At 39.2% G+C, this 72089-nt stretch overlaps 2 pseudogenes; both read left to right on the forward strand.

The window, feature by feature from the left end:
* Positions 1-5740: 5740 nt before the first annotated feature.
* Positions 5741-6495, forward strand: LOC149256225 (ferritin-2, chloroplastic pseudogene; annotated as a pseudogene).
* Positions 6496-6671: 176 nt separating this feature from the next.
* LOC149256226 (uncharacterized) lies at positions 6672-42681 on the forward strand (annotated as a pseudogene).
* The last annotated feature ends 29408 nt before the right edge of the window (positions 42682-72089 follow it).

Genomic DNA, 72089 nt, shown 5'->3' on the forward strand with positions numbered 1-72089 from the left:
CTTAGATCACCCAACACTATGATATTACACCAAGAAACCAACAACACTTCCTTACAAGATACAAAATTCCAGCCTTTGGATCTCTGGGATGAGGGATCCATATATAGATGTCTGCAAGGGAGGTGAGTTAGCTTTTGAGATTTGATTAGTGTCTTCTGTCTGATAGTTCTTGATTCCACTTGGAGATTGATGATCTCTTACTCATCCCTAGTCAAATGCAGAGAGGCAAGTGTCACAGGAGAAGTTTCTGGAAGATTCCATGCTCCTCCACCTTGCGGATTGACCCTGCCATTTGTCCATTCTCGCCCATCGCACCCCATAGAAGGGTTTTTTGACATGCATTGCACCTACTGTGTGTATTCAGGTGGGATGCAACGCACTTTGCCTATGGAGCAGGTGAAATGGTCTAGTTTTGACCAGTTCTGAGTAGTTGTTCATGGAGAACTTCTGGGAGATGCTGTAATCAAGTGACCTTGTTCTTTTAGGGGTTGGAACAACACCTTTAGGGAATTAGGAGCCCTTGGTTTATGGACATTTATTCTTGGGGTTGCAGTGCCCAAAAATGTCTATAACACCAGCAATGATAAAGAAATCTGCCACACGCACCACTAATTCCTTCTTTTGCTGGAGAGTTTACCCTACCGGTGCAATACCTGTCATTAGGAAGTGTATGATATCCTCAAAATTACCATCCACGACACACATTGCAAATAGCTGTGTGTCCGACAATCCTTCTTCCAAATTAGTAGGTTCCTCCCCTGTTTCGCTGGACGACAGATGGTTTGGTCCCGCGTTGAGTTGTCTAGGATTCACAACAGCTTCAAAATCATACTTCTGGAACAGTAAGAGCCACCTGCATATTCTCCCCCCCAACACAAGATTATTGAACAAGTACTTCAACGCAGAGTGATCCATATACATCTTAAAGGGACCTCCCAGCAAGTAGTGCCCATACTTCTCGAGAGCATACACCATAGCTAGCCCCTCGCGCTTATTTATGGAATTATTCTTCTCCGCTTTGGGTAATCTTAGGCTTGCGAACGTGATAGGATGGTCCAAGCCTTCTCCACCAGCCTGTGTTAGTACTTCTCCCAGCGCTATACATGACACATCGACATGCACATGAAACTCTTTCTTCTAGTTCAGGAAGACTAGAATCGGCGTGATGACCATATTTTCTTTCAATATATCCAAACTCTTCTTCCAATCATTGTTCCGACAGAATGTGACATCCTTCTTCAACAATTTCTCCATAGGCACGGTGATCTGGGCATAGCCTTTGATAAACTTCCTATAGTATCTCATATGTCCTAGGGTAGCGTGCAACTAATTCACACTCCTCGGTGCTTCCAAGTTCAATATCTCTACTACCTTCGCAAGATCTACCATCAGTCCTTGTCTACAAACCACATTCCCCAAAAGGTTCCCAAAAGGAACACAAAACAAACACTTCTTGAGATTGAACATGATCTAGTATCTTTAGCAGGTATCCAGCATCAGGCGCAAGCTCGCTACATGGCATTTAACCAGCCCAAATACAGTCTAGTCATCAAAATATACCTCCAGGAACTTATGAATAAATTCCTTGAATGCAAGAACAAATATGCGTGAGAAGATAGCAGGTGCATTCTTTAATTCACACGGCATGGTAGTGTACTAAAAAGAACCCCACTCAGTCGTAAAGGTTGTCTTGCTCCTATCCTCTGGTGTGATTTTGATATGGTGGTACCTAGAGAACCCATTAGTGAAGGAATATGCTTCATGGCCACCTACAGTGTCCAACACTTCATCAGCGAATGGAGTTAGAAAAGGATCATGCACACAATTGTCATTCAACTTTCTGAGATCCACACATATCCTTATTTCATCCTCCTACTTCTTCTCTTGCACCACCATTGGGCTTACCTAGTCAGATTCTTCCACAGGCTCAATGATACTGGTTGCAAGCATCTTATCTAGCTCTAAGCAGACCTTTTCCTTATATTTTGGATTGAGATGGCAAGGTCTTTGCTTAACCGTCTTCGCATCGGGTTTCAACGTAATCTTCATTATTCCTAGGTCCTCGATTATCCCTTTCAGATCCGTAAACTTGGTAAGGAATAAGTCTTGGTATTCGCAGAGAAATTCAACAACGTTATCCACCGTCGCATCATCATAGTAGTCTCCAATCTTCGTGAATTTGGGTTCTGCCTCCATACCAATGTTCACTTGTTTTGTTTTCAACGGCGCGGTTATATCAGGGTTCTCAATCTGTGGTCCTTTAACCTCGCGGTGACCTTCTGTTTCCGGAATGTTAATTTTTTGCGGATCCTCATCTTCTTCTTCAGCAATCACGCTATAGTATTCCAGCACACGACTTAGCTGAGTAGCCCACTCAGGTTGAACCAGTTCCAAAGGATCCTGTGGTATCCGAAAGATAGCTGCTTTCACTTCTTGTAGCGCCTCATCAATACAGTCAAACCCATCTTCAAAACTAAATGTCATCACAAAACCCTTGTGCAGAACATCCCGCTCACATATACCATGGTAGAGCTCTATTTCTACGTACTAATTCATTGGGACAACATCTAGGGTATGACAGAACAAGTGCACCCACTCTGGTTGAGGCTTTCCCCATAAGCCTGGGTCCATTTGGCCAAATGCACATGTGGATCATCCTGCCCATCATACCTGTCTGTCATTCGCATAATAGGCTTCCCAAATTGTGTTCTCATCATCCTCCTACATTCATGCCAATCATCAAAGCTTCCTTTATGCATAACCCACCATCTTGCGGGAGTAGCGTGCAATGCCCAATCCAATGCCTGGATGCTTTGCTTTTCTGGTACCTTCCTTTCAAATGCATCCAAAAATATATCTACCTCATTCAGGCCATCATAAGTAGGTAGGTTTCTTACCTCTGAGGACACACAACGTAGTGATCTGGTCATCATGTTGCAATTCAGCGTAGTTACTACATGTAGCCGATTCTGCCAAAGTTATGTCTCTTCATCGGAGTCCGAAGAACAAGAACTCTCAATCCCATGTAATCCGTCCATCTGCAGTGGGATTCATCCAATCTTGGTCTCTCGTTGTTATCTTATAGATACAGTCTAGATCGTCATCACTCTCATAATCATAGACTGGTTCAGTATAGTGTGATCCTTTAGCCGGATCTAGAGGTATTATTACATGCAGCAATTTCCTCTCAAAGATCATCTTCCGCTTCTTTAGATTACCCCATTCATATTGGTAGCCAAGTCAATTACCAGGAGCGCAGGATAGGGATTTGTTAAACACACATGGATAGCAAGACAATAGGAAAGATAAAACAGTGAATTCATTTTTTTTATTAACATAAGATACACATTTATAGTACAATAGGTGACTCTTGGGATTCAGATCCCAAGGTCTCTTGGACTGCTTTTGTCCATTCGAATTCCACACTAACCCTTTAGGATTAGGTGTCCAACATTCCCCCCTTAATCCGAAGGGTTATGTATGAGTCCAAGAAAAGAGCTGTAATACAAAATGTGCAAAAGATGCATGGCAGCACTAGGCTGAATGTCCTCTATGAAATGTTGGTAAAAAAAGGGCGGTGGTTTAAGGATGACCACTAACACTGGAACGCTTAGTGCAGTTCCTGGAACTCTTCCAAAACTGGCAAGAAACTATAGTTTTCTGCTAGAGGAAGTGTTCTCAATCTGTGATGGTTTAAGGATGACCAACAACTCTGGAATGCTTAATGCAATTCCTGGAACTCTTCCAAAACTGGCAAGAAGCTGGAGTCTTCTGCTAGAGGAAGTGTTCTCAATCTGTTCACGGGCATCTTTGTCTCTGGCTACAACTCTGAAACTGGTGTGGCAGGTTGTGGCTCAGGCTCGCTTGATGTGACTTTGAAGCTTGTAGATGACCATCATTTCCCCCCTGTCAGATACAAGGTGAGAAGATGGAGAAAACTCAACTGCAAGACTGTTTAATATTCTGGAACAAGTTCTGACATGTGTTTGGAATATCTTCTTGGCTATTGATGCCCATTGCCAAGAAGCGATCCATCCAAGATGAATCTTTGTTCTTGCAGGACGTTTGTTTCTGAAGCATCTGTGTGAAGAATGACTGGTTTTATGACAGTGCTTACATGGATGAAGATCAAAACAGTGATCTTTCAAATGGCCAACTCGATCACAGTGTTGGCATTTCTCAATTTGTTGTTGTTGTTGTTGCTGTGGAAGAGGGGCAGAATCTGGAACAGCTGAAGCTGAACTGTCATGAGGAGCAGGTGAACTATCATAAATGAATCCAGCACTCTGAAACTGAATGGGCTTGGCATAGTCTGGAATATGAAAGGACAAGTCCTTGTCATATCCAAGACCAGTTTTGTGCTTGTTGTGGACAAGCTGTTCCCAAGGTCTGATGATGGGCTTGGGAAGTGCAGACTGAATTTTTACATCTGCATGCAACTCTGTTGTTGTATTAGGCAATGAATTTGCAACATTAATGTTTTGCTGTTTATGGGAGTCTGTTTCAATCTTCTGAACAGAAACAGGTTCAGAATGATGACTCCACTGTTGTAATTCTTCCTGCTGTAGCTTTGTCTCAAGCTGCAAAAACTCAATATCTTCTTGTACATTATGCAAACAGGTTCTAATGTCAACAAGAGAAGCTTTGCTTATTCTTACTGTATCATGATCTGAGGAATGTATGAGAGTTTTTAAGAACTCTAATATTTCAGTAATTTGAGTCATTTCTTGATATCTTTACTAAACAGAAAAAATATATCTGGATGCAAAAGTTCAGCAAATCTCTCTCTGAAAATTAGCCCAAGCAGAACAAAAGCTTCTTCCTTCCCTTCAAATTTACAAAATCAATAGGTTTTCTTTGTCAACAGCAAAACTCTTCGTATGGCAGCCAAAGTTTAACCCAGACCACTCTACCGAACAATACACGAATGGGTCACTAGAGATAAAGATAAGATCGCGCAGCAATGAGTGGAGTGGAAATAGAGATGGATTTGAAAAGAAAATAATACAACAGCAGGATTGAAGTTTTAAAAGTGTGGGAATTCATTCACTCAAACTGTTCTGAATCTCTATCTCAATTCGTTCACCATGCTTTCTATATCAAACATTTCATTTTATGTTCTGCCAAACAACGTGAATGAGCTTACCGCGCATATCAGTTGCCTTCTTAAAAGAATCCCAAACTCATCCCACACATTCAATGCCAATTGCAGTGCAGAGAAACGCATTAAAAAATTGTGTAACACCAACAGGCTTCGAGAGGCAGCGGAAACCTTCAACAATATGCCTCTGAAAATTGCACAGCCATTAAAATAAAATAGTACGAGATCTCTTAAAACTGGTTTATCACGCAAAGACACCAGCTTCCAGTTTCACGTGATGTACATTGAACCAAAGTTATCGGTGACTGTTGGCAAGAATGACTTTCTAGCACATTTCCACTGTTTGTATCAAAGATCTTTAATTCTCCCGCATGACTTCCAGTAGCAATACGTGTATAAATGTGGATGCAACAAAGATAATGGAGGAAGAGTGGTAATAGGAGCAGTACCCAGATTTAATAGGGTCTCAAACAGCTCGTCGGTCAAATGCTACTTCTGGTGCCACGCTTCTCCACATGCTGATCAATCTGAACCGTCCACTTGCTGCTCTGTGGTGTAAGGGATGGTCGCCCACGGCTCTTTCCACCAGAATATTTTTCCCCAAGTAGAATGATTCCAACCCTAATTCCGGAATAGTTGATGCCACTGGTACACGGGGGAACAAGAGGCGGCCACTATATAGCAGGCGGAAGCAACTTCAATTTGACATGCTGCATTCTCATATTTGCATCAGTTGTTTACGCGTGTTTCTCACAATTTGGTTAGTGCCCGCACCTTCTGAAAGTGCCCCAAGGATTAAAGTGTTTTTTGGGCATTCCTGTGATTGGGCGGATTCGGGTTTCAATCGATTGATTCAATCTGCAACCATGCTTCTCAGAGCTCCTGCCGTTGTTTCTCCTACTACTGATGTCTCGTCTCCATGGAAGCAACAGCAACACAACTGTTTCAAGAAAGGTATTTCAGCAGACAAATGCGGCGTCGGTCTGACTGCAACCTATATGAAGTCTAAGAGTGGGGCCAAGCATTCTGTTCATACCATTCGAGCTGTAGGCGGTGAAGGGAGGACGACAAGTGCTCTGACTGGAGTTGTATTTGAGCCTTTTGCTGAAGTCCAGACTGAGCTTGTGCAAGTTTCTCAATCATTCTCTCAGTCTTTGGCCAGGCAGAAGTTCTCAGATGGTTGTGAAGGCGCATTGAATGAACAAATCAACATGGAGTACAACGTTTCATATGTCTATCATGCTCTCTTTGCATACTTTGATAGGGACAACGTGGCTCTGCCAGGCTTTGCTAAGTACTTTAAGGATGCCAGTGACGAAGAGCGGGGTCATGCAGAAAAGCTCATGAAATATCAGAACAGGCTCGGATTTGGGACAGAGAACGGTGTTTACTAAACCTCAAACCTGTGAGGATTGGCATAACGAACTTCAGAGCCATAAACAAGGTAGCGCAAGGGCCATCAAACTTTTCCGGGCGTTGCAGAAAAGCCGACGCTTGAACCGAATGATTCTGGTATGCCCTCAAAAAAACGCTTCTATGCATTCAATGGCAGGTATCCCTTGCTGGCGGTATGTCAGAGGGGCAGCGATACATTCAAAGGTTCATGCTCAGAGGGACAGTATCAGGTATTCCGAAAAGCACATTCAGATTTCCAAAACGCATATTCAGATTTCCAAAACGCACATTCAACAGGGCAGAGGGCGTAGATGACAGAGGCGTTATAAGGCAGCGGCAGCATGTCAGTAACGCTGGAAAAGAATATGGCAGAGGGCCAGGACTGACATGCACATAACAGGCCACAGAAAAACAAGTGGCTCTGATACCATGTTAAACACACATGGATAGCAAGACAATAGGAAAGATAAAACAGTGAATTCATTTTTTTTATTAACATAAGATACACATTTATAGTACAATAGGTGACTCTTGGGATTCACGCCCATTGTGTTTTGGGAAGTTTTAGTGTCTACGGATAAACGCTTAAACCCCTAGGCTAGTAGCTAAGTCTAGAACAACAGTGCAAAGGATTCTCTACTTTTTCTATGACCAATAGATTAAATAAGAGGTAAAGAAGCCTACCTGAAGCTTTCGCTTACTCCTTATCTCCCTTGACCAATTTTGTCACTCCTTTTCGTACTTAATCTACTTGAAGAGTACCTGCACATAGACAGAAGACAAAAATCGATCAAAGCATATGATAATGATCTATTGATTAAACAAAGCATGGAATCAAGTACATGATACACATATGAAAGCATCAATGAACAATACAGGCATATGGAAAAAGCTTTGAACACTTTATCAGTAAAAGAAAGAGTTACAACCCAATTTGCTTGATTCAACATCACTCCTCCAGTTCAATCCCATCCTCTCCTCATAACAAGCAAGACATCTTGACATCATTACAATACTTGAAATCAACTCAAGTATCATACTAATAGCATATCCCTATAATTCAATGATTTCCAGCCCTTGATCACATAGATGAGTGATATTTTTATAGGTGAATGAAGGAAGTTATGCCATAAATGGTGATAATGAATGCCCTCCCAAACTTAGAATTTAGTTCCATGGAGGAAGGGATAAAGGGATTGATGTTCCTTAACTCCCTACCTCATCCAAATTCAAGCTCAAAGGAGTAGATAAACTTGGGAAACTTCTAGATGCATCCAATGGATAAGAATATTCCCAAACCCTAATGCAATTTCACTCAAATTCGCCCAACGTAGGCCAAAGAGGGCTCAAGTGCGCTACATAGCACCCTAGCAGTGTACTGGATTGCACTGCAGTGCACCCTAATGAAGGCCTGCCTGCGCTGATCTTCTTAGAGGCAGTTTTTGGATGATTTCAGTCATGGAACTTCTTGGGAAGCTAGGCATTCTGATGGTTGACTTCTTTAGGGCATGTAACAACTGAATTAGGGTTTGATGTGCCCTAACAGTATTGATCTGTAGGTTGAGGTTGATGTGCCCAAATGGATCTGTAACAATTGCCCCCTAAAGCATGAAGTCGTAAATATGTATGTTGAGTGAAATGCTTTATCATGTGGAGAGGAGGTTTCGAAGCGGAAGGTGACCTGCATCGATTACAATACATATATCCTGATAATTTGATTTTTCTCATGAACTCGCTAAGGGAAGGCATACCCATGCTCAGCGTATAAACTTTCATTACATGTACAAATATAGTCGCCTACAGATATAGACCCATGACTGGATGAACATGAATGTAAGGCCAGTGTACATTCGCAGCCCGGATGGATGAAAATAGATCCGGGGTCTTCAATCTCGTTCAATATTTCTCTCAAGTACAATTCTAACCATGTGAATAGATGATCTAAAGTCGAACATGGGAAGACATCATTTGATTACCAGCCGATGATGTAAGCCGTTAACAGACGCGAGAGGAATCACTGATAATGATAATGACCCTCAAGGTACTACAATAAATTTCTCATGGTGTGAATCAATGATTTGATGTCAAACACCTTACAAAGTCTCTCGGTCGAAGGACAATGATGTCAACCTATCGTCGGAAGCAAGAAACTTGTCGTTGATGTATGCAAGCCTCAAGGTACTGAAGGGGTGTTTCTAAGTCAACTTCTTGGATGATGTGATGATGTCGACAAGAAGAAACTCATCACAGGAGGGCCTTGATGTATCCAACATCAACAACATGAAACGAGGTAAATGATTTTGGAGATGAAAAATCAACTAACGACAAAAGGCTCAGGAATGGAGGTCATGAAAATGAAGGTTTACAGTATTGCAAAGGATGAAGTTTGAACTGAATGGCTTCTCTTGAACCTGTCAACGACACTAAGATGAATTGGTAGCATTTACCCAAAACAAAGTAATGGATGGTATGATAGACCAACAGTGTGATAACCATCAAGCTGAAGGACCCAACCCACATAGTCACGGTGATGAGGTGAAAGTTTCATGTTCAAGAGCGACTTGCTACCATAAAGTGCTTTCCCCTTTTTCCAATTTTCCCCAGTCATTGTTGACCAGTACCTCTTTATTTTTATCAATATTGAGGAGGATAAAATATTCTTGTTGTATAATTTCACCCTTTGGGTAAATCCATCACTATTTGATGCTTTAACGAGTCTAGCAAAGGTGAAACTCAGTCTTGTCTAGATGGACAAGTTTGTCACTATTTGATGTTTTTAATGAGTTTAATGACAAAGATAACTCAGCCCTTTTCATGTTTAGATAGTTTGAAAAGGGACGAAAAGAAAAATCCACAAGTTCTTTTTCGTAAATTAATCGCTCAAGTCCAAAAAAAGCGTAAAATCATACAAGAGAGATATCGTTTCCAATCCTTTAACGAGCTGGAAAGGACAAGCACTCGACAATCTTTTCATGTTTAGAGAGTCTGAAAAGAGCTTAAAGAGGACTCCATTTTGAGGAACAAGCGGTGTCTAGGGTAGCAACTGGTTCTGGTGATGTTGGGACTTCTCAAAACATGTTGATTTATGTGAAGAGGCTGGCTAATAAGACCACTCATTGCAAATGTTCCTTAAAAAGGGTAAAACAACCAAGTGAAAGCGTATGATCGGCCAAAGGGATGGTGACGATGGGATGAAAACAACCAAGGCTCATATGACGGAAGAGGTTGATAGAATGGCAATCACGAGGGTTAAAAATGGAAATGGGTTCATTTTTACACAACCTTGAACCATAGGGAACTATGCTTGGGTTCAGTTTCATGTTTACACAAGCTTGAAACAAAAACTATGCTTGGATTCAATTTCATTTTTACGCAAGCTTAAAACGAAAAACTATGCTTCAGATTGGTTTACATGCACCTAGCATGATGAAAGGGAGAGTCTCCTATAACTAGATGGAAGTCGATGCGGTGAAGCAAGACGATTATCCAACAATTTTTTGGCTTTGTCTAGATAGGGACAAAGGTGAATGGGGTGATTCCCTTCACATAACCTACAGGGAAACTTAACTTTACCATTAGGTGCATGCCCCCCAAGCTTCATTACATTCACCTAAGTAGACTACTCATGGCTATCAGGTGGATGGAATGAAGGTTCTTTTATGAGATCAAATGAAAGACTCGACTGGGATTTTACGAGATCTAATCAAAGACTCGAATTGGAACTTTGCTCTAGGGGTCCTTGTTTCATTTTTTAATGAGCTGGACACAAGACAAGGAACTCTACTCATACCCTTAGTTCATTCTTTAAGGTTAACACAAGACCAGGAAGTATCCTCATGGGGGTTGTTTCATTTTTTGGTGAGGTTGTTAGGCCCCTATACTACTAGTGTAACCCCTTATTGTTATTAGTACAACCCACTTATTATATTGATGTACCCGTGTAGTGCCCATATTGTTACTATTGTGCCACATGGAAGCCCACTATTGTTATTATTGTGCCCTTACATTATTATTGTTATGTCGGCTCTGATTATGTTATGACCCCTTAGACTCCTATATATAGAAAGGAGGTCTTTTCATTTGTATCATCCAAGAATTGTTCATTTATGTAATGTAAAGGAGGTTGCCCCCTCGAAGAGGTTGAATTCTAAGGTGTTGATATATCTTTTCTATCTTTTCTTGACTTGGTTTCATAACATTTGGGATCAAAGCTTTGGATTCTAGGGTTTCACTGCTCTAAACAGGTCATCATGGCATTTTTGCTATAACTTCTTTTCTGCGACGTTTCAGAAGCTAAAAAAAACCCATTTGAGAAGACATCGCGCTAAATCTGGTGTCTGAATTTCAGAGCTTTTTGCACTACATTTGCAGAGAAATGATCTGAGGAAGTTGGTCCTCTTGCAGACTCATGAATTACATTCCAAACAGGTGACCTGGGGAAATCATCATAACTTTGTCCCTAAGCATTGGATTGAAATTTCGTAAGAAGGTGCAGAAAGTGGATGGACTGTAGTTTCTTTTATATATTTTTTAGAGCCAAAGGTTGAAACAGTGACATGTGGAACTTCATACAAGTTCACTCTTCTGGAAAGGTCTATAATCAGGTCATCTTGGGAGATTGTGCATAACTCTTTCTTGGAGAATTCAATTTGGATCAGACTGGTGGCATTGGAAAGAGGACATAGAGGGCTGCTATAGATCACAATTTCAAAACTTAAAGATCTGAAAGTATAGAGTTACAATCATTTCAAGATCGAGCTCCTAAAATCAAGAAAAAGCAAGATGAAGAAGTTTGATGGCAAGGATCCGGTAAATTGGATACTTCAGATGGAGCAATATTTTGATCTACATGGTGTACCACTATTACAAAAGTTATGTATTGCATATTCATATTTAGAACCGGATCAATTTTTATGGTATGAAGGGCTTTGTTCTCGTAAAAAACTTGTTACGTGGTCAATTTTCACGGAGGAAATGATAGCACATTATGAGGATACAAAGAGCAACACCTTCTTTAGCGCAACACCACAACAATTGGAAAGAGTAAAAGGGCTTTGTGACATAGTGGAAAGCAAAATTATGGAAACCAGGAAGCATACCCCTCACAACTATAAAGATGGAAGTGTTGTTTCTCCTAGCCTTCCACAACCTACAAGGGTTACACCACAACAATTGGAAGAAAAAAGAGAAAAAGGGCTTTGTTACAATTGTGATAGCAAATGCACTAAAGGTCATAAGTGTGCTAAGAAGAAATTATTTTACATAGAATATGAACAGGAGGAAGAAAACGATCAAGAAACATCAAAAGAAGAAGATATACGCCAGGACCCCACCCCAAAGAAAAAATAAATGAATCAGACGATATCTTGTAAAGCATTGGCAAGAATTACCACTCAAACTCTCAAGATAGAAGGACATATCAAGAAGAAAAAGGTGCAAGAAGTGAAAGATCACATCGAGAAGAAGAAATGAATCCAACCATATCTTGTAATTCATTGGTTGAAATTACCACTCCTCAAACTATCAAGATAGAAGGACATATCAAGAAGAAAAATGTTCAAGAAGTGAAAGATCACATCGAGCCTCGAGAAATGAATCCGACCATATCTTGTAAAGGATTGGAAGAAATTACCACTCCTCAAACTCTAGATATAGAAGGACATATCAAGAAGAAAAAGGTTCAAGCAAAGAAAGATCACATCCAGCATCAACAACAAGTTCTCCAAATTTTAAAGGATAACGCCACTTTGGCACAAAATCAAATGGAACAACAGGTAGGTCAACATCATAGTGAAAAATGTTTTGATGTAGGTGATTGGGTATTTTTACTGCTACATCTCAAGCAAGCTATTTATGAGAAGGAAATGTTGGCAATATTACATGCACTTAAAAAATGGCGACCTTACCGAATGGGAAGACTCTTCAAGGATGAGGATGTGGAAGCATTGTTTTGTGCTATTTCTATTATCCAACTAGATTGGATAAATGAAGCAAGGGATGAATGGAAGAAGGACGAAGAATTATGGCCACTTATTCAAAAGTTGCAAAAGATCCCAATTCAAACAATATTGCCAAAAATTGAAGAGGAAGGAAAAATCATATTGGAACCTGGAGCAATCATAGAAACAAGAACTCGAAAGCTACGAAATCGATCAATTTTAGAGTATCTCATTAAGTGGAAGAAATTACCTACTGAAGATTTCACATGGGAGGACAAGAATTTTATACAGAAGCATCAAGAAATACTCAAGCATTGAGGACAACGCCTTTTGAAGGAGAGGGGCATGTTAGGCCCCTATACTACTAGTGTAACCCCTTATTGTTATTAGTACAATCCACTTATTATATTGATGTACCCATGTAGTGCCCATATTGTTACTATTGTGCCACATGGAAGCCCACTATTGTTATTATTGTGCCCTTACATTATTATTGTTATGTCGGCTCTGATTATGTTATGACCCCTTAGACTCCTATATATAGAAAGGAGGTCCTTTCATTTGTATCATCCAAGAATTGTTCATTTATGTAATGTAAAGGAGGTTGCCCCCTCGAAGAGGCTGAATTCTAAGGCGTTGATATATCTTTTCTATCTTTTCTTGAGTTGGTTTCATAACAGAGGTTAACACAGTAAAAGAACTATCCTCGTGGACCTGTTTCACTTTTTAATGAGGTTGACACAGTAAAAGAACTATCCTCAAACCATTTGTTTCATTTTTTAACGAGGTTGACACAAGACAAGGAATTGTCCTCATGGGCTTGTTTCATTTTTTAATGAGGTTGACACAGTGAAAGAACTATCCTCATACCCTTGGTTTCATTTTTTAACAAAGTTGACACAAGACAAGGAACTATCCTCATACTCCTTGTTTCATTTTTTTAACGAGGTTGAAACAGTAAAAGAACTATCCTCATACCCTTGGTTTCATTTTTTAACGAGGTTGACACAAGACAAGGAACTATCCCTGTAGGCTTGTTTCATTTTTTTATAAGGTTGACACAGTAAAAAAACTATTCTCATACCCTTGGTTTCATTTTTTAATGAGGTTGACACAAGACAAGGAACTATCCTCATGGGAGTTGTTTCATTTTTTAATGAGGTTGACATAGTAAAATAACTATCCTCATACCCTTGGTTTCATTTTTTAACGAGGTTGACACAAGACAAGGAACTATCCTCGTATTCCTTGGTTCACAACTCATAAGAGGCCATGAAGGAGAGATCTAGTTCTAATGCCCCCAGAACATGATGTACAACATCACTGAATTGATCTTTAGTTGATGTAGGTATGGAATAGGTTGCCACATAATTTACCAATGGCGGGGATGATACCATTGGTGCAAAAGGACCATTTAGGGAAGATCGTTGACTAGGAGTCATATTTGGACCGGGAAATGAATGTTGGTCAACGGTGACAACTCTGCCTTCATGTGGGAAACAAATCACTCAAAAGAGTGTTGAAACAATAACTCTCATGCCATAACCATAGGCATACCCAAGAAGTAAGTTGTAATCTAATGGGCCTGGGACTACCATCACATTCAGATAAATTATTTTTCCTCCTAAAGTAATAGGTAACTGAGGAAGGATCCCTAATGGTTGATTGGTTCCTCTGTTAAAAGCCAATAGATTCTGGGTAATAGGCACAAGTGGCAATGATCTGAGTGCTTGCTAAGCAGTTCATGAAAGGATACTCACAGATGCACCTTCATTTATAATGGTGCCAGATACAATCATATTACAAACTTGTACTATGATCTGGAAAGGCACATAGGAAGGAAGGCAGAATCGTGCTAGTCAATTCCAATCAAAGGAAGTGACTAGACTATTTGGAGGGGGTACCGTAGAAACGAGAGAATTAGCCCCTTGAGTTACGAGAGCGGGAGGATTTTCCTCTTGTATTGATGGAATAGGCAGATTGCCCCCAAGCGCATTTGAATCTGAAGAAACGAAAAGAACCTGAATGGTATCATATTCACTCTCTTTAGCAAAGGTACAATTTACTGAAGGTGAAATTGGGTCAGCTATTACCTCGACCTATTGATTTGGGTCGGGTATAGACTCATAGGATTCACTTTCAGAGAGAGTGGGTTTGACCGACGGTTGATTTTGGTCATTCAATTCATCAACTAGTGAAGGATTTAGGTAGAGTTTCATGTAACCAGATGGAAGTCACTGTGGTGAAGCAGGACGGTTATCCAACACACTTTTGGCTTCGTCTAGATAGGGACAAAGGTGAATGGGGTGATTCCCTTCACATAACCTACAGGGAAACTTAACTTTACCCTTGGTTCCATGAACTTTACTACCACTAGTTGATGGTGTGTCACCAACATGATCTCCAAAAGTTTATGACATAGGATGATGTGAACAAGAAGACCATTCTTCTAAGATCCGAGGAATATCAGGACAAATTTGAAGAAGATGGTCTCCCGCACAAAGTTTGCATGGATATCAAACTTTGTGAGGCTTGATGGATGGTTTCTCATCAGATGTTGCATTCAAAGCAATGGTTGCTTGGTTGGCCCTTTGGTGAATTTTCTTCTTCTTCTTCTTAGCCACCTGGTAACTAGTACAAATACTTTCACTAGGTGAAGAGGAAGAAGGGGAGGAGGAAACGAAAGGCAAAGGGTCAATATTAGGATCAAATAGAGTTGATTTTGTCCAGTTGGAGGTGTACTCAATTGTGGAGAAATCATGACATTTTGAACCAAGGAGGTTGAAAACAACCATATTGGCAAGCCAATGGTAAATCCCGGAAGGGACAATGTAGCCATGCAAGGAGCACCAATATTTCTGAAAGAAGGAAAAGGACTAGGATTCCCATCAAAAGGAATTCCTTGATCGGTGCACTCCAGATTTGTCGCCATATGTTCCAACCTAAGATAAAATAAGGAGTGAGCATAGAGGATTTTATTTGCGATCAATTAATTTAATTTTAATCAAAGTAACATAACAAAACAAAAGAGGGATAATCTAGGCAAAAGGTTTACCAAGTAACTGTGAACTACAGAATACCTCTTGGCGAACCAAGAAGTATGGGCATACAATCTCCCCGAATGTTGTGTTCGGTGTATCACAGTGTACAAGGTGGCCGACTTGGTTACCTAAGGATGGATAGCAACCTAGTGTTTTCCTCCCATATATACTTGAAAGTATGTGGAGGCCTCGTCCGTATAAGCGATGTCCAATGCAAAACTACATAGTGAGAGCATTCCCATATACTTTACGTACTGTAACACCGCCCTATATACCCAAAGGTATGTGGATGAGCTACGATATACTCACGTACGTGGAATGAGGTATCACACTCAGGATGTATTGTAGATAAGTTAGCAATAGCTGCTTTGTTTTATGACGCCAGAACACGTCTCTAGCCTAGAAAAATGTTTTTCGTTAGGTGACAATGCTCCATTAGGTAAATTCAGATAAATTTTAAGTTCATATTCTTTAGAATTTTCCTTTCAAGGTTCACCACGTGATGTATTTTTTCAATTCCTAAAATTCAACTAATATGATAAGCATTCTTTCCATACAATTTAACAATGAAAATCCTTAGCTAGTAGGGATAGAGCAATTAGATCTTTGACAAAGAGAAAACAGCACATGTAATGCAATTTCCCTACACTATTCCTATCAACACACACAAACTTTTTCAATGCAACATGCATGTATTTCTTTTTGATTTCCCTTAATGTGAATGAACAAAAAGGAAAACTAATGCACAATCGATCAATAAACTCTTTTCATAAAAATGACGATTTTGCGACAATTTCTTTTCAAGGAAAGGAAGACTTTACAACACTTTCATTTTCAAAGAAATGAGGAATTACGACACTTTCAACAAAAAGACTAATCATATGCACACATCAATCAATCGATCTTTCATGAATGAAGACTTTACGACAATTCAATTTTCGAAGGAAAAGACGATTTTACGACACTTTCTTTCGACAAAGATCAATCAACCAAAACACTAACTTTCGACTATAGATTGAAAATGACAAAGTAAATACATAAGAAACATTTATCAATCCTAGTCTAAGTAGGGCCAGCTAAGGAGATGAAAACCTATTTTATGAGACATGACATCCATTTACAATCAGCAAACAAGCAATCAGAAGAATTTTGGCAAAACATTTAATTCCAAGGGTGGGAATCTAACCCTAGGAAGATCAGCACAGGCCAAAGAGGGAGTAACTGCACTGCAGTGCATTGTCTCTAACTAGAGGGTGCATTGCAATGCACTGTCTCTAAGGCTAGCCTGCGCTGATTCTTGTGAGGCCACTCAAGAGTCATCTAACCTCAAATTTTGACCAAAATTCAATGCAAAAGGCTGAATTAGAACAAGTAAATTATGCCAAGGTGTCTAAGGAGGTGGATTAGCTACTAGGATGGATAATCGCTCCCTAGCGGAGTCCCCAATTATTTTTGGGAAGTTTTAGTGTCTACAGATAAATGCTTAAACCCCTAGACTAGTAGCTAAGTCTAGAACAATAGTGCAAAGCATTCTCTACTTTTTCTATGACCAGTCAATTAAATAAGAGGTAAAGAAGCCTACCTGAAGCTTTCGCTTACTCCTTATCTCCCTTGACCAATTCTGTTGCTCCTTTCCATACTTAGTCCGCTTGAAGAGTACTTGCACACAGACAGAAGACAAAAATCGATCAAATCATATGATAGTGATCTATTTATTAAACATAGCATGGAATCAAGTACATGATCCACGTATGAAAGAATCAACGAACAATACATGCATATGGAAAAATCTTTGAACACTTTATTAGTAAAAGGAAGAGTTACAACCCAATTTGCTTGATTCAGCATCACTCCTCCAATTCAATCCCATCCCCTCCTCATAACAAGCAAGACATTTTGACATCATTACAATAATTGAAATCAACTCAAGTCTCATACTAACGGAATCTCTCTATAATTCAATGATTTCCAGCCCCTGATCACTTAGATGAGTGATCTTTTTATATGTGGATAAAGGAAGTTATGCCATAAATTGTGATAATGAATGCTCTCCCAAACTTAGAATTTAGTTCCATGGAGGAAGGGATAAAGGGATTGATGTTCCTTAACTCCCTACCTCATCCAAATTCAAGCTCAAAGGAGTAGATAAACTTGGGAAACTTCTAGATGCATCCAATGGATAAGAATATTCCCAAACCCCATAGCAATTTCACTCAAATTTGCCCACTGCAGGCCAAAGAGGGCTCAAGTACGCTGCATAGCACCCTAGCAGTGTACTGGACTACACTGCAGCACACACTAATGAAGGCATGCCTGTGCTGATATTCTTAGAGGTAGTTTTTAGATGATTTCAGTCATGGAACTTCTTGGGAAGCTAGGCATTCTGATGGTTGACTTCTTTAGGGCATGTAAAAACTGAATTAGGGTTTGATGGGCCCTAATAATACTAATCTATAGGCTGGGGTTGATGTGCCCAAATGGATCTGTAACAGTTTCCCCCTAAAGCATGAAGTCATAAATATGTATTTCGAGTGAAATGCTTTATCATGTGGAGAGGAGGTTTTGAATCGGAAGGTGACCTACATTGATTACAATACATATATCATGATAATTTGATTTTTTTCATGAACTCGCTAAGGGAAGGCATACCCATGCTCAACTTATAAAATTTCATCACATGTACAAATATAGTTGTCTACAGAAATAGACCCATGAATGGATGACCATGAATGTAAGGCCATTATACATTTGGTTTAGTACTCCTGAAAATATCGCAGCCCGGATGGATGAAACTAGATCCAAGGTCTTCAATCTCGTTCAATCTTTCGATTAAGTACAAGTCTAACCATGTGAATAGATGATTTGAAGTCGAACATGGGAAGACATCATCTGATTACCAGCCGATGATGTAAGTCATTAATAGACGCGAGAGGAATCATCGATAATGATAATGACCCTCAAGGTACTACAGTACATTTCGCATGGTGTTAATAAATGATTTGATGTCAAAAACCATACAAAGTCTCTCGGTCAAAGGCCAGTGATGTCAACCAATCGCCGGGAGCGAGAAACCTGCCATTGATGTATGCAAGCCTCAAGGTACTTAAGGGGTGTTTCTAAGTCAACTTCTTGGATGATGTGCTGATGTCGACAAGAAGCGACTTGTCACAGGAGGGCCTTGATGTATCCCACATCAACGACACGAAACGAGGTAAATGATTTGGAGATGAAAAATCATCTGACGACAAAAGGCTCAGGGATGGCGATCATGAAAATGAAGGTTTACGGTATTGCAAAGGATGAAGTTTGAACTAAATGACTTCTCTTGAACATTTCTGTGACACTAAGATGAATTGGTAGCATTGACCCAAAACAAAGTAATGGATGGTATGGTATACCAATGGTGTGATAACCATCAAGCTGAATGACCCAACCCATATAGTCATGGTGATCAGGTGAAAGTGTCATGTTCAAGAGCGACTTGCTACCATAAAGTGTTTTCCCCCTTTTCCAATTTTCCCCAGTAATTGCTGAACAGTACCTCTTTATTTTTATCAAGCTTGAGGAGGATAACATATGCTTTTTGTATAATTTCACCCTTCAGTTGAATGCATCGCTATTTGATGCTTTAATGAGTCTAGCGAACATGAAACTCGGTCTTGTCTAGATGGACAAGTTTGTCGCTATTTGATGTTTTTAACGAGTTTAACGACAAAGATAATTCGGTCCTTTTCATGTTTAGAGAGTTTGAACATGGACGAAAATAAAACTCCACAAGTTCTGTTTCATAAATTAATCTCTCAAGTCTGAAAAAAGCGTAAAATAATACAAGAGATATATCGTTTCCAATCCTTTAACGATCTGGAAAGGACAAGCACTCGACAATCTTTTCATGTTTAGAGAGTCTAAAAAGAGCTTAAAGAGGACTCCATTTTGAGGAATGAGTGGTGTCTAGGGTAGCAACTGGTTTCGGTGATGTTGGAACTTCTCAAAACATGTTGATTTATGTGAATAGGCTAGCGAATAAGACCACTCATTGCAGTTGTTCCTCAAAAAGGGTAAAACAATCAAGTGAAAGCGTATGATCGGCCAGAGGGATGGTGGCGATGGGATGAAAACAACCAAGGCTCATCTGACGGAAGAGGCTGATATAATGGCAATCATGAGGGTTAAAAATGGAAATGGATTCATTTTTACACAAGCTTGAACCATAGGGAACTATGCTTGGGTTCAGTTTCATGTTTACACAAGCTTGAAACAAAAACTATGCTTGGATTCAATTTCATTTTTACGCAAGCTTAAAAAGAAAAACTATGCTTCAGATTGGTTTACATGCACCTATCATGATGAAAGGGAGAGTCTCCTGTAACCAGATGGAAGTCGATTTGGTGAAGCAGGATGATTATCCAACAATTTTTTGGCTTTGTCTAGATAGGGACAAAGGTGAATGGGGTGATTCCCTTCACATAACCTACAGGGAAACTTAACTTTACCATTAGGTGCATGCCCCCCAAGCTTCATTACATTCACCTAAGTAGACTACTCGTGGCTATCAGGTGGATGGAATGAAGGTTCTTTTATGAGATCAAGTGAAAGACTTGACTGGGATTTTACGAGATCTAATGAAAGACTCGAATTGGAACTTTGCTCCAGGGGTCCTTGTTTCATTTTTTAATGTGCTTGACACAAGACAAGGAACTCTTCTCATACCCTTAGTTCATTTTTTAATGAGGTTAACACAAGACCAGGAAGTATCCTCATGGGGGCTGTTTCATTTTTTAGTGAGGTTAACACAGTATAAGAACTATCCTCGTGGACCTGTTTCATTTTTTAACGAGGTTGACAGAGTAAAAGAACTATCCTCATACCATTTGTTTCATTTTTTAACGAGGTTGACACAAGAAAAGGAACTATCTTCATGGGCATGTTTCATTTTTAAATGAGGTTGACACAGTAAAAGAACTATCCTCATACCCTTGGTTTCATTTTTTAACAAGGTTGGCACAAGACAAGGAACTATCCTCATATTCCTTGTTTCATTTTTTTTAACGAGGTTGACACAGTAAAAGAACTATCCTCATACCCTTGGTTTCATTTTTTAATGAGGTTGACACAATAAAAGAACTATCCTCATACCCTTGGTTTCTTTTTTAATGAGGTTGACACAGGACAAGGAACTATCCTCATGGGAGTTGTTTAATTTTTTTAATTAGGTTGACATAGTAAAATAACTATCCTTATACCTTTGGTTTCATTTTTTAACGAGGTTGACACAAGAAAAGGAACTATCCTCGTATTCCTTGGTTCACAACTCATAAGAGGTCATGAAAGAGAGATCTGGTTCTAATGCCACCAGAACGTGATGTACAACATCACTCATTGATCGTCAGTTGATGTAAGTATGGAACAGGTTGCCACATAATTGATCCATGGCAGGGATGATACCATTAGTACAAAAGGACCATTTAGGGAAGATGGTTGACTAGGAGCCATATTTGGACCAGGAAATGAAAATTGGTCAACGGTGACAAATCTGCCTTCATGCGGGAAACAAATCACTCGAAAGAGTGTTGAAACAATAGCTCCCATGCCATAAACATAGTCACGCCCAAGAAGTAAGTTGTAATCTAATGGGCCTGGGACTACCATCACGTTCAGATAAATGATTTTTCCTCCCAAAGTAATAGGTAATTGAGGAAGGATCCCTAATGGTTGACTGGTTCCTTTGTTAAAAGCCAATAGATTCTGGGTAACAGGCACAAGTGGCGGCAAACTGAGCGCTTTCCAAGCAGGTGAGGAAAGGATACTCACAGATGCACCTTCATCTATAATGGTGCCGGATACAATCATATTACAAACATGTACTATGATCTGGAAAGGCACATAGGAAGGCAGATTGCCCCCAAGCTCATTTGAATCTGAAGAAACAAAAAGAACCTGAGTGGTATCATATTCACTCTCTTCGGGAAAGGTACGATTTACTGAAGGTGAAATTGGGTCAACTGTTACCTCGACCTGTTGATTTGGGTCAGGTATAGACTCATAGGATTCACTTTCAGAGAGAGTGGGTTTGACCGACGGTTGATTTTGGTTAGTCAATTCATCAACTAGTGAAGGATTTAGGGAGAGTTTCCTGTAACCAGATGGAAGTCGCTGCGGTGAAGCAAGACGATTATCCAACACTCTTTTGTCTTTGTCTAGATAGGGACAAAGGTGAATGGGGTGATTCCCTTCACATAACCTATAGGGAAACTTAACTTTACCCTTGGTTCCATGAGCTTTACTACCACTAGTTGATGGTGTGTCACCAGCATGATCTCCAGAAGTTGATGACACAAGATGATGTGAAAAAGAAGACCATTCTTCTAAGATCTAAGGAATATCGGGACAAATTTGAAGAAGATGGTCTCCCGCACAAAGTTTGCATGGATATCGAAATTTGTGAGGCTTGATGGATGGTTTCTCATCAGATGTTACATTCAAAGCAATGGTTGCTTGGTTGGCCCTCTGTTGAATTTGATTCTTCTTCTTCTTCTTCTTCCCTTTCTTCTTCTTCTTAGCCACCTGGTTACTAGTACCCATACTTTCACCAGGAAAAGAGGTAGAAGGGGAGGAAGAAACAACCGAGGAAGAAGGCAAAGGGTCAACCTTATGATCAACTGGAGGTTGATTTTGTCCAGTTGGAGGTGTACTCGATTGCAGAGAAATCACGACATTTTGAACCAAGGAGGTTGAAAACAACCATACTGGCAAGCCAATGGTAAATCCTGGAAGGGACAATGTAGCCATGTAAGGAGCACCAATATTTCCGAAAGAAGGAAAAGGACTAGGATTCCCATCAAAAGGAATTCCTTGATTGGTGGACTCCGGATTTGTCGCCATATGTTTCAACCTAAGATCAACTAAGGAGTGAGCGTGGAGGATGTTATCAACGATCAATTAATTTAATTTAAATCAAAGTAACATAACAAAACAAAATAGGGATAATCTAGGCAAAAGGTTTACCAAGCAACTGTGAATTGCAGAATACCTCCTTGCGAACCAAGAAGTACGGGTAGACAATCTCCCCGAATGTTGTGTTCGGTGTATCACAGTGTACAAGGCAGCCAATTCAGTTACCTAAGGATGGATAGGAACCTAGTGTTGTCCTCCCATATATACCCAAAAGTACGTGGAGGCCCAATCCGTATATGTGTTCACTGTTGTCTAATGCAAAACCACACAGTGAGAGCATTCCCATATACTTTACGTATTGTAACACCACCCTATATACCCAAAGGTACGTGGACGAGCTATGATATACTCACGTACATGGAATGTGGTATCGCACTCGGGATGTATTGCAAACAAGTTAGTGATAGCTGCTTTGTTTTATGACGCCAGAACACGTCTCTAGCCTAGACCTCTAAATGTTTTTCGTTAGGTGACAATGCTCCATTAGGTAAATTTACATAAATTTTAAGTTGATCTTCTTTAGAATTTTCCTTTCAAGGTTCACCACATGATGTATTTTTGCAATTCCTAAAATGAAAATAATATGATAAGCATTCTTTCCATTCAATTTAACAATGAAAATCCTTAGCTAGTAGGGATAGATCAATCAGATCTTTGACAAAGAGAAAAGAGCACATCTAATGCAATTTCCCTACACTATTCCTATCAGCACACAAAAGCTTTTTCAATGCAACATGTATGTATTTCTTTTCGATTTCCCTTAATGTGAATGAACAAAAAGGAAAACTAATGCACAATCGATCAATAAACTCTTTTCATAAAAGTGACGATTTTGCGACAATTTCTTTTCAAGGAAAGGAAGACTTTACAACACTTTCGTTTTCAAAGAAATGAGGAATTACGACACTTTCAATGAAAATCCTAATAATATGCACACATGAATCAATCGATCTTTCATGAATGAAGACTTTACGACAATTCAATTTTCGAAGGAAAAGACGATTTTACAACACTTTCTTTTGACAAATATCAATCAACCAAAACACTAACTTTCGACTATAGATTGAAAATGACAAAGTAAATACATAAGAAACATTTATCAATCCTAGTCTAAGTAGGGCCAGCTAAGGAGATGAAAAACTATTTTATGAGACATGACATCCATTTACAATCAACAAACAAGAAATCAGAGGAATTTTGGTAAAAAATTTAATTCCAAGGGTGGGAATCTAACCCTAGGAAGATCAGCACAGGCCAAAGAGGGAGTAACTGTGTTGCAGTGCACTGTCTCTAACTGGAGGGTGCATTGCATGTCTCTAAGGATAGCCTGTGCTAATTCCTGTGAGGCCACTGAAGAGTCATCTAACCTCAAAGTTTGACCAAAATTCAATGCAAAAGGCTGAATTACAACAAGTAAAGTATGTCAAGGTTTCTAAGAAGGTGGATTAGCTACTAGGATGCATAATCGCTCCCCAGCGGAGTTGCCAATTTTTTTTGGGAAGTTTTAGTGTCTACGGATAAATGCTTAAACCCCTAGACTCGTAGCTAAGTCTAGAACAACAGTGCAAAGCATTCTATACTTTTTCTATGACCAATAGATTAAATAAGAGGTAAAGAAGCCTACCTGATGCTTTCACTTACTCCTTATCTCGCTTGACCAATTATGTCGCTCCTTTCCATACTTAATCCGCTTGAAGAGTACTTGCACAATGACATAAGACAAAAACCGATCAAAGCATGTGATAATGATCTATTGATTAAACATATTATGGAATCAAGTACATGATACACATATGAAAGCATCAATGAAAAATACAAGCATATGGAAAAAGCTTTGAACACTTTATTAGTAAAAAGGAAGAGTTACAACCAAATTTGCTTGATTTAGCATCACTCCTCCAGTTCAATCCCATCCTCTCCTCATAACAAGCAAGACATTTTGACATCATTACAATACTTGAAATCAACTCAAGTCTCATACTGACAACATCTCCCTATAATTCAATGATTTCCAGCACCTGATCACTTAGATGAGTGATATTTTTATAGGTGAATGAAGGAAGTTATGCCATAAATTGTGATAATGAATTCCCTCCCAAACTTAGAATTTATTTCCATGGAGGAATGGATAAAGGGCTTGATGTTCCTTAACTCCTTACCTCATCCAAATTCAAGCTTAAAGGAGTAGATAAACTTGGGAAACTTCTATATGCATCCAATGGATAAGAATATTTCCAAACCCCAATGCAATTTCGCTCAAATTCACCCAGCGCAGGCCAAAGGGGGCTCAAGTGCACTGGATAGCACCCTAGCAGTGTATTGGACCGCACTACATCACACCCTAATGAAGGCCTTCCTGTGCTGATCTTCTTAGAGGCAGTTTTTGGATGATTTCAGTCATGGAACTTCATGGGAAGATAGGCATTCTGATGGTTGACTTCTTTAGGTTATGTAACAACTGAATTAGGGTTTGATGGACCCTAATAGTACTTATTTGTAGGTTGGTGTTGATGTGCCGAAATGGATTTGTAACACATGGGGATGATCTTCTGTTGATTTTCCATCCTTAGCTGAATTGGAGACCATTGCAGCGCGGACCTCCCCATTCGTTCCCAAGTTTGCTTTGGTAAGACATTCGCATCTGACCCAAGGTCCAAAATGACTTGATTCAACCCATACTCTCCTATTTGCGTGGTCAGTCTCATCTCCCATCCTGTCCTTGTTTTATGATTTCCAATCTTTCGTACTACGTGCAGCTCACCTGGCACGGTTCCAACGCATTTATTGGTGAGCTCTTGTAACCCTTTCACGGCCTTACTATCACGCAGTAACTTCATACAGGTCTCCAGGAAAGTTCTGAGCATATAGGGGTACATCTCCTAATAAGGCCTATCCTTGCTTCCTAAGATGGAGGCCTCAACGAAGCTCTTCTTAGCTTCCATGAAAGTTTCACAGGCGTGCTTTAAATCGAACTCCGCTTCCTTCACGGGAGCTTTGCGGACCCACTCACTATCTTCTAGTTGTTTCCCTTTGTCATCTCCTATCGCAATTCCACTCCTGAGCACTATATTTACATTTGGATCTTCTTCACGCAGCTCAGACCTCATCATTTGCAGGTTCTGAGTCAGCGGAGGTGGTAGCACCCCTTTGTCACATATCCTAGATATCAACGTAGGACACTCTTCTGTTTCATGATCAAGCAACGTGCAATACTTGCACAATGGACGTGTTGGATTAGTGCAATAATGGGCATAGTGTCCCAGTCCTCTGCAACTGTAGCAAATAAACTTTCCTTGACCTCTGTTAGGTCCTCCTCCACCTCGGCCTCATCGTCACTCCTGAAATCCTGTTCGCACCATCCCTGCGCACTGGTCAGGGGGTTGCGTTTCAACCTGAACCCTACAGGTGGGATTTCTATCCATCACAAATTCATAACTCCTGCAATTACACTAATCATGCCCTACCGACCTACAAAAGTCACAGAACATCTGTTGCGGCGTCTGTACAAACTTCTACAACATATGGCAATTACCCGTGGCATGTTTTCCTGCTACCTGACAGATAGCACACCATATTGTTGGCCCCGCGCTAGGTGTTGCTTGAGCTTCTACCCTTAAAGGCATGGGCCCTCCTCCTACAATATAGTTCGCAAAGACTGGGCAATGGTCCTTGTCATGACCCTGACTCTAGCATTTCAGGCACCATACCTCCTCACGCACCTCTGGTCGAACCATCCTATCCTGCTTCAGACTTTGCATCTCAAGGCATAGATTCTGCAACTACGCATGGATCTGTTGAATCCCCGGGTTTGGATCTTGCATCGAAGTTTCATGCAGTCTCATTGAAATCTCCAAGGCCTCCCCCTGAGTTGTTACCTTTTGCTGCAACAGTGCGGCCCTTAAAAGTGGTTGTAGCGAAGCCACAAACCACTCGCGATGTTGTCCATCTGTCAAATTCATGTTGGCTTCGCGGATTGTACATTTTAACCTCTGATCTAGTTCCCTAGGCATCTCACCTGGTTGCATCATGGTCTCTTTAAATCCCACAATCGACTGCGCCTCAGATTTAGGCCTACTAAACTCTCTATTCAGTGCTGTTTGGATGTCTACCACTCTAGCATTCGGGTTATCATTCGAGTACTTGATATACCAGGTTAGCGTACGATCTTGCAGGGCACTAACCAATGTTGCCTTCTTTATATGATCATTTGTAACACCTTGAGCTTCCCACACATCTTTCACAATGAACCAAAATCAGTCTGGGTCCTCATTCCCCAAGCCTTTGAACAAAAGCAGCTTCACTGCGTTTTCCATGTTGAACTGCTGTGGAGGTGGAGGTGGTACAGGTGAAGTTGGCAGTGATGGTGGTGAAGTTGGAGGTGGTGTGGGAAGAGGTGGTATTTGCGAGAATCCTTGTCTTATTAACTGAATAGCACTTCACGGAGAAACCTTTGCTATCCCTTCCTGTTGTGGGGAAAAATGCCTATGCAGGACGATCCTATCCACCTAAGGTGTGACAGTGCCTTAGCAACAAACAAAGCCAGCTATTCTAGTATTCTTCCTTTATGAATTTGTGAAAGAAGAGAGATAAATAGGACTTACCGGTGTCTTCCTTTTGTCCCTCGATCTAGTCTCTCTTCTCTTTGGGTGTTCACAGCTACTTGCCTCCTTGCTCGTCCAGCTTCAATAGATTCCTGCAAGATCACAAGAGAACAGCTACTTGCGACAAGAGAACAGCTACTTGAAACAAGAGAAGAACACTACTCAAAGACAGATATTCACATTCATAAATGATTTAGGATTAGAAATAAATCAAATACACTAATGCAATCATACATCAAAGATACATCAGTATATAGGAGAAACCAAGATAGCTTTATTGATGAATAACAAGGTTCAGGAAGAGATACAACCCAGAGAGGTCCAATCCAGCATCTCCTTCCCAGCAAATAGAATTCCTATCTTCACCTCCCTTAAAAGCATTAAGCACCCAATGATCTCAGGCTCAAACCAGCAACAATTCTTTGCAATAACAAAATTCCAACCCCTAGATCTCATGGAGAAGAGATCCATATATAGATGTTTGGAGAGAGGATGAGTCAGCTTGAGATCTGACTAGTGTCCTCTCCCTCTGTCAGTTCTTGATTCCACTTGGAGGTTCTTGCTTCCACTTGGAGATTTGGAACCTCTTACTCATCACCAGTCGAATTCACTGAGGCAAGTGTCATTTTGGAAGCTTCCTGGGTTTTGACACCTTGAGGAATGAGCCTGCCACATGTCCAATCTCGCTCAGCGCAGGTAGCCATTGTTGGCTTTGACATTCAGCACAGGTAGCCAGTGGAGCCTTTGACATTCAGCGCAGACAGCCAGTGGAGCCACTGAAATGATCTTGATTTGACTTGTTTTGAGTAGTTTTCTAGTGGAGAACTTCTGTGAATTGCTGTGGTTTGTTAGCCTTGTTCCTCTAGGGGTAGGAACAACATGTTTAGGGACTTTGGATCCCTTAGATTATGGACATTTCATGCTCAATGCTGTAAGGCACAAAAATGTCTATAACAGTTGCCCCCTAAAGTATGAGGCCGTTTATCGGGTGAAATGCTTTATCCAGGAGGGTCCGAAGTTCATCCAATGCTGGGAGGAGACCTGTAATAAGATACAATACAATACATTATTTTTCATACTGCTTTCATGATCTAGCTGAGGCAGGCATTCCCATGCTTAGCTTTATAAATTCATTTCTTTGTACATAGAAACAGACAATCGTCTGATGGTAGACTGATAATTTTGATGAAATTATCATCCTTTGGGTAGGATGATCATCTGCTGCGATGATGTACATGTCAATGTCTTTATCTTTCCTGAATATATATCGCAGCCCGGATGGATGAAACTAGATCCGGGGTCTTCAAACTCGTTCGATCTTCACTCTAAGTACAAGTCGATCCATGTGAGAAATGTCCTGAAGTCGAACATGGAAAGACATCGCTTGATTACCGGTCAATGATGTAAACCGTTAACAAGCACGAGAGGAATCACCGATAATGATAATGACCCTCAAGGTACTGCAGTACAATTCACATGGTGTGAATAAAGGACTTGGGGTTGAACACCACGCAAAATATTTCGGTCGAAGGTCATTGATGTATACCTGTCGCCGGAAGTGAGAAACTTGCCATTGAGGCGTGCAAGCTTCAAAGTACTGAAGGGGTTGTTCCTAGATCATCTTCTTGGATAATGAGCCGATGTCGACTAGAAGCGATCCATCAAAGGAGGGCCTTAATGAATCCCACATCAATGACACGGAACGGAGCTAATGATTTTGATGGAGGTGAAAACGATCTGTGACATATGATTCAGGGTGGCGGTCATGAAAGGATGAAGGATAATGTACGGCAGTGGATGGGACACGGTTGACTTCTCTGAATGACTTCTCTTGAACATATGGCGACACTGATGCGATGGATCGGTAGCATTACCCCAAATATGGATGGTATGGCGAGACCATGGTGATGTGACCGGTGAATGAAACAACCCAACCCGATTGTGGTACGGAGAAAAAGTGTCATGTTCAAGAGCGACTTGCTACCATCAAAGTTCTCTTTAGTTTCTCCCAATTTTTCCCCAGTCATTGCTGACCAGTACCTCTTTATTTTTGTCAAGCTTGAGGAGGATAACATATGCTTGTTCTATAACCTGCCCTTCGGGCAAGCCCATCGCTATATTTTAATGAGCCTAGCGATAGGGAAACTCGTTCTCGTCTAAAGACAAGTTTGTCGCTATTTAATGCTTTTAACGAGTCTAGCGACAAAGACAACTCGGTCCTTTTCATTTTTAGAGAGTCTGAAAAGGTACGTAAAGTTAACTCCAAAGGTCCTTTTTCGTCATCTAATCCCTTAAGTTCGAAAAAGTATAAAACAATACAGAAGGGATGAATTTTTGATCTTTTTTAACGAGCCGAACAAAACAAGCGCTCGATCTTTTTGTGCAATAATCCCTCAGGTCCAAAAAGATTCAAAATCTAGAGGAGGGATAGCATTTCCGGTCGCTTTAACGAGCTGGAAGGCCAAAACTCGGCAATCTTTTCATATTTTACGAGTCAGATGAAAAGAGCTTAAATAAGACTCATCTTTTGAGGAACGAGTGATAAACAGGGTTAGCAGCTGATTCCAGGTACAGGTTGGAATTTTCCAATCACGGCAGTGTCACAAGGATGGCTAGGTGAAATCACTCTTCGCAGCTGTTCCTCAAAATGGGTAAACAATCAAATGGAGGCGAACGATCGGCCAAATGAAAAGTGGAGGTGATGGTGCAAACACGACCAAGGCTTTAATGGCTGATAATTTACATTCGCAGCGGTTATTTACCGGGTAGTTCATTTTTTAACAAGCTTAAACGCGGGTTGGAACATTTGCTCGATCTTATGTTTATTTTTTAACGAGCATGAACTATGCGCTAAAACTGCTCGGATCTTGCATTTATTTTTTAACGAGCATGAACTGTGTGCTAAAACTGCTCGAATAATCCAGTCATATGATAAGAATGTCTCATTTGAAACGACAACTTTTAGATTTTTGCCCCACATCCTTTCTTCATGCAAGTTCGGCTACGAATAATCCTACGAGTTTAACGGGTTAGACCTACAGGTTTAAAGGGAGGACCTAAAAATTTAAAAAATAAATAGCTGCCCTTGCTCGCATTCCAAAAGGTTTGCATGCCCCCAGGTATAAAACAGAGTCTCAAGGTTACCTCTACTTCTTTTCCGTCAAAACATTTTGTTTTAACGAGAGAGGCTTATTCTTTTAGGCTACCCAAAGATTGTTCCATTTATCTTTCAAACGAAACACTTCCTCGGCGATGTCTACTGAGGCAGACAAAGGTGAATGACTTTGGCGCCAAACATGTAACTTTGACAAAAGAATCCTATTCTAGAATAACCCCTCTTCCTAGACGGACGGGGTACAGACTAGTCATATTCTCCCGCGGAAACCTACCTTATACCCAAAGTTTTCCTGCCGAAGCAGACCAGGACGCATGCCCCCTGGGTTCCAGTCATATCCTCCCGGATTACTCGCGCTCATCAGGAGGACGGACTGTGGGTTGAGACATTTCTTGAGTGAAGAGACCATTTAGGGATGGTGTATGACTATTTGCGATGCGTGATACGGGGAATGAAAGTTGGTCTACGAGCTTGACCATTCTTCCTTCATGCGGAAAACACATTACTCTAAAGAGTGATGAGACGATGGCTCCCATGCAATATATATAGTCTCGTCCAAGGAGTAGGTTATAATCCAAGGGTCCTTGAACGACCATCACGTTCATTTGAATGGTCTTCCCTTTCAATGTTATGGGCACATTGGGGAGGATCCCTAAAGGTCGACTGGTTCCTTTATCAAAGCCTGTGAGATTTCTCATTTCAGGCAAAAGCGTTGGCGAACCAAGCGCTTTACAAGCAATAGAGGAAAGGATACTCACAGATGCCCCTTCATCAATGATAGTGCCGGCCATTACCATTCTGTATATTTGGACAATAATTCTGAATGGTATGGCTGCTGGTAACCGGGGTCTGCCTAGTTGGTTCCAGTCAAAGGACACAACCAGGTTGCTTGGTGGTGGGACCGAATATACGGCCGGGTATGACCCTGACGAAGTTCCTTCCTGCGATAAAGGAATGGGCACATTGCCCCCATGCTCGTCAGAGTCTGTGTTGATGAAAAGAATCTGGATGGTGTCATCCTTATTCTCTTCTGTGATGATATCATTCAGGGATAGAGCCTATGAAGGAAAAACCGGGTCAACTGCCACCTCAACCTTTTGACTTTCGTCAGGTATGGATTCAGACGGTTCATCCTCAATGATAGGTGCTTCGGCATACCATCTGGGTGGGCCAGCCGGATTCTCAACTGGTGAAGGACTTGGCAGGAGTTTTTGATATCCAGGAGGAAGTTACGCTCGTAAAATCGGGCGATATTCCAAAACTCTTTTAGCCTCGTCTAAGAAGGGACAACGGTGGATGGCATGGTCACCTTCACACAGTCTGCAGGGAAATCTAGCTTTCCCTCTCTGTCCTGTGGCTTCACTTTCACTAGTTGACGGTGTACAGTCAACATGGCTATCAGAGGTTGACGCCACCGAATTGTGCAAACGGGGAGACCAATCCCTTATTATCCGAGGGATGCAGGGACAATCTCTGTGGAAGTGGTCTCCCTTGCATATGACACATGGCGATTTAGGCCTGGTCAGTGCTGTGTGTGGATTTTTGTCAGATGACACTTGTTTGCCCCCAGTCGATTTTGGCTCCTTCTTCTTCTTCTCTTTCTTCTTCTTTTCCTTCTTCTCCTTAGGAACTCGGTTTTTTGCTTTACCAGTTCCTTCAAGCGAAGAGGAAGGAGGAGAGGAAGAATTATATGAAGTAGAAGGCTGGTGGGCAACTCTGGTCTGGTCTAACTGTTGACTCGACTGTTCAGGAATAGTGGTGTTCTGAACGACATTGGTTGAAAAGAGCCAGACTGGTAGGCCAATTGTCAGTCCTAGAAGCGACAATGTGGCCATATGGGGCGCACCAACATCTCCCCAAGAGGAGAAGGGACTAGGATTTCCACCAAGGGGAATTCCTTGGTTGGTGGGCTCCATCTTTTCAACCTAAAGATCAACGCAGGAATAGAGGGTGATTGTTCCGTTTAAAATAAATTTTTAACGACACTTAGACACAACTTGCTTTTTCAATTTTAAAGAGTCGAGAAAAAGCTAAAGATGACTCTAGTCTCCTTCGATGTTTTAACGAGCCCGAAGTGACAAATGCTCGGATGGACTTTTTCTGTTATAGAGTCTGAAAAAGGCCAAAAGGAACTGCTCTTGAGTTCTAGGCAGAGGGTGTGCCAAACTTTTCGCAAAACCGCAGAATACTTTTTAGGGTACGGGCGGTCGATCTTCCTGAATGTTGTGTTCAATACATTGCGATCAGTAGGGCGGCCGACACGGCTTCCTAAGGATAAAGGATATATGCCTATAGGGGTCTCCCAATATATACGCGACGGTACGTGGGAGCACAATCCGTACTGGCGCTATCGTCTCTCAGGAGGAACCACCCACCATCCGCGAGATCGACAGTCACCAGGCTTTATGACGCTGGAACACGTCTCTAGCCTAGACCTCTATGTTGTGCGTTATGTTGCAAAGCGTTGTTAAGTTCATTCAATTTATTTTAGGTTGATCTTTTTTAGAAGTTTGCCTTTTTGGATCACCACGAGATGTATGATACAATTCCTAAATGCAGTCTAAAGATGATAAGCAACCTTTATATCTTTTCAACTTTGAAAATCCTGGCTACTAAGGGAAAAGAAAGACACCATCTTTTCTCAAAGAGCAATCAGCACACTCTAATGCACTTTTCCTAAATCAAGCATGCAAACTATCAAGATGCCAATGCACAATGCAGATGTTTGTTTTCCGCTTTCTTAGTATTGATGCCTACAAAGAAAGCTTTTTGTACAACTTTGAATTTGCTTTTAAATGATCACTACAAACAAGTTTACTTTTTCGAAATCAGAAAGGGTAGAAGAGATTACAATACTTAACAATTTTCGAAATGAACTACTTGTTTTGACACTTAAAAGAGACAAACTCAAACCAATAAGCAGAATGAATGTATAACCAATCTGTAAATAGCCAATGAACTCTCTCCTAAGATCACGATCAACAGATCTGAATCAAGGGCTACTGGATGACTATTTCACTCATGCAAAAGGAGACTGTAAATGACGCCACAAACAAATAAAAACACTCATAGTCTTTTGTACAAAAGGAGGCGGAATTTAAGCAGAGAAAAGGAGTTATCAGACTGGTACCTATGCTGGTTACAGGCTGCAAAAAACAGAGATCAAAACAAGGCAAAACAAGGCAGAGAACCCCAGCTGCACAAGGCCTCACTGGATCAGCGCAGGTTCAACACAGGGGTTTTGACATTCAGCGCAGGTAGCCTTCACGGGACCTGCGTTGAAATGCAGAACCTCTTCACTGGGTCTGCGCTGAAGGAGAAACGAGAGTTTCTCACTGGTTCCGGGTCACAGATTGCTGATTAATCTACTGTTTCAGGCCAAATCAAAGCAAAAAACAAGGTACAATCAAAGGGATGCTTTGAGGGATGACTAAGATCTATCACAAAGGATCATCAAATCATTTGTGAGTCCATTTTTAGGATCATAGACAAATCCAGTGATTGGATCAAAGCAGCAGCTGTCTACTTTGCATCTGAGCCAAGCAGATGCAGTTCGATTGCTGTTGTTGAGTCTATGAAATAAACAATGATAGAGACACAAATAAAATGACTAAACAGATCTCCCCAGTGGAGTCACCAATTTGTTGTGGGGAAAAATGCCTATGCAGGACGATCCTATCCACCTAAGGTGTGACAGTGCCTTAGCAACAAACAAAGCCAGCTATTCTGGTATTCTTCCTTTATGAATTTGTGAAAGAAGAGAGATAAATAGGACTTACCGGTGTCTTCCGTTTGTCCCTCGATCTAGTCTCTCTTCTCTTTGGGTGTTCACAGCTACTTGCCTCCTTGCTCGTCCAGCTTCAATAGATTCCTTCAAGATCACAAGAGAACAACTACTTGCGACAAGAGAACAGCTACTTGAAACAAGAGAAGAACACTACTCAAAAACAGATATTCACATTCATAAATGATTTAGGATTAGAAATAAATCAAATACACTAATGCAATCATACATCAAAGATACATCAGTATATAGGAGAAACCAAGATAGCTTTATTGATGAATAACAAGGTTCAGGAAGAGATACAACCCAGAGAGGTCCAATCCAGCATCTCCTTCCCAGCAAATAGAATTCCTATCTTCACCTCCCTTCAAAGCATTAAGCACCCAATGATCTCAGTCTCAAATCAGCAGCAATTATTTTCAATAACAAAATTCCAGCCCCTAGATCTCATGGAGAAGAGATCCATATATAGATGTTTGGAGAGAGGATGAGTCAGCTTGAGATCTGACTAGTGTCCTCTCCCTCTGTCAGTTCTTGATTCCACTTGGAGGTTCTTGCTTCCACTTGGAGATTTGGAACCTCTTACTCATCACCAGTCGAATTCAATGAGGAAAGTGTCATTTTGGAAGCTTCCTGGGTTTTGACACCTTGAGGAATGAGCCTGCCACATGTCCAATCTCGCTCAGCGCAGGTAGCCAGTGGAGCCTTTGACATTCAGCGCAAACAGCCAGTGGAGCCACTGAAATGATCCTGATTTGACTTGTTTTGAGCAGTTTTCTGGTGGAGAACTTCTGTGAATTGCTGTGGTTTGTTAGCCTTGTTCCTCTAGGGGTAGGAACAACATGTTTAGGGACTTTGGATCCCTTAGATTATGGACATTTCATGCTCAATGCTGTAAGGCACAAAAATGTCTATAACACTTCCTCGTCACCTCGTAGAGGTGAGACTAACGAACTATACTCCAAACCCTTTTGTCCTTCGTTCCTGTAATTTTTTCCACTCCGCGTAGTTTTGAACATCAAGGTAGCTGCATAACCCATTTTTCGCACAATAGCATTTTAATCCAAGTATTCAAATATTTCATGTACTTGCCTTGCGGTCCTTTGAAAAAGTGTTGCCTCACCTCGTTGTAGCTGACTGAGGTGTCGACCACAAATTCAGTCACAAATCCTCTTATGACGCGATCGAGCCAATGATCGACAACATAGGTGATCTTGTCCTTAGATGCTTCTAATTTTTGTATTAGCTCTGGGCTCCAAAAAATAGGATCGTCAAGTTTCCACCTTCCTTGGCTGTCTGCTAGCTTCGTGATCCACTCGTATAGCTCAATAGGGAAGGAACAGAAAAATATCTCTTGGATCTCTGTATACAAGTATCTTTCCAACCACTGTTCCTTTTTCAGTCGCGGGTTTCTATTCTCTTGTGTCGCGAATTCGTGGATCTTCCTATCCAACCAGTCTCCAATCTCCTTCTTAGTTGGATTCCAGTGATACGACATCACACATCTATTATGTAGATTCTGGTCCCGGAAATAGAACCATTTGTTGGCTTAATGGACCTTGACCCAGGTTCAACGTTGATTAGCCAAACAAATCTCTACACTACTGGCCCTTTTGGCATCAGCCCATGGAGCGCGGATTGAGGTCTCACCTGAAGCAGTATGGGGGGATGCTGGAGCCAAGTTTCCACACCCTAAGATGGTTGTGATGTCATTTGATTCCCTCTATTCCTACCTTTACGCAAGTCACTTCGCTCTAGGGCTTACAAGATGAGCCCTCTATTCCATCATTCCTTCGTTCACGCATCACATAAGCATAATAAAGGAAATTCATACATAGAGTATCCAAATGCATCAACAAAACAAGGACATAGAAATTTCAGAATACCTCTCTTTATTAATATCTTTTGAGTGTTTACAAACTATATCTACCCTGCGTACACAGCTATAGGGGTCCGCGCACTCAGCTGCGGACTTCTACCCTAGGCCTTTGCGCACTCAGCTGCAGAGCCTCTACCTATGTTACAACCCAAGACTTAGACTTCTTGCTCCAAAACTATGACTCTATTCCATCGTGTGTCATGATATGTCTTTCAAACTACTTAGATATTATCTCTTTTTATACAATCCCATGGTCTGCGGACCATGGGTAGATCTCTTACAACCGACTTTACATTACAAAACTAAGGGTAGACTACCCTTTTTGACACATAACACCTTCGTGCTCCGCGACTACAAAATGCAGATTATTTACAATTATATTACAAAAATTGACTTAAACATGGGTTTTTAGCCCAAAAACTGCCCTTGGGGGATCCTGCTCCCAACACCTGCAAACGACACAAAAACTCCAACAAATGACTTTCCCATCCTTCTTTGAATTACCTAGAATTTTTATTGCACCACAACTTATCTCTCCCACTAGTGCAAATTTCTCCAACATCTTGGCCACATGCAAACCTAAGAATTTAACTCCTATCCCAGCTTTAGAATGGCTGCAAAATGCCCAATTTCTCCCCTACTGTGGCACTCATGGTCCACTGAAGAAAGAGTGAGTTCTCCACCTAGAAATCTCCTTGTGTTAAATAACAAGGTGTTAACTGGGATGAGTAGCTCAAGCAAATAGAACACCTAGTTGTAAACTTATCAAAAAGTACCTAAATGGTGGCCTCCCTACCTAATTTATGGAAATTTATCCTCTCTCCCTTGGTGGACCCATTTTTCACTAAATCTCGCTCCTTTCTTTCTCTCTCTTCCTCCATTAGTGTGAGTTAACTTTAGGGGTTGCAATGCCTCCTTTTTGTGGTCCCCACATCCCACTAAGGCTGTAATTTCTCCTATTCTCCTAAGTCCTCATGTCTCCCACATCAAAATTTTCTCCAATGCTCGAATTGAAAAAAATTGTTATGCTTAGCACCATCCCAAGGATCCGGCTTACCTCCTAAGATGAAAATTCAAAATTGGGGATTACATTGACCCATTGAATTTAAATCATTAGTTGCAATAGTTAGAAGTTAATTTTAGTTTTCACCGTATATAGGAAGAATATAATATTTCATTTTCTCATCTAAAATTAAAGGGCCATGCCCTAACCTGGTGGGAAATCCACATGGAAACATTAAGGTTGAAAGGATATCCTCCAATGACTAAGGGGGAGAATTTGAAGGCTCTTATAAAGTCACAATTTTATGCTATCAGGTATGTAGAGGATCATTGGATCTAGTGGCATTACTTTAGGTAAATTCAAGGGCATAGTGTATAGGAGTACACCACATAATTTAAAATGATAGCTATAATACTATGTATCTCCCTAAAGAACGCAAATGCACTCCTCAAGTATTTTTGGGGGTCTAGAAAACTATTTGTGAAATCAAGTGGTGTTGTGTAAACCTAAATTGGTGGACGAAGCTTATGTATAGGCACAATCAATAGAGCATATAGGCTAGCAGAAAGGGAAATCAAGTGGTTCAAAGTAGAAGAAGGACTATGTTAGGTCCCTGTACTACTACTGTAACCCCTTATTGTTATTATTGGAACCACTTATTGTATTATAGTGCCCATATAGTCCCCATATTGTTATTATTATGCCCCATAGAAGCCCACTATTGTTATTGTTGTGCCCCTACAATATTATTTTTATGTAGGCTCTGATTGTATTGGGACCCCTTAGACCCCTATATATAGAAATGAGGTCTTGTCATTTGTATCATCCAAGAATCGTTCATTTGTATAATGTAAAGGAGGTTTCCCCCTCGAAGAGGCTGATCTCTAAGTCATTGATCTATCTTTTTGTGAGTTGGTTTCATAACATTTGGTATCATAGCTTTGGATTCTAGGGTTTCACTGTTCCAAACATGTCATCATGGAATTTGCACTATAATGTTTTCTCTATGACGTTTCAGAAGCTAGAAAACAAAACCCATTTGAGACAAAATCGTTTTGAACCTCGGGTCTGAATTTCCGATATTTTCCCACTATATTTTCGGAGATATGATCTGAGGAATTTAGAGTTTTTGTAAGATCAGGAATTCCATCTCAAACAGGTCAGCGTGGAATTTTCACTTTAATTGTGTTTATATGCAGGTTCAGGCTCTGAAATTAAAACCCATTTGAGTTGAACTCGTGGTGAAGCTCAGGCCCAAATTTCAGATCTTGTTTTGCTATATTTTCGGATATATGTTCCAAGACATTTAGGGTTTGTGCAGACTCCCGAATTACATTCCAACTAGCTGACCTTGGGAAACTCGTCATAACTTTCTCTCTAAGCATCAGATTGAAATGTCATAAAAAGTTACAAAAACAGGATGGCCTATAGTTTTATTTGTATCAGTTGCAGGTCTTAAGGTTGAAACAGTGACACTTGGAACTTCGTACAAGTTTGCTCTACTGAACCAGTCTATAATCAGGTCATCGTGGGAGATTTAGCATAACTCTTCCTTGGAGAATCCAATATTGATCAGACTTATGGGTTTGGAAAGAAGACTCAGAGAGCTACCACATGATGCAATTTCAGAACTTGGAGATCCGAAATTACAGAGTTATAGTCATTTCAATATCGAGCTCCTAAAATCAAGAAAAAAAAATATGAGGAAGTTTTATGGCAAGGATACGGTAAATTGGATACTACAGATGGAGCAATATTTTGATCTACATGATGTACAACTATTACAAAAGGTACATATTGCATCATTATAATTAGAACAAAACCAGTTTGTATGGTATAGAGGGCTTTATTCTCGTAAACCACTTGTCACCTAGTCAATTTTCATGGAGGAAATGATAGCACATTATGAGGATACAAAGAACAACACCTTCTTTAGCCAATTGATAAATCTCAAACAAAAGTGTTCAATGGCAAAGCACATTGAGGACTTCCAAAAATTGAATATAAGGGTAAATGATATTCTAGAGAAGAAAAGGATTGATGTCTTCATAGGGAATTTAACATTCAACATGAGGTTCATCTTTACGAGCTTGATTCATTGGAGAAGGCATTCAGGTTGGCAAGAAAATTTGAAAGTGGAATTATGGAAACAAGGAATCCTACCACTCACAACTATAAATATGGAAGTTTTTTTTCTCCTACCCTTCCATAACCTACAAGGTTTACACCACAACATTTGGAAGAAAAAAGAGAAAAAGTGTTTTGGTACGGTTGTGATAGAAGATATACTAAAGGTCATAAGTGTACCGAGAAGAAATTATTTTACATAGATTGTGAAGAGAAGGAAGAAAAGGATCAAGAAATATAAAAAGAAGAGGATATACACTAGGAACCAATCCTAAAGAAAGAAGAAATGGATTCGACCATATCTTGTAAAGCGTTGGCAAGAATTACCACTCCTCAAACTCTCAAGATAGAAGAACATATCAAGAAGAAAAAGGTTCAAGAAGTGAAAGATCATGTCGAGCATCAAGAAATGAATCCAACCATATCTTGTAATGCATTGGCAAGAATTACCACTCCTCAAACTCTCAAGATAGAAGGACATATCAAGAAGAAAAAGGTTTAAGCAGTGAAAGATCACATCGAGCATCAGCAAAAAGTTCTCCAACTTTTAAAGGATAACCCCACTTTGGTGCAGAGTTGAATGAAACAATAGGAAGATCAACATTGCAGTGAAAGAAGTTTTGACGTAGGCGACTGGGTATTTCTATGACTACAACCATACAAACAAATATCCCTAAAGCAACCTAAGAAGGATAATAAATTATCACCAAAGTATTATGGTCCATACAAGGTGTTACAAAATATTGGTACAATGGCATACAAATTGGAGCTTCATGCATCTTCCCGAGTGCACCCAGTTTTCCATGTTTCACGCTTAAAGAAGGTTATAGGTGAGAATATGCCATTCAAATAATATTTCTAGATTTTGAAGAGGAAGGAAAAATCATATTGGAACTGAAAGCAGTCAAAAAAAAAAAACAAATCGACAGCAACGAAATCAATCACTTTTAGAATATCTCATCGAGTGGAAGAACTTACCCACTGAAGATTCCACACCGGAGGATGAGAATTTTATACAGAAGCATCTAGAACTACTCAAGCATTGAGGACAACACTTTTTTAAGGTGAGGGGCATGTTAGGTCCCTATACTACTAGTGTAACCCATTATTGTTATTAGTGCAACCCACTTATTGTATTATTGGGCCCATATAGTCCCCATGTTGTTATTATTATGTCCCATAGAAGCCCATTATTGTTATTGCTGTGCCCCTACAATATTATTGTTATGTAGGCTCTGATTGTATTGGGACCCCTTAGACCCCTATATATAGGAAGGAGGTATTGTCATTTGTATCATCCAAGAATTGTTCATTTTTGTAATGTAAAGGAGGTTGACCCCTCGAAGAGGCTGATTTCTAAGTCGTTGATCTATCTTTTCTATATTTTTGTGACTTGGTTTCATAACAGATTAGGAATCTTTCAATGAGGGGAAGATGAATTGGAAAGGGGGAAAAGACAAAATTACAACACTCACGAAACACCAATGAAAATATCACAGCAACCACTGCAACCACTATCACATTAATGGACATACAAAGGAGAAGTGTTGGAAATTTCATGCAACGCTAAACTTAAAGAACAAAAACAAGGAACTTAAGAACAAAAATCTCATGGCCATAGATTCGAGGAACCAAGTGGAAAGCAACTTGGACGTAGATGGGAAGATTTTATGTACATCAATATACAATGAGGTGAATCTAATTAGGCTTCAGCAACATGAAGAGAATGAAATGACCAAACTCTTCCATATAAAGATACAACTCAAGAAGACAAAAAATGATGCTCTATTTCATTCAAGATCACAGTGAAATATCATAGTAGTAGATCTAGCCAAGAAACAAGGATTGGAGACTCATGACCATACTAGCCCATATCCATTGGGATAGGTAAATAAGGAGGCAAAGATAAAGAATCAAATAGTGCAAAATCAAAGTTATCAGTTGAATTTATTGAAGAAATAAAATTGGATGTAGTTCTATTAGACCTATGTCGTGTTGCATTTGGGACTCCCTATATTTACATGTGGGATGTGATCTTGATGCCAATATCCAAATAGAAACACTTTAGCAAAGACAAAAAATCATTCATCATCAACATGCATAAGGGAAAGTCAAAGACCTCACTAGTAAGTGCTAATCAGACCAAAATGTTGATCATTTCTAGTAAGAAATGTGTTTTGTTATTTTTAATGAAAGTCTGTAGAAGAGTCCATGAGAGATAAGTCATCACTAAAGGGGTGCTAAGTAATATAAAAAAAATATAAAAGTTTCTATAGGAAATTAACGGTGTGTTCCAAGATCCTAAAGGGATACCACCGAGGAGGGAAGTGGAGCATGAGATCCATTTATTTCCCAACTCTATATTATCAAATATTGGGTTGTATAGGTGGTCTATTATAGAAGCAATTGCAAAAACTATTGGAACAGGGTGTCATTCGACTAACTACCTCACCATGTGGGTCACCATCATCATTATGACAGCCCTGGCTACTATTCCCATTTATTGTAAATTAAATTAATTAAATATGGGTTGATTGTAGGGACATGAATTCCAAATCTTTTTTTTTTGGGGGGGGAACTGCTTGGGATGTTGACTTGTTTGGTGGAAGCCATAGAAACTAACATGTGTGAAAGCAAGAGATAGAGGGTTAAGTGGCACTATGGTGAATGGCCTACAGGATTCGGGTCAGAAGACACTAAACAAATTAGGGATGACAAGGAAAAGAAACAAAAAAATAATCAGGGGACCAAAATACATGTGGATCAACTCTTATTGGCCTAGAATATTCGATCTAGATTGGAAAAAAACCATAGGGGGAAGTGGAATTGAAAGGAAATAAAGAATACCATTTTTCTGGACAGGGAATAAAAACATAGCAATAAGAAGGAAGATTTGGGGGGAAAGAGAATAAAAGAGAAGGCAGGGGAACGAAAATGCATGGGGGGAAGCTCTCCAACATCATAATGGACAATAAATATAGCTTCCACAACTTTCAAGAAGCCCTTGAGCGAGGATGAAAACAATGAAGAAGAGGAAGATGCCTTGCATGAATTTAACAAATTTAGGATAGAAAATCCAAGGAAAAGAGAAATGGAAGTTGGAGGAAGCCACAAGAGAAATACGCAAAGTATTAAAAGAAAGGGTGAAGAAGACATGGAAGAAACTATAACTAAATTGGCCATTCAAATTTGTCAAGAATTGGTAAAGTTGGTATTGAATAAAACAAGTTCCCCAAGCTTGGCCTTGAGGTTTTTCCAATGGGCCAAACTACAAATAAGATACATACATAACACTTTAACCTATAATGGGCATCTTCTCAGTTTCTCTAAGGACATTGAACCCTACAGAAGAGTTTGAGAGAGATGTTACTTGCTTGTCGCAATTATTCTTTGAAAACATTTTCCTATACCACAACTTGGAATGATGATTTGGATATGTTGAATAAATTCATTGAAATGATTGATAAGTTGGAGATATTTCCTAGACGATATGCTTATGAAATATTATTGCAACTCTTTGTGAAGAATATCATGCCAATGCAACTTTATTCATATTGGAAAAAGAGGGTAAGTGCAAATAGTGGTCTCTGAGCATTCACTTATAACATTTTTTTGTCTAAATGACCAGATGCATAAGGTACATGTTCTATTTGATATGATGGAGATCACAAGTTTCCCTCATGATTCAATGACCTATATGACCATGGTTTTAGTAAGCTTTGTCATAGAAAACAATTTGTAGATGCAGACAAAGTGTTTGAGAGCATTGATTTATAGTGCTACCATCTGATTTCATTTACATATGATATAATGATTGATTCATCTTTCAATACAAGTAAGCTTGGAGGCACACTTCAGTTCTTTGATATAATGAAAGAAGGGATTAAGCCTTTTTATGGTACTTATGCTCATCTTCATGAGGGAATTATTTTAGCCAATGGTTTTGAAGAAGCATATTCATTCTTAATTCATCAGAGTGGAATGGATCCCAATTTGGAATCAGTAAACTATGAGTATTTGATCACGGTCATCACAAATCAGGCCTAGAGGAAGAAGCATGCCATCTTTGATAGAGATGAAAGCTAAGGGTTGGAACTTCTGGATGATAAATTGTACACAAATATTTCACATGAGAAAAATGAGTCAAAACTAATATGACAATAATTTAATAGAACCATTGATTTTCCATTTAATAAGGGTATTCATCATTGTTATACCAACATATTCAACTGTGTTTATTGTAGGAATGTCTTGTCATTTTAGGTAGGAACCAAAGGGTTGAAAGGGTTGGGCACATAGGATCCATCGAATTCATTGGTAGCTATTGGTGGAATTCGTAAATTGTTAAAGGCCCTTGTGTAGAGCTAAGTGTTGTTTTTAGTTGGTGGGTAGAAGTGAGTGAACCTTTGGAGTCTATGTTTCATCTAACTAACATCAATTTAATCCGTTAATCATTTTCCCTCCATGCTATAGAATATGGGTAAGGGGTTATTGGGCTTAAAGGAAAACTAAAATACTGCATGATCTAAGGTTGGGTAGAAAATCAAAGTCATATACTCGGTTTCCAGATCATACTTTTAGAAACGTGTTTAGTCCATTTAGTATATTCCATGAAAATTCATGTTATAAAATATAGTTTTTTTTATTCCCGAGTCCTTGAGCATGGTTTCCTCATGTTCATGTTAATTAGCTTGATGTTCTATTAATGATGTACTTAGAACATGGTTTCATTTATGTAGCCAACTTGATGCTAATTTGACCAATATTAGGTTATTGATGTGATTATTTTGGTTTCATTTGTAATGTTGAGTTGTCGACCTACCTTGAAGGCCATAATATACAACCCCCTCTAAAGCATGCACTTGATAGTGTATAAATATAATATTTTAGCCGATATAATGCTATGGAATGTAAGGAATATGAATGCTTATCTGGTTGGTTTAATACTACATTGTTGTATATTTTGTGTGTAATGAGGTTCATGTCACAAAATTGGTCTTAAAACTAATACTCAACTTGTAATTGTATCATTATCATAATTTGTTGAACCATAACTTCAAATGTTGAGATGGAAATTTTTGATAATAAGTTGTTTTCCAAGTAATCAATATGACCTTGCTCCATTAGAAACATACAACATAAACCTAAGAGATGAGAACTTGAACCTTGTGTGGGATATTGAGTCTAGATTAATTACAACAAAAGAAAAAAAAAATTATAGTCTTGGCACTTAGGATAATTGTTTGGGCCTACATTACATAAATATGTATAGTGTAATTTATACATACCATGTTTACCCTGCAAAAGGTATGTTGTTCACAATCATAGATTAGTTGCAACTATGTGGGAACCTCAAGGATGTATTATAGTCCTTGAGTGGCTCGCAGTTTTATGATTTATTATTGAATGTATATCTGAAATCTAAACAAGGAAAGTGAATACTATACGAGGGAAAATAATAAATCATGTATGTAGACTTGGAAGCTAATCTTTATTGGGAAGAATGCTACGTATTATGGCAATCTCCTAATCCCCGACATATTTACACATCTACTATGATAATATACAAAAATGCAAACATACTCTAAGTCTCTTGCACATGTAAAGTGGGTTGAGTAAGCCAACCGTGAGATTGTTGAGATCAATGGAAGGATTTAACCAGTACAAGAAGCAACATTAGGAAGATTTATCTTAAATTACCACACAGGAAATTATGCAGGCACATACATAATTTATAGGCTTAAATGACAAGTTGTCAATAATTTCCTCTACATCACCAAATTGCCTAGCATAACCAAAAAATTTATTCATGCATGCACAGTGGTGTGCTTTTGATTGAATATAATGATCATGAATCATGGACCTGTTGTGCTCTACAACAACCCCCCATTTCATACAAATTTTATTCTCAAAACTATAATATGAAATGGGTCCCTTTTTATTTAAATTGGTATCAAATTATTATTATTCAAAAAGGTCCGAAACAAAATAAAAACATTATAAAACCTTTTTGATAAGCCAATTAATCGGTCTTATAACATATAAATGAGTAATCTTTTATCATTGCGATAAAGCGATCGCAAGATCGCATATCGCAATGACAAGGGAGGCATGACTCAAAAGACCCATTGATTTTCTCCGATGCGACAATGCACAAAAGGCTATCGGATATCGGCAATGACAAGCTATCATAACAAAAGCCCCTTTTCGCTCCGATGCGATGCGATATCGCTATTGGCGATCGGAGATGTACCATGCATGCTTTTCAAATACCTCAATTAAAACTCCCGATGCGAATTGGCGATATCGCTATCGGCAAATTGGGGATTCCGAAAGGAACCAATATAACAACTTAAGCTTTCCCCTGATGGCCGATTGCGATAAAGCTAAAAGCGTGGATTTCAAAAAGGATTGATAAAGCTGGGATATTACGGTTAATTGGTATTAAAGGCCCTATCTTCCTGATAGCGATTCACTTACGCTCAACCACCAAAACATCAAAGCCACACTTGAATGAATCATTCGTCCAATAAATGATATGATGAGCATTTAAAGGATTGACAGGTTTAAACGGCCATTTAATGAGATAGTCAGTCTAAAATCTCTTCACAGATTGTATCTATGGCCACCTAAGTTAATCCTCCATTATGCATTGATTAATATATCGCGTTCATATTTGGTTTGCGCCACCAATTCTCTGCATTGCGTTCATTTTCTCTCCTGTGTAGAGCTCTTCCGAAGTAGTAAATTCAAGCAGAATGGGGAAGAAATCGAAGAAAACTGGAACAACTTCCGCTTCAGCAGTTACAGGACAACACATTGCCGATCCTAGACAAAGCAAAAAGGGACTGATATCGGACACCACATGTTTAGGACTCGGTAAAACTACTTGGCTGAATATCTACGATTTGATTGAGGCCGAGGAGACTAAGGTAACAACAGTGCAAGCCACAACAGACATGACCCGAAAGTCTGATGCTACCCTTAAGGATCTAGCTAACTCTTACCTTCATCGGATAGCAGCTCGAGAACAAATTCTCCCATATACAGATGTGGTGAGATGGGCAATTGAAGAAATCCCAATCACCAACAGAACATTCAGCACCATGGATGGGAGAGTCTTTGGCTCGTTTCAACCTGATGATTTGAGGCAAATGTATCATTTTCCTGCACCGGAGAAGAAGTACAACAAAGAATTTTTGGAAAAGTTCAGAAATGAAAATGATATTGAATCAGAACCTATAAGGGATTGGAGGCAAAACCCAGCGAAACACAAGCACGAGTCTTCGGGTAAGTACTCTGTCGATTCTTTGTGTTCCCCTTATTGTTATGTCGGAGTAATGATGTGTAGGTTGTGGGGGTTGCATGATTCCACAAACTTCACTATAGAAATGGTTCCTTTGATGGAGGCAGCATGTAATAGTGAAATAATGGATTGGGCAACTATACTGTCTGATAAGCTAGCAACCGCAGTCCTTGAGTTTAGAAGCAAATCTCGCATTACTGAAAGGTTTATTCCCCCATTCTACTATAGTGCCTATATCTTGGACACCCTATGTTTTAATTCTGAATTTCCTGTGCTTGTATGGAGATGGACTCCCCAAGACCCCATGCCCATTCATTTATACCTTCAGAAATTATGGAAAGCTCACTATAAGCACCATCTATGTCAAATCTGCAATGGTTTTATGTTACCCATTCACTATTCCATTTTTGATAAACCTGCTCCTAAGATTTCCTACCAAGAGGGGATTGACTTGACATCCGTAGGAAGATGGTTCAGAGAAGAAAAATTCACCTATGTAAGAGTTTTTGGCAGCCAATCCAACCCTCATGTCCTCCCTTTGTACATACCCGATAAACTATTAGCTTGGGAGGTAGCCTATCAGATTACATCCGAAGGAGTTACAAAAACTCTAAAGAGAAAAAAGAAGTAGGTTTGGCCTCCTTTTCCTCTAATATGTGGTGTCTACGCTCTGCATGACTTTTAACATGCAGAGAAAGAAGCTGATAAAATCAAGGCACTAAGTCTGGCAACTCTTCCTAATAGGCGATTCGATCCAAACAAAGTCGCCTACAATGCACTTGAACAGGCAAAATTAACTAAATTTCATCATAAAGAAGATATGTTCGATGACCTGTTCTCCTCAGCCGAGTCAATATCCCAAGCTAAATCGCTAGCCAGAATGGAATATCAGGATAACGGGTTAGTTGAATTTAACAGACTTAGAGAACAGAGGTTGCAAACTCTGCTTCTAGATCTGTTAGCAACGACCCGAACGATAGAATCAAGCGAGCTTGAGCAGCGACTCACTAAGGAACTTCCTTCTACATCAAAAGAGCAGGAGGAAGTGCATGCAAAAGAGCAAGAGGAAACCCAGAGAAAAGAGCAGGAACAGAGCAGCACAGAGGTGAATGTAGATGCCCAGATTGACCCGAAATTTCTCTAGGAATGGCAACAATTCGACTCAATCATAAGCAATCTTGAGAGCTCGAAGGAAGCCGAAACATCAAAAGCGGCTGACACACAGGAGACAACATCTAAACAGGTTCCAAGTGGAACCAGCGGCCTACCCAGTTCTACAGGAATAGAGATAATTCCTAAGGATCCCTCCAATCAGATTGTTTTGCAAGTAGAAGAAATTCCTCCCTTAGATGTATTTTACAGCCCAAAGCACAAGGCTGTAGTAAAACGACAATGAAAAAGGAGAAGGACTGATCAACCTTCCCTATTCCCTGAACAAATAGTGACGGGCAATGTGGTTTGGAAGGAGGAGTTTGATCCCTCTGATGACCTAACAAAACTGTCCCAATATGTTGGAGCCTATTCGACAGCCACCATAGACAAGGCATCATAGGTGAGTAATCTATTAAAAGGAAAAGACCAGGAAATCATTTTTCTACAAGCACAACTATTGGAGGCACAACAGAAGGCAGATCAAGCAGGACGGCAATTGTTTACATAGCAAAAAATAAATAATCAATTGAATAAACAATTGCAGGAAGAGAAACAGAGAATTGATTCAAGTGCAGTTCAAAAGAAGAAAGAGCTGTTGGAAGCATTGACAAAACTAAAATAAATGAATGAACAAATGCTAAAGTCGAAAGATGAGCAAATTTCTCAACTATCAGCCCAAATAGAGAAAACCAAGAATCTTCCACAGCCAGCTAAATTCAGAGTAGAGGCATTACAGATAAACAAGGCATTAGTAACACAGATAAGGCTGTTATGTCAACAAATCACCCAAGAAGAACCTTTATGTGACTTAACAGCATCAATAAGTGATAAATCGGTTGATGCTAGAACAGACTTGGAGCAGGCCGATGAGACTTTGACTAATTTTCTTGAGTGGCAAGACACTGATGAGGGACAGGCAGCTAATTTGCCAAAAATCCTAGAATCGCATAAAGAGATATTATTTATGGAGTGGCAGTCCCAGTTAATGAAAGCAGAGAGAGCAGTTTCAAGATGCAAATTAACCACAAGTAATTTGGTTGAATTGATTAATGATACTCTCTACTTATCTAACATGATTTCTCAATGTACCCCAGGTAAATTGCTATCGGCTAAAACATTGGAGCAGTCATGTTATCAAGAGCTAGAGAAAAATGGGAGATTAATCGCAGGAATTAACAGTTTGACATGGGACACCTATTGGTTTTTCTTAGTCAAACCATACAGCCAGAGAGCCACCCTCAAGTGCCTCACAGATGCAATCGGGTGTATCATTCCCAATATACAAGATGCCACCTATGCTGCCCAACTCAATTCTCGTCTCAACCGACCACTAGAAGTGGAACCAATGCTTGCAATATGCCAGCTCAGGTCTAAAGGAAAATAGCCTAAGTGATGAATCATGCTGCCCACTGCCAGATTGCCATGAGGAAGATATTCAAAATCAAGTTGTACCAATTAAATAGGATTTTAGTTTCATAGTTAGTTAGTTTTAATCAAGTATTTATAGACCCTTTCATGTATTTAGAAAGGGTCGTATGTTTTTGTATATGACTTAAACCTGAAATTGCACTACTGTACTTCAGGCATATTTTTTTATAAAGACTGGGCCAATTATTCCAATTTTGATAACGAAGCTTTTATGTGAATGTGCACTACTGCCTTTGTTTAAAAGTGTTTCTGCGTCAAAAGAAGGAATCCAAATAGTGATTGATATCGGGAGTGATTTGCAGCTCATATGGTACTATTATCTATGTCTTAGTTCATTCCTTTTATGCGAATTATTGTTTGATCGCTCTTGCTATTATCAGATATATGCATGTGTTTTAACAGCATTCTTTATACTTTCCACTACTGGATGTTTACAACATGCTTTCCTTTTAATCATACATGTATCGGTAATATAAAAGGATAGGTGTAACAATGTGTTAATCACTTTGTTCAACTATTTGAACAAAGTAATCATTAAGTAAAGGAATATCTATGTTTATTGCTTAGAGTCATCTATATGTCTATCAATGAACAGATATTATCAAACGTTGCACTTCAAAGAATAGAAGCCTCCCGGGATAGAATAGTTATTTATATTTTCGTTGATAGATTAGGTCATCCATTCATTATCATTTATTAGAAATCAATCACTCATCCATCCCCTTTTATTCATTATTGCAAAACTGGTCCCATTATATCCAGTCGGAGCCACCATTCCAAATGGAAAAGGAGTTGTATTAAGGTCCTCACCGGGTGGTTATCCCCCAATGTTGATACAACGATTTTCGGGGCATCAACATTTTTGGTGCTAGAAGGAGGGCATGAACTATGAATGGCGAGCAAATCCAAATCTATAGACCATTCTCAGAGTAACTCTCCCTCCACATCACCTCGTACTTCCCAATTGCATGTTGGTTCTCCAGTATCCAAGCAAGAAGAAGAGGAATCAACTACCACTGCCCTCACCCACAATACTCCAGAACGATTAAGTCCCGAGTCCCCTGAAGTTCAGTTACTCATCCAGAAACTTCAAGGCTTCTCGATAACAGAAATTTGAAGTATCTCAAAGTAGTGAGACTTCGCAGTTTAGTTTACCTCATCCCCTCACTAGACTTCAGAGCGGAAAGCGCGGTATTGAACCCACTGAGTTCCCTTTACCTAAAAGGAAAAGGGCCAAGAAGAACACTGAAGGATCTGACAGTGAAACATTTTCATCCACATCCTCCATCTCATCTTCCCCTGTGCGAAGTCAACCATCCACCCCTTCATTACACATTGTTGTTCATCAGGGATTAGGAACTTCAACATCTCAACCTGCACAATCCTCGATATCAACTCCTTCCCAAACATCTGGAATTTCAACAGTAGTATCATCCACTACTGGTGTTACAATGGCAGATCCATGGACTAGGCCTGGTGCAGTCAATATGCCTGCACCATTACATGCATTACCTGATGCTCCTGGAAAATGGCTACCCAAGTTTAACCTAGATGATGGAACACAAGCTGAGGAACATATTAATAACTTCATGTTATCAGTTAATCTCAAAGGAGTAACTGAGGAAGATGTTGTAGTTAGGCTCTTCCCTTATACTTTGCAAGGATTAGCAGGATCCTGGTATTTTTCCTTGCCATCTGGTTCCATTACCAGTTGGACCACTTGCCAATAACAGTTTGTCACTAAGTATGGAGATGATAGATCTTTAGCCACATTAATAAATGATCTCTCCAATCTTAGGATAGAGCATAGGGAACCAATTAAATAATTCAATGCGTGATTCAATAAACTCTTGAATAAAATCCCAACGGCCTCCAAACCAAGTGAACAAATCAGAAGCAAATGGTATATAACTGCCCTACCTGCCAATATAGCTATTTTTGTAGACAGGGCTGCAAAACCAACTTTAGCTGAAAACATGAAAGAAGCACTTGCTGTGGAGAAACGTATTAATGCTCTAGAGAAGAAAGCTGCTCTGGAAGATAGAAAAGCCAAAAAAGTTTCTTTCAAAGATGATTCAAAGAAGAAAACCCCCAAAGATCCCTACGATATGGAAGGTCTGCAAAAGGTCCTTAAGACTTTGTCAAATGAAATGGTTGAAATCAAAAAGCAAGTAGCAGAAACCTCAACTAAAAGGCCCTTTAGAACTTTCAAGAAAACTGAATCAAAACCACCGAATGTTATATCTAATGCAGATTCAGACCTTGAAGAAAAAGAAGAGGAAACAATCTCACCAACTGATGATGAAGAGGAAGTTGTTGAATGCCATGGAATGTGGGATTTCATACTACCTAACTCTGATACAGAAAATGAAGAAGAAGCTTTTCCTGTCACTACTAGGAGTAAGGGTGCCCCTGAACCCATCCAGGCAACTTCAAAGAAAAGAAGTGCAGGTGCCACAACAACAAAGGAAAAGGTATCCACAAGGAAGCCAGCTGCAATAGTTTCCCAAAACCAACCTTCAACCTCAAATATTCCCTCAACATCTAAAACATTAGTAGTATCCGATTCAATGGATTACAATATCGTTGATGATATGAAGAAAACTAAGGCAAACATTACTATGTTTGAACTAAGTAAACTAAAACATCAGCAGAAATTGATTCTCAAAGAATTGAATGCAGTTCCTTCCATTGACCTTTGCTGCATGAAAAAGTTGCTCAAGAGAAGTAGTGTTGATATTTACTTTTAAAATAATAGAAGCCTTAGACAAAAAGGACAATTTCTAGGAAATTAGGTATAATTGCATTCTGAAACCGCATTTCAATTTTTGTGAACTCTTCTCAAGATTTAGAAGTATTGTAAATCATTTTATGTTTTCAAATTGGTCACAAAAAAGGTTATCAATATCAAAACAGAAACTAATCCAATTTCAGCATCTTCAACTCTTACCTTGTCATCCGTTCTCTCTTAAGGAGAAAATTGTCCATCCCATTCATCGAAGTTTGTAATTACTCAGAGTGTAATTCTAAAATATTTGATATGAAAGATAAGAGGTCTTATTACAAGCCTGCTTACCATGATCATCAGGAAATAGTTTAACCGACATTACCAACACTGCATACCAAAACAAGGTAATGGCTTATTATAAGACAAGGGGTCTCATCACGAGCTAGCTTGTTTGGTTAGATTACTACCAGTGAATGGCATTGTCACTCAGCTGGCCACCAAACCAGGACAATGAATTTTTATCTTACAAAATAACAGAAAAGTAAAAGAAATAAAAAATATGAAAGCATGTTTTGAATTCATTCTGTTAATCATACTCTGAAGTGGATAGGATAATGGATAGTAATATGGTTAAAAGGTATCCCTGTCGAAAATATGAACATTTGCTGGCAGCAGAGGCACTACCTATGACAGACGAGTCAATTCTAAAAGCTGATTTGGAAAGGTTTTTCGTTTTATCATTATCAACCAATAGAGGCCAATTTAAAACTTAGAATGTATCTAATTTTAAACCAGAGAGGAAATTAGCAAAGACAGTTTTATTTTATTTGGAATGCATATATACCTAGTTATATTAGAATTTTCCTCTTTGATGAGATTCCTATTTAGAGAAAGTTTAAGTATTTCAGTACTTTTCAGAGATAACTGTTTCTTCCAGCGAATCGCCAATTGTTGTGCTCTACAACAACCCCCCATTTCATACAAATTTTATTCTCAAAACTATAATATGAAATGGGTCCCTTTTTATTTAAATTGGTATCAACTTATTATTATTCAAAAAGGTCTGAAACAAAATAAAAACATTATAAAACCTTTTTGATAAACCAATTAATCGGTCTTATAACATATAAATGAGTAATCTTTTATCATTGCGATAAAGCGATCGCAAGATCGCATATCGCAATGACAAGGGAGGCATGACTTAAAAGACCCATTGATTTTCTCCGACGCGACAATGCACAAAAGGCTATCGGATATCGGCAATGACAAGCTATCATAACAAAAGCCCCTTTTCGCTCCGATGCGATGCGATATCGCTATCGGCGATCGGAGATGTACCATGCATGCTTTTCAAAGCCCTCAGTTAAAACTCCCGATGCGAATTGGCGATATCGCTATCGGCAATCGGGGATTCCGAAAGGAACCAATATAACAACTTAAGCTTTCCCCCGATGGCCGATTGCGATAAAGCTAAAAGCGCGGATTTCAAAAAGGATTGATAAAGCCGGGATATTACGGTTAATTAGTATTAAAGGCCTTATCTTCCCGATAGCGATTCACTTACGCTCAACCGCCAAAACATCAAAGCCACGCTTGAATGAATCATTCAGCCAATAAATGATATGATGAGCATTTAAAGGATTGACAGGTTTAAACGACCATTTAATGAGATAGTCAGTCTAAAATCTCTTCACAGATTGTATCCGCGGCCACCTTAAGTTAATCCTCCATTATGCATTGATTAATATATCTCGTTCATATTTGGTTTGCGCCACCAATTCTCCACATTACGTTCATTTTCTCTCCTGTGTAGAGCTCTTCCAAAGCAGTAAATTCAAGCAGAATGGGGAAGAAATCGAAGAAAATTGGAACAGCTTCCGCTTCAGCAGTTACAGGACAACACATTGCCGATCCTGGACAAAGCAAAAAGGGACTGATATCGGACACCACATGTTTAGGACTCGGTAAAACTACTTGGTTGAATATCTACAATCTGATTGAGGCCGAGGAGCCTGAGGTAACAACAGTGCAAGCCACAGCAGACACGACCCGAAAGTCTGATGCTACCCTTAAGGATCTAGCTGACTCTTACCTTCATCGGATAGCAGCCCGAGAACAAATTCTCCCATATACAGATGTGGTGAGATGGGCAATTGAAGAAATCCCAATCACCAACAGAACATTCAGCACCATGGATGGGAGAGTCTTCGGCTCGTTTCAACCTGATGATTTGAGGCAAATGTATCATTTGCCTGCACCGGAGAAGAAGTACAACAAAGCATTTTTGGAAAAGTTCAGAAATGAAAATGATATTGAATCAGAACCTATAAGGGATTGGAGGAAAAACCCAGTGAAACACAAGCACGAGTCTTTGGGTAAGTACTCTGTCGATTCTTTGTGTTCCCCTTATTGTTATGTCGGAGTAATGATGTGTAGGTTGTGGGGGTTGCATGATTCCACAAACTTCACTATAGAAATGGTTCCTTTGATGGAGGCAGCATGTAATAGTGAAATAATGGATTGGGCAACTATACTGTCTGATAAGCTAGCAACCGCAGTCCTTGAGTTTAGAAGCAAATCCCGCATTACTGAAAGGTTTATTCCCCCATTCTACTATAGTGCCTATATCTTGGACACCCTGTGTTTTAATTCTGAATTTCCTGTGCTTGGATGGAGATGGACTCCACAAGACCCCATGCCCATTAATTTATACCATCAGAAGTTATGGAAAGCTCACTATAAGCACCATCTATGTCAAATATGAAACAGTTTTATGTTACCCATTCACTATTCCATTTTTGATAAACCTGCTCCTAAGATTTCCTACCAAGCGGGGATTGACTTGACATCCATAGGAAGATGGTTCGGAGAAGAAAAATTCACCTATGTAAGAGTTTTCGGCAGTCAAGCCAACCCTCATGTCCTCCCTTTGTACATACCCGATAAACTATTAGCCCGGGAGGTAGCCTATCACATTACATCCGAAGGAGTTACACAAACTCTAAAGAGAAAAAAGAAGTAGGTTTGGCCTCCTTTTCCTCTAAGATGTGGTGTCTATGCTCCGCATGACTTTAAACATGCAGAGAAAGAAGTTGATAAAATCAAGGCACTAAGTCTAGCAACTCTTCCTAATAGGCGATTCGATCCAAACAAAGTCGACTACAATGAACTTGAACAGGAAAAATTAACTAAATTTGATCATAAAGAAGATATGTTCGATGACCTGTTCTCCTCAGCCGAGTCAATATCCCAAGTTAAATCTCTGGCCAGAATGGAATATCAGGATAACGGGTTAGTTGAATTTAACAGACTTAGAGAACAGAGGTTGCAAACTCTGCCTCTAGATCTGTTAGCAACGACCTGAACGACAGAATCAAGCGAGCCTGAGCAGCGACTCACTAAGGAATCTCCTGCTACATCAAAAGAGCAGGAGGAAGTGCATGCAAAAGAGCAAGAGGAAACCCAGAGAAAAGAGCAGGAACAGAGCAGCACAGAGGTGAATGTAGATGTCCAGATTGACTCGAAATTGCTCCAGGAATAGCAGCAATTCGACTTCATCATAAGCAATCTTGAGAGCTCAAAGGAAGCCGAAACATCAAAAGCGGTTGACACACAGGAGACAACATCTAAACAGGTTCCAAGTGGAACCAGCAGCCTACCCAGTTCTACAGGAATAGAGATAATTCCTAAGGATCCCTCCGATCAGATTGTTTTGCAAGTAGAAGAAATTCCTCCCTTAGATGTCTTTTACAGCCCAAAGCACAAGGCTGTAGTAAAACGACAGTGGAAAAAGGAGAAGGACTGATCAACCTTCCCTATTCCCTGAACAAATAGTGACGGGCAACGTGGTTTGGAAGGAGGAGTTTGATCCCTCTGATGACCTAACAAAACTGTCCCAATATGCTGGAGCCTATTCGGCAACCACCATAGACAAGGCATCATAGGTGAGTAATCTATTAAAAGGAAAAGACCAGGAAATCATTTTGCTACAAGCGCAACTGTCGGAGGCACAACAGAAGGCAGATCAAGCAGAACAACAATTGTTTACACAGCAAAAAATAAATAATCAATTGAATAAACAATTGCAGGAAGAGAAACAGAGAATTGATTCGAGTGCAGTTCAAAAGCAGAAAGAGCTGTCGGAAGCATTGACAAAACTAAAAGCAATGAATGAAAAAATGCTGAAGTCGAAAGATGAGCAAATTTCTCAACTATCAGCGCAAATAGAGAAAACCAAGAATCTTCCACAGCCATCTGAATTCAGAGCAATGGCATTACAGATAAACAAGGCATTGGTAACACAGATAAGGCTTTTATGTCAACAAATCTCTCAAGCAGAACCTTTATGTGACTTAACAGCATCAATAAGTGATAAATCGGCTGATGCTAGAACAAACTTGGAGCAAGCCGACGAGACTTTGACTAATTTTCTTGAGTGGCAAGAGACTGATGAGGGACATGCAGCTAATTTGCCAAAAATCCTAGAATCGCATAAAGAGATATTATTTATGGAGTGGCAGTCCCAGTTAATGAAAGCAGAGAGAGCAGTTTCAAGATGCAAATTAACCACAAGTAATTTGGTTGAATTGATTAATGATACTCTCTACTTATCTAACATGATTTCTCAATGTACCCCAGGTAAATTGCTATCGGCTAAAACATTGGAGCAGTCATGTTATCAAGAGCTAGAGAAAAATGGGAGATTAATCGCAGGAATTAACAGTTTGACATGGGACACCTATTGGTTGTTCTTAGTCAAACCATACAGCCAGAGAGCCGCCCTCAAGTGCCTCACAGATGCAATCGGGTGTATCATTCCCGATATACAAGATGCCACCTATGCTGCCCAACTCAATTCTCGTCTCAACCGACCACCAGAAGTGGAACCAATGCTTGCAATATGCCAGCTCAGGTCTAAAGGCAAACAGCCTAAGTGATGAATCATGCTGCCCACTGCCAGATTGCTGTGAGGAAGATATTCAAAATCAAGTTGTACCAATTAAATAGGATTTTAGTTTCATAGTTAGTTAGTTTTAATCAAGTATTTATAAACCCTTTCATGTATTTAGAAAGGGTCGTAAGTTTTTGTATATGACTTAAACCTGAAATTGCACTATTGTACTTCAGGCATATTTTTTTATAAAGACTGGGCCAATTATTCCAATTTTGATAACGAAGCTTTTATGTGAATGTGCACTACTGCCTTTGTTTAAAAGTGTTTCTGCGTCAAAAGAAGGAATCCAAATAGTGATTGATATCGGGAGTGATTTTCAGCTCATATGGTACTATTATCTATGTCTTAGTTCATTCCTTTTATGTGAATTATTGTTTGATCGCTCTTGCTATTATCAGATATATGCATGTGTTTTAACAGCATTCTTTATACTTTCCACTACTGGATGTTTACAGCATGCTTTCCTTTTAATCATACATGTATCGGTAATATAAAAGGATAGGTGTAACAATGTGTTAATCACTTTGTTCAACTATTTGAACAAAGTAATCATTAAGTAAAAGAATATCTATGTTTATTGCTTAGAGTCATCGATATGCCTATCAATGAACAAAGATTATCAAACGTTGCACTTCAAAGAATAGAAGCCTCCCGGGATAGAATAGTTATTTATATTTTTGCTGATAGATTAGGTCATCCATTCATTATCATTTATTAGAAATCAATCACTCATCCATCCCCTTTTATTCATTATTGGGGAACTGGTCCCATTATATCCAGTCGGAGCCACCATTCCAAACGGAAAAGGAGCTGTACTAAGGTCCGGACCAGGTGGTTATCCCCCAATGTTGATACAATGATTTTCGGGGCATCAACATGACCCAAAATAATGGTGGCCTACATTAATGAGACCAACATGGATCCAAGTAAAGAGAACACCAATAAATGTAATATTCTTTGGCTTCATGGAATCCTGTAGCCTTTTTTCAAAGAGCTTAAGGGAATTCCAATATTGACGATCTAGACAGGGACCCACTTACCATGTTCAAGAGCTAGCATGCTACCATAAGCAACTAAAACATTTGAAAAGGTGAATTGAGTCACTCTGGTGCTTAATTGTTTCATTTGGTGAAATGTATTCAAATCTTCTCACAATTATATGATCTTCTTGTACAGGAGATGCATTATGCGCCCCCTCATCTTAATTTTCACTTGTACCTTGTCTACAATTCTATTGTTGGTTTTGTTGCTTGAGTATATTAATATTTATTTAATTTCATCTTACCTGCTTGTGTAGTTATGGACAAGATCACATTTCCTATATTTTGAAGTGGCAATATGTAAAAGGGTATAATGAGGATTTTCAAATATGCAACTCAAATGAGGTAGGGATAGTCATTTTATAATTTATATGCACCACCTGTGGCCATCCAAGACGGTATAAAGTCTTAATGGGGACTGCTCATGCCATTGGACAACTACTTAAAGAAAGAAGAAGTCCTAAGATAAAAAATTGTTGGTGCAGGGAAATCCCCTAAGAGAAAAAGGGGATGGGACCTTTCAAGCTTGGAAATGTATGCATAGGAGTTGTGGTTTTTCCACTGCCATGCTAATTTCTAATTATTATTGATATTTATTAGATAATGTTTGAATTATTTTCAAGTTTAAACTCTTGTCATTCTACATGTAGGACCATTTGGGTTTGTGCATGTTAATGAAAATTCCACGTTCAAATTCTGGTTAAATTACAAATAATAAAAGATAGTTACATCCTTTCACAGGAGATAGTAGATCCAATGTTGATCTGTAGGAACTATGAACTTTAGTGATATTGCCTGTAATACATGGTTTCAAGACTCAAACTCTTATTTTGACTTGCCAAATTTGATATACAAATTTGAGGACCGATATTAATTCTAGTATCTAGAAAGCCCCTTAGTGAATACATTTACATCATGGTTCATGGTTAATGAATGAAACTGGGAACATATTAGAATGTCGTAATACATAATTAAAATGTAATCCTTTTGAAATTAGAAAGCATATTAGAGAGAATAGAAAATCCAAAAGCTACATTTTGTTATTGAATTATGAGATATGATTTTAGAAACAAATACAACAGTAGATTTACTTCTATATTAGATTCCATAAGATTTGGGTGTAAGTTTAAAAAAAAAATGCATAAATGTTACCTTGTGTTGGACTCTATTAAAATAATACTAAGTAAATTTTGTTTTTCAAAATGACTTAAGGAAAGAATATTAACAAAACCTTTACATCCCATTCCGAAGACAAAACATTGGGAACTAGTTCTTCACAACAACCACCTCTCCTTATTAGGGTGATAAGGGGTGTGCTATAATCATGGTGCGAAAGAACGATGGGACTTGGTGGATGTGTATTGATTACAGGGCATTAAATAAAATCACTCAAGAAGAGGCACCCCATGCCCAAGATAGATGATTTATTGGAATAGTTTCAAAAATCGAAATACTTCACCAAGCTAGACTTAAATTCAGGATATCACCAAGTTCAAATCAAAGAAGAAGATACATGGAAAACTGCCTTCAAAACAAAGCAAGGTTTGTATGAGTGGTTAGTCATTTTTTTTCTCATATGCAATGCACCATCTATGTTTATGAGGTTAACGAATAACATATTATTCCCTTTTATTGATTCATTTATTATTATCTATTTGGATGTTATATCTATATATAGTGCTACCTAGGAGGAACCTATCTCACATTTGATGCAAGTGCTAGAGACATTAAAGAAGCACCAACTACAGACAAATCTCAAGAAGTGTGAGTTTTCACAATAACATTTAGTGTATATGGGGTGTGTGATAGGTAGAGGAGAGCAAAAGATACACCCTACCAAGAAGGAGGCCATCATGAAGTGGTTGGTGCTTACTAATGTTTCTACGGTCAATAATTTCATTGGGGCAACATAGCACTTGAGGAAATCCATAATGTCATTTTTAGCAATGGTAGCACCACTCTACACCCTAATAATGAGTGGAAAGAGTTTCCCATGGGGAAAGAGGCAGTAGAAGGCCTTTGAGAAGATCATCCAAGTCTTGATTATGCTCTTACTAAACTTGGAACAAGCATTCAAAGTGGGTATGTTATGGGAGTGGTCTTAACTCAGCGAGGAAGGCCTATATGATACCATTTTGAATTATTTCATGGGGTGATTTTGAACTACCCCACCTATGACAAGGAGCTCTATGGCTTGGCACAAGTTTTGAAGAAGTGGAAACATTACCCGATGGGAAAGGAGATAGTATTCCACTGTGATCATCAACCACTAAAGTATTATAGGCACAGAGTAAGCTACAACAGAACAAGAATTACAAGTGGATGGGGTTTATACAATAGTTTCATTTAGCGATAAAGTATAAGAAGGGAAACATAAACAAGTTGGGCTACATAATTTCAAGGCCACCCACATAAAGGATTACAACTTTGGGAAGTCAGGTGCACATGGATACATTCACCCATTATACATACATGAATGTCTAGTTAAACAATGACGAATTTAAGGAGATGTATCAATAGTTAGAGAACCAAATTCATGTGTACGATGGTAACAACACAATTTACTACCATCTTTAGCATGAGTTACTTACAATATGGATAAGTTATGTGTTCCTAGTAATGTTGAGCAACTACAACTAATTATAGAGACTCACACCTCCAAGGTTATAGGAAAATTTGGTGTAGGGAAGAAAATGGCCAACTTGGAGAGGTATGTGTATGGCCTATAATGCAAGAATAGGTAGTTAGGTTCATAAGAGGATTCATGTTTTGTTATACCATTAATTCTAGTAACAGGGAACAGGGTCTATACCATCCCTTTCCCATAACCATTCATCCTTGGGAAAGCATTTATATTGACTTTGTGGGAGGTTTACCAACAACTTGGAAGGGGCGTGACTACATTTTCATGGAAATCGAAGAGTTTAGCAAGATGTGTGTTCTAATGCCTTGTAAAATACCATCAACAAGGAAGAAGAAAAGAACCTGTTGTTTAGACAGATCTAGGTGCACTTTAGGATACCAAGGAGCATCATTTTAGACAGGGACACACAATTTCTTAGTTTATTTTGGACTACATTGTGGGAGAAGCTAGACAGGAAGTTAAACATTACAAATAAAACTCACATTTTTTCTTGGAAAACTTTCAAGTATTAAGGTAAACACTTTAATAAACTGATTATTTAGTGAACTCCTAAATAATTTGTTTGAAGACACTTGATGAAATTAACAAAAAGACAATGTTTAAATAACATACACTTTTTTTATAATACTGAATCAGGGAAGGAGGGAAGGGAATAAAACACCACCACCCCGTGCAATCATAGGGTTCGATGTGCCTCGGTACTAAGGTCATGTTTACACCATGTGGGATGAACTAAAAGTTAATAGCAACAGGTGGGAGTGGCTACAATGTCTTTTGATTTGTTGATTGTTAATGTCACTCATACAAGGGGTAGGGGGGAAGGCGGTGGCTATCATTCCCTCACTACCATTCTCAAAGCATTACAACAAACCTTTTGTTTGGAACTATAACATCCACTGATTATTTTAGTTAGAAATAATGCAGGTGTTGTGATTTCCATCCTCATTGTTGTTGTTTCCTTTTTTCTAGTTTATAACTTTATCTTTGTACCATACTCTCTAGCTCACCTCATCGTAAGAAAGGGAGAGAAAATTCATTCTCTGATCTTAATTTTCATACCTTCGCATCTACACCAATTCATTTTCTAACATCCAGAGCTAGGGCATATTTGGTATCCTATACAACCACAAGTCATTAAGCAAAGAGAAGCTTAATTGGTGATTGAAGTGATATGAAATTATGGAAACTAAGAGATACAAGGTTCAATCCCATTGTTGTAACCTAGTATACCGAGAGGAGGACATGGCATAGGCCCCAAACGTATGGTGTTAGTGGCTGAAATCAATCTTGTGTCACACGAGTACAAGACTGATCAAATTGTCAATTCATCTAGTTACAAAAAAACAATTACATTAATATATAATGTAAATCAAACTTAACAATGTTTTTAATATAATATAACAAGACATTATCATTATTAATTTTTTTTTCTATGTGGTTCATGGTCCCCAGAGATCATTGATCATTATGTTCACATGATATTTGTACTAGGCAGATCCACCCGAAGAGATCACTTTCTATCGAGTCAACCACAGGAGCCTAACCCTAAGAGTGTCAAGAAAATTGAACCTATGACCTCTCAATAGGAAAGGTGCTTTAACAACGGGGACTCGACCAATTGAGCTATCCCTAAAAAATAACAAACTAATTATAAATTTCATAGTGAATACCTCACAAATTAATTTTTAGATGACTTCATGTTATAAAGAATGGAAATGTTCAAAAATAAATACATCATATTGACAATAAAAGATGTTATATTTAAATTAAATAAAAATAAAAAATATTTGAACATACATTGAATGCAGTTGAAAATATTTTACTATCATCAGATTTTGCTTTACTTGCAAATCCGAACATCAAATTCAAATGTCTATAGACTAGTGTGAGTCTATATCCATGCCTTGGAAATCACATGATTAAACCAAAACATTAGATCTGTGCAATTTGTATAAATTCTTTAAAAATTGTGCACAACTTTAAATGTTTGATACATCCTTGACCTACATCTTAAACTCAACTATGAAAAATTCAGAAATAAATGCAAACAAACTTATCTATATTACATTGTTCTTCTCTTTGTTTTACCCCCCACTTGTAGAGTATGTTAACCTTGGGCACACTACGTTGTCACCTATTTTGGATTCCAAACATACATTGGAGTTTAATGCAAGAAGGAAAAAAAAACAAAAATAATTTACTTTAATTTTTCAAAAATAATACTTTAGCAACAACAAAAACTAAAGTGATTCTTTATGTTTAAAGTGGCTTTTTATTTTGACTTGCAATGTGGTAACAATTTCTATATTATTTAAAAATGATTTAAAATTATTTATGAGATTAGATCATTTCTTAATCAATTTATCAACATCAACATCAGTTAAAATTAAATTTTATAACTTTTTTACAAAAATAAAATTAAAAAAAGGTTAAGTTCATAGTTAGAGTGTATAGAGATTGAGTTCTACTTGATACAATGCATATTAATTGTAAGAATATGCTTAATGCTTTATAGATGTTTTTCAATATTGTATAGGTTTCAAAATATAGCATATAATTATATTGTAAGTAAATTTATAGAAAATTTACTAGCCATGGAGTAAAACTCTAAAACATTTCTTACGCTATCAAAAGGCAGAATGCAATGATAGTTTATGTGAGTACCATGGGTATGCATCAACTCTGTAGAGAAACTCTTAATTCCAAAATGTTATTTTCAATATAACGTTTTAATTTGGACAAAAATAACTTATAAAGATGATTTCAATTTAAATAACTATATTAACTTGGACAAAATAAACCTCATTTGATCTTGCAAAGCATTCCTTTGTGGGGGAAAAGAGAGTTATTTTAATGTGTATATAGAGGAGGTACCAAGAGAGGCGATGTCTCCTATCAGCGTGAGATATAAGGAGACAAAAAGATATAAAAAAGAAAGAATATTATTTCAAAAAAAATTATTATATAAAATAAAATAATTTAATTGGAGAAATAAAGATAAAATAGATCTATTTTTTTGTAATGTTTTTAATTTTTTAAATATATATTTATAATTAATTTTCTAATTCATTTTATTATATGAATTTGGAAATTCACAATTAAAATATATATTTAAAATGTTTTAAATTCAATTATGATGATGATGATGATGATGGTTAACGTCCACTAAGACCAAACTTTGGTCTATCGAACCTAAAGAAACGAATTATTTAGTTTGATTTAAGATTTTATTCCTATGCTCAAAAATCTTGGAGAGAAGCCTCCTGAGCTCACTGTAATTTTGACAACGTAAAAGGTTAGGAAGGTCAATATTGCAACAAAGATTTTGAAACTGAGATCTAATGTGGTTGTACGTGGGGCACTGTAAGAGGAAGTGATTTTCATCCTCGATGTTCGTATTCTCACAGAGATGGCAGAACCTTTCCATCGATGGTGTTTTAAGGAGCTCATGAGAGTTTTACTTATAACTCTCAATTTTGTCATGCATAGAGATCCCATAGAAGATAATCCTTATAACCAAAAGAAGTTAATCTTTGATAGAAATAAAAAAGATCTCTTTCTAAATGAATTAAAAACTAATTGCTTCATTTATCTAATATAGACAACATAGAAGATCTCTATCATAATTTTACTACAACCCTCTCATATTCTATTAACAAGTTCTCAATTGAAGTTTCAAGTAATAAAAGAAATAGCAAAACCAACCCATGGTATGACAAAGATTGTAAAAGTGCGAGGAGAGCAATTAAGGAAGTTGTTGATGAATCTCTTAAAATTGGCAAGATAAAAATATACAAAGCCCTAACTAAAAGGAAAAAAAGGCAATCTATTCGTAAAAGACAAGATAATCTCTTACATCTCTCTAAGGTAGCTCCTAAGAAATTCTGGAGGCAGATTCTAACTAGGAAAACTAAAGATAATAATAAAATTGCTTTACACGACTGGAATTCCTATCTTAAAAAGCTTTATGAATCTCCAAATGTCATGGATAACTTTGAAACCCTACTCATAATGAAAGAAGTTTTCTCATTAGAAGACATTGATTTTGGGGTTAATCGCTTAGCTAATGGGAAAGCTAAGGACATTGAAGGTTACCAGGCAGAAATCTTAAAAATTGGAGGTCTTGTCCTCATCCCCCACATTCAGACAATTATGATCAACCCTCTCCTAGCCAAGTTATATGGTATTATTTTGGAAAGGAAGTTGAGCATATGGCTTGAAAGTGAAGGTAAGCAGGATAAAGGCCAAGCGGGTTTTAGAAAGAAACACTCAACAATAGACCACCTCATTATGCTTAAGATCATTGTGGAGGAATGCCACAATGATGAATCCAATCTCTTTCTTTGCTTTGTGGACTTTAGAAAGGCTTCCGATACGGTTCCTAGAAACAACCTTTGGAACAGATTAGAAGAGCTAAAGGTTCCTTTTGAGTTGAGAGTTACCGCTATAAGGTTATACGAGAATGTTATTTCCAAGTTAAAGAGCAATGAGGGGTGGTTGAAAGATATTAAGTGTAATATCAAAATTAAACAAGGTTGCCCCCTCTCCCCTACCCTATTTGGCATTTAAGTCGACAAGCTAGAAGGTTGTTTAGAGGAAGTAGGATGTGCTGGCACGATCTTAGTTGGGATAGTCATCATCCTTCTTCTCTACGCTAACGATATTGTTCTTCTTGCAAGGTGCCCATCTAATCTTGATAAGCAACTTATACTTCTTAGGGATTTCTGCTTTACCATGGGTATGATTGTTAACACTGACAAAACAAAAGTTATGATTATCAAATCTAAGAAGGACACTTATGCTAATTACATGTATGACAATGGTAACTTGGAGGAAGTGTCTTCCTACAAGGACCTAGGAATTAATATTCATCACAAGCTCAACTGGAACTATAAAATTGAGAAAAGGATTAATGGGGGATGGAAAGCTTATTTTGGTGTAGAAAATAATTGTAAAACGAAAAACCTTTTAATGTGGGATAGAAAGAAGTTCCTCTTTGAAACTTTAGTCACTCTGGTTATCTTATATAGATGTGAGGTTTGGGGTTGTAGCATCTCTAGAGAATCCTGGAGAAAGATTGAGCGAATCCAGAAGTGTTTTATAACGTATAACCTCAAAATTAAAAGCAACACACCCTATCCTATTCTCCTTATAGAAGTGGGTCTTTCCCCTATCAAGAGCCTAGTTGTGACTAGGCTTCTGTTGTACAAGCACAAACTCAATTACATAGAAGACCATAGACTTCCTAAGCTAGCTTTAAATTCCAGCCAAAACCACCTAAGGCTCAAATGAGGTTGGTATAAAGACACCAGGGCCTGGTTAAACCATTGGGAGATCGACGAGAATGTTGCATTGCAAAACATTAATAGCATTAAAAATATTGTTACTTCTAAGTTCAAAGAAAAAATGCAGCATGAGAAAGATTTAGCAGCTAAAAGAAAATTAAGATATTATAAGGAGGTCATCAACCCCACCCTAGAAGATCAAAAGTATCTCTCTGTTTTAACTAGCTCAAAGAAGAAAATTAATATAACCAAGATTAGAATGAACTCTCATAAGCTCTATAGTGAAACGGGTCGTTGGGAAATTCCTAAAACACCATGGATGGAAAGGTTCTACCATCTCTGTGAGAATATGAACATCGAGGATGAAAATCACTTCCTCTTAGAGTGCTCCACGTACAACCACATTAGATCTCAGTTTCAAAATATTTGTTGCAACATTGACCTTCCTAGCCTTTTACGTTGTCAAAATTACAGTGAGCTTGGGAGGCTTCTCTCCAAGCTTTTTGAGCGTAGGAATAAAATCTTAAATCAAACTAAATAATTAGTTTCTTTAGGTCCGATAGACCAAAGTTTGGTCTCAGTGGAAATTAACCATCATCATCATCATCATCATATATATTATTAATTAATTAATTTACATATTATAAATAATCTATAGCTTAGTTTGACTATTATATGTATATATATTATTAATTTGCATAATTATATTACAAATATTAATGTAGTTAATATAGTCTAAGAATTCATTTGTATCTACAATTAATAAATATGTAATAGTAAAAATAATAACACAAAAAAACTATTACAATAAAAATATTACTATTATCATTGCAAATAATAATAATGATTTCTATATACCCCCGATCGGGGTGACAGAGTGGGTAATCAATGTAATAATGGATGTCAAGGGCCAGGAGGTGAGAGGACTGCCTACCACTGCCCACACGCTTATACCGCAGGGCATGGTGGCATCCCGCATGTTTGCAGCGACGTCAGAAGGGAGAAGTGGCATTTGGTACGCAGGTAAGAGAAGAGGTGGTAAGGACGGCTGCGTAAGGTGGATGGGACGATAGGTAGGTAAGGAAAAGTATGAGAGGGAGTGTAGAGAAGGGAGGATGGATAGATTGCAAGGTAGCGGGAGAACAAGAGCGGAGGACCAGCCATACTCGCATTCAGCAAGCAGGCATAGCAACCATGGGTACGTTAACTATTTTCTTTTTGTAATTAGTAAAGGAAAGTCTAGCATGCCGGGTGGGGGAAGAGAATTGTGCCCTGTCGGGAAGGAAATACCATGGGGAGAGATTATGCTGAGCAGAAAGAGCAGAAACAGTGAGGAAGAGTGGCCCTTTAGCTCTGCGTCGCTGCTGGTCAGGCTTGAGGGCATAGAAGCTAATAGGGAGTGGCGCATTTTGCTCAGGGAAAAGGCTAGCAAGGCTAGAGAGGATTTTATCTGGGTGGAATGGAGGATTGAGGGTCCGGCGAAGTTCTTCAGGCCGAATTTCTGGGTAGATAGGGGGAGATATGGCAACAGAGAAGAGCAAGCCTAGGAGGAGCAGTTGGGCAGGAAGCTAAGGAATGGGTGGCATGCAGAGGTGGTAGCACTGCGAGGGTTGGGACTGGTGATGGCATGCAAAGCAGGGAGAGGGAGGAGAGTCTCAGCGCGAAGCTCCCTTTGCACGCTTTACCGGGGTCGAACAGGGAATGGGTTAGCTTGAGGGACCTCAATGTGGGAGGAAGGGACAGTGGAGGAGTGACCGAGACCATGCTGGGTCTAACTGAGGGGCGGGACGCGTTGAGTAGGGAGAAGGTGAAGCCCACCCCTATTTCACTTGAATGCCTGGGAGCAACAGAGTGCGGGCAGAGGGGAGTCAGTGACGGAGAACAAAAACTCCATGAGGCAATCAACATTTGGACTGGTAATGGTTTTATTATCTTGACATTGAACTATGATCACTGTGAATAGGTAGTAAACAATGGTGACATGGCGCATCTAGCCAGAGGAAGAGGCCGCAAAGGATGAGAAAAATCTAGTCCTTGTTCAAAGGACCTAGGAACCTCGGAATAGAGGAAAGGAAGAATATCCATAGAGGATACTTTCAAGGAGGCAATGAAAGCATATAAGGAAGGAACGGATGCAGGGATTCGCAAAACTATAGAAGAAATGGAGGACCGAATTATGGAGGAGGACTCCGAGGACGAAATGGAGGAATGGAAAGAACACATTCTAGATCCTGGGAACACCAGAGGGAGACTATCCCAATTCAAATAGACCTTGCATCTATATTAGCTCATGAAAATATTGGTAGGAGAAGCAATGGAACAGGTGTCCATGGGGATGGCTATGATCATTAGAGACATGTCAAACTACAAAAAGGACCTGCAAACTATCCAATTCTAGCTCTGTAAGCAGGACATTAGACTGGATCGTATCCAATGACACATTCCATGCATTATTGAAATGACACCAGCACCTGGAGATTCAGCTGAAGATCCAGCGACAGTTGAGTCAGAACCGGAAGACCTCAAAGAATAGTTGAGCACAAAGATAGCTCAGGTTTTCTTGTTTTTTAGCAGCTAGTGTTATCGGGAAATCTAGTGTCCACTCAGATCCGCTAGTCCCACTAAGATTGGTAGCTATCTTAGAAACAAACAAACTAAAACCACTTTTGTTTTCCTTTATGAGAAGTATATAAGAGTGGAATGAAGGACACCAACCTCAGTCTTGCGCTTGGTTCCTTGCTTGATTCCTCTCCTTTCTGATAGATCCTTGCTGCTTCTCCTTCATCTACCCAGCTTCAAAGAGCACCTATGGAATCAAAGCAGCATAATACTATCGAAGAACAGAGATCTACAATCATAAACAATATAGGACTAGATATATATTGACCACACAAATGCATATATCATCAAACATACAAGAATGTGGAGGAAAACTTGAATAGCTTTATTAATAATCAAGAATAGCAAAGAGGATTACAACCAATTGTTCTGACCCAGTGTCATCCTCCAGCATGAAAGCCCTTCTTTCACCTCATGAAAAGCTTAGATCACCCAACACTATGATATTCCAACAAGAAACCAACAACACTTCCTTACAAGATACAAAATTCCAGAATCTGGATCTCTGGGATGAGGGATCCATATATAGATGATTGCAGGGGGGTGAGTTAGCTTCTAGGATTTGATTAGTGTCCTCTCTCTGATATTTCTTGATTCCACTTGGAGATTGATGATCTCTTACTCATCCCTGGGAAAATTCAGAGAGGCAAGTGTCACAGGAGAAGTTTCTGGAAGATTCCATGATCATCCACCTCGCAAACTGTCTCTGCCATTTGTCCACTCTCGCCCATCGCACCCCATAGAAGGGATTTTCAGTATGCATCACACCTCCCGTGTGCATTTAGGTGGGATGCATCGCACTTTGACCATGGAGCAGGTGAGATGGTCCAGTTTTGACCAGTTCTGAGTAGTTTTTCATGGAGAACTTCTGGGAGATGATGTAATTAACTAACCTTGTTCTTTTAGGGGATGGAACAACACTTTTAGGGACTTAGGATCCCTTGGTTTATCGACATGTTTGATTGGGGTTGTAGTGCCCAAAAATGTCTATAATAGTTGCCCCCTAAAGCATGAGGTCGTTAATATTTTGATGTCGGGTGAAATTCTTTATCATGAGGATTCGAAGTTTTTTCGAGCTGGAAGGTGACTTGTAATAAGATACAATACAATACATTATCTTCATAACATTTTTCATGATCTAGCCGAGGCGGGCATTCCCATGCTCAGCTTTATAAATTCATTCTCATGTACATAAGACAGACAACCGTCTGTGCGGGAGACTGATGATTCTGGTAGAGTCATCATCCTTTGATTTGGATGATCATCTGTGCAGCAAAAATGTACATTTGATGTCTTTATTTTCCTGAATATATCGCAGCCCTGATGGATGAAACTAGATCCGGGGTCTTCAAACTCGCTCAATCTTTACTCGGAGTACAAGTCGATCCATGTGAAAGATGTCGCCTGATTACTAGCCAATGATGTAAGTTGTTAACAGGCACGAGAGGAATCACCGATAATGATGATGACCCTCAAGGTACTACAGTATAATTCGCATGGTGTGAATAAGGGACTTGGCGTCGAACACCACGCAAAATCTTTCAGTTGAAGGCCATTGGTGTAAACCTATCGTCGGAAGTGAGAAACTTGCCATTGAGGCATGCAAGCTTCAAAGTACTGAAAGGGTTGTTCCTAAGTCGACTTCTTGGATAATGAGCTGATTTCGACAAGAAGTGACCCGCCGTAGGAGGGCCTTAATGAATCCCACATCTATGACATGGAATGGAGTAAATGACTTTGGAGGTGAAAACGGTCTGATGATACAAGGTTCAGTGTGGCAGTCATGAAAGAATGGAGCGTGAATGTATTGCAGCAGATGAGACACAGGTGAATTCTCTGAGCGAATTCTCTTGAACATACCGGAAACACTGACATGATGGATTGGTAGCGTTAACCCCAAATGTGGATGGTGTGATGGACCAATGGTGATATGACCAGTGAACGGAACAATCCAACCCGACTCGGATGCGGAGTGAAAGTGTCATGTTCAAGAGTGACTTGCTACTAATAAAGTTTCTTCAAGTTTTCTTCCCAATTTTTCCCCAGTCATTGCTGACCAGTACCTCTTTATTTTTTTCAAGCTTGAGGAGGATAACATTTGCTTGTTCTATAATTTTCCCTTCGGGCAAACCCATCGCTATATTTTAACGAGCCTAGTGACAGTGAAACTCGTTCTTGTCTGTATGGACAAGTTTGTCACTATTCGGTTTTAACGAGTTTAACAACAAAGATAACTCGGTCCTTTTCAATTTTAGAGAGTTTGAAAAGGGACGTAAAGGAAACTCCAATGACCCTTTTTTGTCATATAATCCCTTAAGTCTGAAAAAGTATAAAATAATACAAAAGGGATGAATTTTCAGTAATTTTAACGAGCCGAACAAGACAAGCGCTCGATCTTTTTGTGTAATAATCCCTCAGGTCCAAAAAGATTAAAATCTAGAGGAGGGATAGCACTTTCAGTCACTTTAACGAGATGGAGAGGCCAATTGCTCGGTAATCTTTTCATATTTTATGAGTCAGTTGAAAAGAGCTTAAAGGAGACTCGTTTTTGAGGAACGAGTGATAATTTCGGGTAGTAGCTAATTCCAGGTAAGGTTTGGAATTTTCCAGTCATGGCAGTGTCACAAGGATGGCTAACAGGATCACTCTTTGCAGTTGTTCCTCAAAAGGGGTAAACAATCAAATGGAGGTGAACGACTGGCTAAAACAGAGTGGAGGTGATGATGAGAACACAACCAAGGCTCAAAAGCTGATGATAATGCATTCACAATGGTTATTTACCGGAAATTGGTTCATTTTTTAATGAGCTTAAACTCTGGGGGAATGTTTGCTCATTGCTTATGTTTAATTTTTAACGAGCTTGAACTCCGCGTAAAAACTTCTCATGCCAGTCGTATAATAAGGATGTCTCATCTAAGATGCCATTTTTTATGGAGCTTTCACCTTATAAAGCTTTGTCCTGGATCCTTTCTTTATGCAAGTTAGGAACGACCAATCCTACGAGTTTAAAGGGTTGAGAAACTACAAACTAAGAAAATAAATGGTCGCTCTTCACTTGCATGCCAAAAGGTTTGCATGCCCCCAGGTATAGTGAAAAATTCCCATGTTACCATATGAAACCTCTCCATCCGCATCGCAGACAAAATGCTTCCTTGGCGATGTCTACCGAAATAGACAAGGGCGAGTGGTGCAGTCGCCTCCACTCACGTAACTTTGACGAGGGAATTTTATTCTAGTCTAATCCCATTTTCCTAAATGGATGGGTGTGTCAGACTAGTCATATATCCTCTGCGGAAACCTACCCTATACCCAAGGTTTTCCTGCTGAACAGACTAGGGTGCATGCCCCTTGGGTTTCAGTCACGTCCTCCAAAATCACTCGCGCTCATCAGGTGGACAGACTGGAGATTGATGAGACATTCCTTGCGTGAAAAGACCATTTAGGGATGGTATTTGACTATTTTCTATGTGTGATCCGGGAAACGACAGCTGGTCTATGAGCTTGACCACTCTGCCTTCGTGTAGAAAACACATTACTCTAAAGAGTGAGGAGATAATGGCTCCCATGCAATAAATATAGGCACGCCCAAGGAGTAGATTATAATCTAGAGGTCCTTGGACTACCATTACGTTCATGTGAATGGTTTTCCTTCTCAATGTTATCGGCACATTGGGAAGGATCCCTAACGGTCGACTGGTTCCTTTGTCAAAGCCTGTCAGATTTCTCATTTCAGGCAGAAGTAATGGCGAACCAAGCGCTTTCCAAGCAGTTGAGGAAAGGATACTCACGGAAGCCCCTTCATCTATGATGGTATCGGCTATGACCATTCTGTATATTTGTGCAATGATTCAGAATGGTACACTAGCCGGTAAACGGGGTTTGCCTAGTAGGTTCCAATCGAAGGAAACAACTAGGTTGCTTGGAGGTGGGACCGAATAGACGGCCGGATATGACTCTGACGAACTTCCTTCCTACGGTAAAGGAACGGGTAGAC

This window comes from Pinus tabuliformis, chromosome 7 (assembly GCF_031772625.1).
Source record: "Pinus tabuliformis cultivar Carrire ecotype Pingquan chromosome 7, CPIR1, whole genome shotgun sequence".
Lineage (NCBI taxonomy): Eukaryota > Viridiplantae > Streptophyta > Pinopsida > Pinales > Pinaceae > Pinus > Pinus tabuliformis.